At 38.8% G+C, this 72,089-nt stretch overlaps 1 long non-coding RNA gene across 1 annotated transcript; it reads left to right on the forward strand.

The window, feature by feature from the left end:
• Positions 1 to 18,845: 18,845 nt before the first annotated feature.
• On the forward strand, positions 18,846 to 51,379 carry LOC122472550. Its single transcript, XR_006294468.1, has 5 exons — positions 18,846 to 19,310; positions 37,962 to 38,169; positions 41,988 to 42,078; positions 46,867 to 47,029; positions 47,130 to 51,379. It is a non-coding gene; the product is annotated as an uncharacterized LOC122472550 (long non-coding RNA).
• The last annotated feature ends 20,710 nt before the right edge of the window (positions 51,380 to 72,089 follow it).

Here is a 72,089-nt window from a genome sequence, read left to right on the forward strand (position 1 = left end):
AATATCTTAAGGAAAAATGATTTTCTACTAGAAATTTATAATAAACTCTTTGGAAAAATGATACTTCTCTTTATCAGGAAGGTAAAGTGTCTCTCTTTAGAAATTCCTTGCCATTGTTTTCCCTTTCACGTCATCTTTCAATTTTATAAAACAGGGAGGATGGAATGGTGAATAACATATAGGACTTGGTTTTGAGATACCTGAATCTGAATCTTGATCCTGGAATTTACTTATGGTATGAGCCAAGGTGTCTCAGGTAGAAAATGATAACTATCATTTGAAGAGTAATGAAATAACTATTTACAACAGGAATAAAAATGAAGTTAGTTAACATATAGAGAGGTGTTTACTTCGTACTTGAAAACTATAGGGTATGATAATGACTAAGCTCATAGGCTATAATAAAGTCCATTGTTTACCGTAACATTTTGTTCATGCATATGCATTTGGATATAGTTTTAGCTCTTGCAAAGGCTTGATCTAATCCAAGACAATATTCAGCAGATACAAAACGCTATGTTTGGATTTTTAAAATCAGTTCCATGAGTATAGACTAGAAGTGACGTGGCTTGTTAACAGTGCAGATAAGCAAAGATCTAGCCGCTTTAAATGACCATTTTATTCCTACATTTATTCACCAAGTGTTTATTGAGTGCATATGTGTGCTCAGTGCTGAAGATGGAGCAGTGAACAAGAGAGTCAAGAATTCCTGCCTCCATAGTGCTTCTGCTCTAATCGATCATAAACTCAACCGAAAACAAATCCAGTGAAGGTGCTGTGAGAAAGAAAGAAGGAATCCGCTTTTATGTTGTAGTTTCCAACTACAGTAAATCAGGTCTCTGATGGATTTAATGCTTCTTGAACATACTTGTTTTCTTATGTTTATTTTTGGTGGTACAAATTAAAAGGCGTATTGAGAAATTGGACTATCTTGGGAAGAATTTTCTGAATTCACTGTGAATTTTCTGAAACCATGTGCACAGTGAATAGCGTAGTAGGAGAAATGGGTGAAGGAACTAGAAAAGAAAAGGGCCAGAGGAAATGATAGTTGACCTCAAGCATCTAAAAGGCTGATGCAAAGGAAGGGCAACAGACTGACTTTATGTTGTTCCAAATATAGGACTAGAACCAAAGAGTGGCAGTTTTTTAAAAAGTAGATTTCAGCTCAAGACAGAGAACTCTCTATTTAGAAGAGAGTTATTCTACAGACAGGACGTTGTCAAGGGGCAAGCTGCCTTTCTGCTGAAGGTAACAGGAAGCTGGAAGAACAGGATGAGAGGTCCTCTCTGAGAGGGAGACTGGCAAGATGTGCTTTGGATTCTCCACTCTACAACACCATTGTGCCCTGTAGTTAACCACGGCAACAGATTACAGCCCCGAAAAGCTCAGAGCCAAAATATTTCCAGTGGCAATATCCTTAGAGGTTTCTGACCTTGAAGGTTTTTTACATTTATGCAACTCTAAAAGCATTCCTCTATCTGGCACATTTTATAAGGAAATGAGAATGAACTTATCAGCCACATTCAAGAAATGTTTTCTTGGTATATGGATTTCACTTTTGTTTTTTAAAATGGTGTCCCCTTGGAGATTTCCCATCTAAATCCATTTTCTTATCAGGATTGGAGATGGCAGGTTATTCTACTGCCCAAATATTAATTTCTATGGCCTATGTATATATTTTATTGGCCAACTTTCTGTGAATTTTCTGGATTTCTATTATCTCGTCCTAAACTCCTGGCAAGCCAAATTTCTCTAATAGTCTTCAATTCATTGCATTAAATGCCTGTTCAGCCTTGGAAGATATATTGATTTTTTTTTTCTCGGCAAAGTGACAAATACCATTTTCATGACCATAATAGAGATTGATTACATTTTATAGAATGCAGAGAGAGAGCTGATCTTAGTGAGACAACCTTGGAGCTTACACAAATGAAAAAATCATTTGAATTAATAATGTTCATAAATTCATCTGTTGCTGGTGAAGTAGAAGTGTTTTGAGAAAAAAGTCAAAAGTTCTTTAGCTGCACAATCACTGTGAAGAATTAAGATAATTTCAGTACTTTGGAGGTGCTGGTTTGTGAAACCTTTAGAAAAGTTCATAGTAATTATTTTCCAGTTTAAAGAAAGCTATGACATTAACCCCAGGCACACATGGATATGTTGCGGGATAGTATTCATATCGAAGACCATTTTCAATTAAATCAGGACAAAAGTAAATCTCGATCAATGTCGGCTAAACTGGAAATGTTAAGAAGTCTGTGGGGAGAAGTTTCTGTTTCTGATATGATTTGTGTAGCCTAAATTTAACATTGAACCAATTTCCTTTGCGTTCAAAGCTTTTTACAGTTAGACCTAAACTAGAACGAATGTTAACACGTTTGTATTGTTCTGCCTTGCTTGTCACTAGCTTTTGCCTTGTGACCTAAAAAGTATTTTAGAAACAAACAAACAAAAAACCACGTACACGTATCATAAGCCTTGCACATGTCAAGGGTACCTAGTGTGTTTTTTAGAGCAAATAGAAATGAGAAACAAAGGCTAAGTATTTTAAGGTGTTGAAAAAAGCTATGATGGACCTGGAAAACATTGCTACAGAAGATTATGGAATTACTTTCTCTGAAAAGAAAAAAAAAAGAAAACCTTTAAACCAGGAAAACCAATTCATATCTGTTTAGAGACCTTTATCCGTTTGTTCATCTTCTATCCCCATCATCCAGCATTATATCAAACATAGTATGCAGCACATAGTGGAGTTCATTTGTTAAATGATTTTCTGATAGCAAGATTTTCTGATAGAAAGAAATAAAAATCATCATAGTAAACAATGTTGTTAAGCTACTAATACGTGCCATGGAACTTTACTATTTTTACCTCTAATTTGTGGAATTCTTACATGGCTACAAGGTGATCAAACTCACCTGGGGTGAGTTTGGGAGGGGGGACAGCTAGCACTGGTGTAGCTGAAAATAAATGCAAATTCTAAAATATGTGCTTTTATGTTTGTCCTACTTAAGAGGAAAAATGACCATACCTGAGGATTTGAGAAATACCAGAGGAATTACGGATGTTTTTCTAGCTCACTTTTTTATTCTATGATTGTACCGCACGTAGTGACACTCAAACATTTGTAAAATATTTTCTAATTGTTTCACACGTAGATGTTTTGTCTCTTCTATAAGCTCCTTGTTGGTAAATTATTTTTGGTCTTTCCTAGATGTTCTCTATCAACCTGAGCATGACTTTGATCATACATCTAGAGAGAACATTTATATTGTTTATCTTACTGATCTTTCTAATTTTACATTTATGGAAAGAATACTTTGTTCAAGAACTTAATGTTTACTTATGTATTCTCACAGTTTGTAAAACAGGACTTAAAAAAAGGTACTTTAAATAAAATAATAGCTGTAGGACTTGCTAATTGCCATCAAACTCTAGGAAACTGCAGTAAGTAGTTTTCTCCTTATTTCCTATCTGAATAGGCTTGATAAAGTTGTTCCTTTCACTGTGACAAAGTATACGGCTGACTGTATACAGTCAGCAAAGGATACGTGCCGTGTGTCAGTGCTATGAAATATATGAAAATGAGATTTAGTTTACTCCACAACTGTTTCATATTTTATTTTTCCTTTCATATTTCTTAGAATCGGAATGGAGCTAGAATTCCACTAAAGCCAAATGAGATCTGGGAAATACATAACTCTATTCAACTATAGAGAATTTTATAATGAAGTTATGGGGTTTTTTTCCATGATGTTTAAAAATTTTCTGTAATGTTTAAGAATTAAAAGACATTTTTTGACTTTTAAAAATACACAAATTAGCTTTATGTTAATTTTTAAAAATCACCATGTTGGTGTAGGGAAAACCCACCTTGTACACAGTATGAAGTTAGTGATTTAAACAGCATCTTTTGGAAGCGTTTTGAAAACAGATTGCTATTAAACTTAAATATAAAATAATTGTTCATATTCAGCATCTCCATATAGTATAAGTTATGATATTTTGTGGAAACCAAGTATCTAATAGTGCTAAATCAGTGAAGGTGGGTTTATGAAATGCATCTAATGAATAATCAAGTAGCGTAATTACCCAATTTAGCCTCTAAGCTCTGATATTATGCGGATCTACTTATATCAGACTCTGGTCTTTAAAGATGTGAATATAAAGTTTTCCCCCATCAGATGGAAAGATTGATAGATTAATTAAAATAGAAAGGCTTTTGTAAAGTAGAAGTCAATACTTAAATCGTTAACGTTTCTGAATGGTTTTTAAAGGCTGTAAGTCCATTAAATTTTGAGAGTTAATTAATCACAATGAAAGGAAGCCAGTTTCCTCTACACCATCTTCAAAAGTGACACTTATTTTCAGAAGTTATTTACAATCCTTAGCAAGTACTTAATAGATTTTGCAAATACTGCGTAAATTTTTGTAGCTACTTCAAAGATAAATATTATTTTTTTTTAAGTTACAGAAGAACTTTTGCTTGTTGTTAAAGAAAAATGATACAGATGTGTAAATTAAAGAGTGAAAACCCTTCTTTTACTATTTTTCAATCCTACTATTGTTAATGAGCTTTTTCTATAAACAAACATGCGTAAATGCACTTATTAACACACTTTGCGTTTTTCATTAAAAATTTGATTATTCAAGGTGGCCCAGTCGGTTGAGCATCCGACTTCGGCTCAGGTCATGATCTCGCAGTCTCTGAGTTCGAGCCCTGCATCGGGCTCTGTGCTGAGAGCTCAGATCTGGAGCCTGCTTTGGATTCTGTGTCTCCCTCTTTCTGCCCCTTCCCTGCTTGCTGTCTCTCTGTCTCTGTCTCTCTCTCCCTCTCAAAAATAATAAACATTAAAAAAATTAATAAAAAATTTGATTATTCAATACATATTTTTCTTTTTTTTTTAATGTTTATTTATTTTTGAGACAGAGAGAGACAGAGCATGAATGGGGGAGGGTCAGAACGAGAGGGAGACACAGAATCTGAAGCAGGCTCCAGGCTCTGAGCTGTCAGCACAGAGCCCAACGCGGGGCTCGAACTCACGGACCGTGAGATCATGACCTGAGCCGAAGTCGGACGCTTAACCGACTGAGCCACCCAGGCGCCCCAATACATATTTTGGGTTTTAAATTATTTATATTGAACATCATTCAACAACACAAAGATGTTCAGAATTTGTGGCTATAACTACACCATTTTCTGTAATGTATATGTACCTTCATATACCTATTCCCTTCCTGATGTTCTTGTAAATTATTTCCATCTTTTTTCTGTAAAATAATGATTATATAAGCATGTGTGTATGTGTGTGTGCATGTACTATCTATCCTTGTACACTTCTGGAGATACTTTTCTAAGCTAGACTTTCAGAAGTACTTTTTTTGTTGGACATTTAAATTTTTGTTAGACATTACCAATTGCTCCTTGAACAGGTGTATAAATTTAAACTCTCAAAAATAGTTATTCATAATCCTCTCAGTACCTTCACTAGCACTGAATATTATTTATTGTCTTAATTTTTGGTCCATATGATAGTATTTATGGATGATTTTGATAACTACTCTAAGGATTAATGAAACAAATATTTATTTATCTGAAGAGTCAGATTTGAATGAGAACTTCTGAAAATGGGCACTAAAGTAGTTATTAGAAGTAGATTAGTGTACTTTTAAAATATATATAATTTTTAATTTGAGAGTCAGAGAGAAAGTGAGAGAGAGAGAGAGAGAGAGAGAGAGAGAAAGAGAATCTTAAGCAGGCTTCACGTCCAGCACAGGACCCCACATGGGGCTTGATCCCACAACCCTGGGATCATGACCTGAGCCGAAATCAAGAGTCAGAAGCTCAACCGACTGACCCACTCAGGAGCTCCTAAAAAGTTTTTTTTTTTAATTTTTTTTTTCAACGTTTATTTATTTTTGGGACAGAGAGAGACAGAGCATGAACGGGGAGGGGCAGAGAGAGAGGGAGACACAGAATCGGAAATAGGCTCCAGGCTCTGAGCCATCAGCCCAGAGCCTGACATGGGGCTCGAACTCCCGGACCGCGAGATCGTGACCTGGCTGAAGTTGGACGCTTAACTGACTGCGCCACCCAGGCGCCCCCTAAAAAGTTTTTTTAAGGTGACAGTAATGTCTTACTGAAATGAGTTGGACTTCAAAGTCATTCTTAAAAACATATTGGAATATTGTGGTTCCAGGGTGACTCTTTCGGTTGAGTCTCTAACTCTTGATTTCGGCTCAGGTCATGATCTCAGGTTTTCTGAGGTGGAGCCCTGCATCAGGCTCCGTGCTGGCAGAATCGAGCCTGTTTGGGATTCTCTCTTCCTCTCTCTCTCTCTGCCCCTCCTCTCCTTGCTCATTCTCTGTCTTTTTCTCACTCTCTCTCTCAAAATAAAAACTAAAAATAAACATATTGGAATATTAATATGTAGGAAATTTTGATGAGATTTGGGATTAAGGGCTTCTGCTTTTGAGAGAAATGGAAATATGGATGTTTATTTGGATGTTTATTCTTACCACATACCTAGATTAAAACGAGAACTTCTGATTTGGACTTCCTGCCCAGAGTTTTTTTTTTTGTCTCCCAATCCACCCTTCCCAAAGTCCTTCTAACCTATCCTTCAGTTCACTTCTTCCTGAATACTTTAAAGGTTTCCCGTTACCTTTAAGAGATGAAAAACAACATCCACACTTGTGAATTTGTTCAAAAGTCCAGTTTCTCCGTTCTCATCACCAAAGATTCTGATTCACAATGTCTGGATTGTGAGTTTTTTTTTTTTAAACTTTTTTTTTTTCCAACGTATATTTATTTTGGGGACAGAGAGAGACAGAGCATGAACGGGGGAGGGGCAGAGAGAGAGGGAGACACAGAATCGGAAACAGGCTCCAGGCTCTGAGCCATCAGCCCAGAGCCCGACGCGGGGCTCGAACTCACGGACCACGAGATCGTGACCTGGCTGAAGTCGGACGCTTAACCGACTGCGCCACCCAGGCACCCCTGGATTGTGAGTTTTTAATAGGAAAGCCAAGTGATTGTGCAGAAGACATCTAGAGAAAGACTGAGGGGAAAGCAGTTTGTGTGCTAGTGAAGACTCCTCAAAATTACCTTTCTTTCCTTTTCAAGCTTGCACATAAGGTTCTATATCTGCCTGTTAAGTGCAATGGTGAGTCTTCTCTCTCCAAGTGGAGCGTAGGCCCTTCTATCTCTGTACTTTCCCCCGGAGAACCAATTCCCTCCTCTTCACCTCATACCTCATGTCCTCAGTGAGATCCCATCTCTTAAATGAAGACTTTGAGCTCTTCATCCCACAGTGTTTTTTGCTTCTACAGCATTTACCCACATCACGCATTTGACACTTTCAGTTTGGTATCGTTACGTACCGTTCGTGTGTAATTCTCTGTATCCCTCACAGTGCCTTACACGTAATCAACACTGTAAAAAGGTTGGTTGGTTGGTTGGTTGGTTGAGTGAGTGACAATGTAATTACACTACCAGGGAGCAGGTCAAAGACTGCACTTCAACCCCACAAAACCACTTCTTGACATTTTGCAGCTTGTTCTACTCCTGAGAGTCTCTGTTGCTCTCACTGCAAATTGGATTGCTTGTTTTGGTGAATTAAACAAAAGCCGATGCTTACCATATATTTGTGTCTATTAATTGCGTGTTTAAATCACCCTACATGCTGTGCTTGAGAAAGTTAATCCATACCAAAGGTAAAGTTTTTAAATTTTATTTGAAGTCTAATGTTATAACTCCATACGATCTTTTCCCAGTAGGGTCTAAAGGCCCAGCGTGCTTAGCTTAGCTTTCTTAAAAGAAAATTGTATTTATGTTCAGAATAATTTCTTATCAGTAGCTACAACATAACATTGTGGAGAAGTCATTAGAATAAATGTACCATTTGTCACGGGCCCAGAGCCTTAAGTGCATTTGATTTCTGTGCTGTATTCTTGCTATATGGAACTGAATTGTGTAATTTAGCATAGCTCTGAGTATAACCTGGCACGGTGTTCATAAAAATTGGGATATACTACTAAAAATGATAATTTCCTGATAATGGAAAACAGAATTAGCATATATTTACCAGTGTTACTCAAGATTGTCTCAAGAAAAGCACCATTTATTGGAAAAAAAATTGATCACAAGGTAGCCTTCTCCCTAACACAGTTTCATGACATAGGAAAACATGCATTCTGTTTTTTCTCAGTTTCGAAAAGTAAGCACTTGGTAAGTCACCTTGGAAAAATGGAGGCGACTTATTAATTTGTCATTGTTCCTGGACTGAAAATACCTTGACAAATAAAAAAAAAAAGACATTCTTAGGACATACATTCCTTTTTCTTAAAACTAGTACATTAGTGGGACATCTTTGGTCAGGCTGGTCTCCTGTATGTTTGACTGGAGGAGCAGGTGTGCTCTTCCAAAGTGTCTTTACAAGTGTCTCAGTGGGGCTTCCCTCCCACGCCTCTGCAGGAGACAGCTCATCTGTTTAATCCTTATGTTTTAGGCAACCTTTCTTATTATGCAGACAGGGCTCCAAGGCTCAGCTGGATTCTGACTCTCCGAATGAATTGATGGGGCTCTTTGATCTTAACTGTGTTTTCCATCTGTTTCATCTCCTCTTAATGCATCCTCTTCCAAACTCCCATCTTCACTGGTGCTCTTAAAATAAATGGATAATTATACAAATAAACAAATAAAAATTGCCATTTAAAACTCAGGTACAAATTTCACTTTTCATTTTGAATCTTTTTTTTTTTTTTTGGCCATAATAAACTTTCTTGAAAAAGTCCCCCAAATGATTTAATTATGTGACTCTGTAAAGGACCACCACACTTGAGAGTGTTTAACCACGTGTGTATGAACGTGCATGTGCTTTGTAGGATTAGATTTGCGTAGAAAGTAAGAATGATCTTTGCAATTTAGTAAATTGTACAGTAACATAATATCTTATTAATATATCATATAAGAGCGAGAGGCATGCAATCTACTTAGAAAAATCTACCATGTAACTGAAAGATCTTGCTGGGAATATTTCTTTTTCTTTCTCTTTTTCTTTCCCTTTTCCTTTTTTTTTTTTTTTAATGAGAGTGACTGAGGCTGAGTTACAGAGAAAATCAGTTGGAATTAGAGCTAATCCACATTAAGAAATCTTTCCAGGATGTTAAAATGTCATCATTTCTTTTAAACACATCTTTGAAATGAGACATATGTGTTTTTGTGTGAGGAGGAAGTGGAGGGCTGTTGATGGAACAACATGAATCATTTGCTTACCTGTATAAAGGTGATTAAGTGAACAAGAAGGATCAAATTTTTATCTGAGTAACCTTTGATATTCTAACCTCAAATTATGGAAACAGGCATTAATTCTTCTGTTTTTAATTCTCCATGAACCCTCATTTATCTTTAAGTATACCCCGATCTTGTAATGATAATGTAATGTCAAAGCTGTCAGAATAATTTCAGCTGAGAGCAAAAAAAGCTGATGTTTACTAAGAGCCAGAGGCCCTTGAGAGAGTTATGAAAAGGTCTTTGAGAGGAGTAATATTGCGATATGCCCTGCTAGTCTGTTCAACATATCTTTATCCCAACATATATACTTAAATAGACCAATAACCGTCAGTGAATTGTCAGAATACACATCTGCCTTAGAAACATTGAAAGATAAAATATATAAGGAATATGATCTCTGATCATCACTAAAATATTGCTGTTTTAAAAATATTCAGCTAATTCTTTTCCACTCAAAAGTATCACTTAAGCCTCTGCATGGTACCCAACTCTGAACTAGGGAGATTTTCTTCACTATTTTTGTACTCCCCATATGGAATCTGAGAATAACTGTGCAGGAGGAAATATAAAAGGTTACCCCATCTTTCTTCATGCAGAACAACTCTTGAAACCCACTAAAGATAGCAATACTCCCCTGTAGCCTGTTTGTCTCTCTTGCTACCAACTGGGGTGTGCTTTGTCTTTGCTTGCTCGTGTTTCAATGGGAAAGAAAAGATCGAGCAAGTAGCCAGGCATGGACGTGTGGCTTCAACATACTTCATTTAGGATCCATGACTTCATTTACTTGAGTTTCTTATCTCACACACCTGATTCCTGTGTCCCTTCTATAAAATGGAAACTAGAATGCCTGCCCTCTCCGTCTGTAATGATTCTGTGCTGTTGGAAATTCTGAAAGGTACAGGTTGGCTCTTCCCTCATGAAATGGACAAACACAAACCAAAATCTCATTTTCTCTGCACTTTTTGTGATTGACCGGTACTTAAAAGTTCCAATTTATTTTAGAATACTGTCTCCTTGGTTCACCGATGTGACTCCCAGGTCAATGCAGCTAGCTATATTCAAGTTTATTTAAAAGATGCTAAATTGCTACCTGCATGTTTCCTTGTATTCATCGGTTCTGGTCCATAGTCATTCTTCACTTGCTTCCTCATTACTTCCTAATAGTAATTGGATAATTCACTGAAACTCCATTATTCTACCTAATTGTCAGAGGCGATTTTCTTACATTATCCTCCAAAGAAGGGAGGGGAGAAAGCATTTATACTGAATGTATTGGTGGAGATATGGTTAACTGCCACTAAAATGCCCCTGTACGGTCTCTCTGACCAGGCCGTTGGTCTATGAATGTCGCAGCATGGCCACAGTTTCTGGACAACTCTTGCATCCATAAACCACTAGAGAAGCTGCCTCAGCTCTCAGACGTTTCTCAAGGTTTCTGCATTTTCAAACGTGGAAGTTTGAATGACCCATGAGTGGCCTATGAAATCACCTTAGTAGGTCATAGCCAGCATTGAAAATGAATAATAATAAAATAAAGTAAGAGAAAGAATAGAATTATCAGAGTACACTGTATGTTATAAATATTGTTTCATGAACACATTTTTTTTCACCAAAAATATTCTTGAGTGTGTGTGGTACTTAGGCCTGTTGTAAATATTTTCTTACCACGGATCTCACTTTGGAAAATGACAACAACAACAACAAAAGCCTGAAAAAACAAAAACAAAATTGAGTTGGATCATATAACCCATAGTTAGCTTTTGCCTGGATGCTGGGTTTTAGAATTTAGAGTATTACTTTACCATATTCAAATTCTATTATTTTGTTTCACCCATTATCCTCAAGCATATCAAGGGAACTAGGTCATGGCAATAGAAATGATAATGAAAGCTTAGCAAATATTTCCAGAATTGTTAAGAGGCCATAACAGCTTATGAGGGTACAGTATTCTTACTGATTAAACTGTTTACCTTAAGTAGTTGTTTCAAGAAACAGATGTAAATATTTAGTTACACAAGAGAAGCAACACAGATCACAGAAAAAAAGATTTTGTTAATACCTTATTTTGTTGTTGGGTCAAATAGAATGAATGTAAACATTGACTTGGGTTATGGTAAGAAAGGAAATAACAGTTATCACTCACTCTTAAATATCTCAAGGTGAAAATCTTTGCCTTTTCACTTAAAAGATTTTTTTTTTGGTAAATGCGCCCCTTCCTTTATGAATGATAGCATTGATTTTTTCCTCTTGCCTTGTATCCACCTGTAGTCAGCATAGAGAGGAAACTAGTTGTACTTTTATTGTGTACCTGCATTTTGTTTGAAGACTGAGAAATGGAAATGCAGAGAGATAAGCTTGAGAGAAAGAAGAAAGAAACATTACTTGGTTGCACACATAAGTATATAGTTTAATATTCATTGCATTTATTACCAAGCATGTCATTCTTACCCTGTGTAAAGTTCAGGGTGTGCATAACCCTGGTACCTAGCGGCCAGCAGCAGCAGGGTCCCTCCAGATCCTGTCAGAAATGTGGCATGACAGGCTCCGCCCAGATCTACTGAATCAAAATCTAAATTTTAACAAGATCCCTAAGCGATTTTCATGATCATGAAAGTCTGAAAAGTGCTGACATAGGAGTATTACCAGTCGCTGTATGGACCTGTATTCATTTCATGGATAAGATTTACTCTGGAAAAGAAAAATTCACAAGTGGAAAGAGCCAGCAGTTTTTCATATCCTAGTGCAGCAATTGGCCATCTAATGGTGTTTAAAATTAGTGATGATGACAATGAGGTTGCTGCTGATGAAAACACCCATTATTCGGGTTCCCAAGTGCTGGCCATTGAGTCTACTGTATCAACTAACCTGTTTAGCCATCATCTTTCCACTGTGAGTTCAATGCTGCTTTACAAGACAGGCAGGAGAGGCCACAGGTTGCCTATCGCCCCATTGCAAAGCCAAGCATTCTGATGGCTAACATCTGTGATTGGTAGTTGCACCTTTCAAAAGTAGGAAAGACTGTTCCATATAAGGAGAAAACGTGACACGTGAAAGATTCCTATGAAGGTATCAATTGCTGTTTGTTTAGATAACATTTATAATTATCAATGGAATCCTCAAATCTGCATATTTGAAAAGACAAGAACAGTCTTAAATTTGAAGCCCATACCAAACTTTCAAGTTATCAGTGTAGAATTTATTATATACCAGGAATATGTAATGTTGCATCTTGTGACCCATTGGAAACCCTTAGCTCTGAGCATTCTGCTGGCAACCTAGGGAACCTAGCCTTGAGAGTGAACTGCCTGTCTGACGACAAACATTTGTCCATTTGTAACATGAAGACTACTCCTGACTTGAAATGATTCTAGAATCATCCAGAATGTAGGAATGCAGTTAGTCTCTCATGTGCTGAATTAAATCCTTGATAAGGAAGACATCCTTTGAGAAAGGAGAGGCTGCAAGAATATTAACATTTTGGCAGTTATTGGGTGGGGAAAATCCACTCCTACAACAAATGCTATTGAAAATAGCATGGAAAGGAGAGTTGGAAAGGAAAGGTCATGCTATGGTGCAAACAACACTATGGGGGAGCCTGGCTGTCAGTCACTGGAGTGTGCAGCTCTTGATCTCAGGGTTCTAAGTTTGAGCCCCACATTGAGTATAGAGATTACTTAAAAGTAAAATCTTAAAACACACACACACACACACCCCAAAAACCAGCACTCCGTGTCCTGCAGATCAACTGGGCAGACGTAAGCTGGTGAATTGTGCCTACTAGTGTGGGAAATGAAGGGTGTCTCTTTTTTATAAAGAAACTAAAATAGACTGCACATTCAAGTAGGGATAATGACTTTTTTTAAGTTGTTAAATTTGTTAATGTTTTTTTTTTCAACGTTTTTTTTTATTTTATTTTTGGGACAGAGAGAGACAGAGCATGAATGGGCAAGGGGCAGAGAGAGAGGGAGACACAGAATCGGAAACAGGCTCCAGGCTCCGAGCCATCAGCCCAGAGCCTGACGCGGGGCTCAAACTCACGGACTGCGAGATCGTGACCTGGCTGAAGTCGGACGCTTAACCGACTGCGCCACCCAGGCGCCCCTGTTAATGTTTTTAAAAGAGAGCTACATATGTATAACACAAATTCATACAGTAGCAAAGAATATATAGACAGTCCCTGATTTACAGTGGTTCAGCTTACAATTCTTTGATGTTAAAAAACAGTATTTTGAATCTGAATTTTTATCTTCTCCTGGGCTAATGAAATAAGGTAAAATCCCCTCTCATGATGCTGGCCAGCAGCTCCCAGGCAGCACTGAGGGTGCACAGCTGACACACTCACAACCCTTAACTCTTCTCTATCGATACAGCCATTCCGTTTTTCACTTCCTGTACAGCGTTCAGGAAATTACATGAGATATTCAACACTTTATTATAAAATAAGCTTTGCGTTGGGTGATTTTACCCAACAGTAGGCTAGTGTGAGTGTTTTGAGCACAGTTAAGGTAGGCGAGGCTAAGCTATGATGTTTGGTAGATGAAGTGTATTAAAGGCATTTTTGACTTGCGGTATTTTCAATTGGCGATGGGTTTGTCAAGACGTAACTCCGTTGTAGATTGAGGAAGATCCGTACTGTGAAGAGAGCTTTTCCATTCCTGTCCCTCAAGCCCCACATTCCTTACTGAAATCACTGTTCGCGATTTCTTGTGTATTTTTTCAGAGATTCTCTAAATATACAAACATGATGTGCAAATCTTTATTAAAGTGATAACGTGCAATACACTGTTCTGTGCAATTCTTCCTTCCCTTAAGATGTGTCATAGAAATAATTTCTGCTTTGCCCTCCACAGTATGGATATAACCTTATTTAACCAGTTATCTTTGGTGATTTTTTAGATCTTTCTCAGCCTTTTGCTACTGGAAATAGTGCTGCATTGAGGACCCTTGTGTACATATTTTCAAGCACATGTGAATGTATGTGTCCTCAGGTCTAAACATTCTAAGTTATGATTTATTTTTACAACAGTTAAGCAAAGGGGAAGAAATAACCAATTGGCACGATAGGCAGGATAATAATAATACTTACATACATTATTTACTATGTGGTAAGTACTTTATAGTAGTCATTTAACTCTGATAACTCCATGAGGAAGTTATTAATATTCTTACTGTTTTCATTGTTGTTAGTAATCACCGAAGGAAGAAAACCAGGATGTAAATTCACCCAAGGAGGTTGATTGTGGATCTCTTGCTCCCCTTACCGAGCTCTGTTGTTTCCCAATGATTTCACTGTGACTTCAGTAATGACAGACCATTTTTGAATACCTACTGTGTGCTAAGCAACCGATATGTATAATTTAATCTTCACAATAGCACTACAAGGTGGTGTTATTTTTTTTAAGAGTGTTGATGAGATTTCATAACTTGCCCAAAGTCCCAGAGCCAGTAAGTGGGGAGCCAGGAATGGAATGGAAGCAGGCTGTCTGATGCCTGAGACCATGGCACAACAGAGAAGGGACATTAGGCATTTGATTCTACATCCAGTGGGTCAGAAGGCAGAAATGAAATAAATATATGTATGAGATTTAATTTAAACATATTCAGGTGATCAGAGGGATTAGGATGGGCCGTTTCAAGGGCCAGTGGAAGATAGTTTATGGGACACGAATAAAAGCGTCCCGTAGCAGAATAGGATTTAGTGGTCTGTGTGGATCCACAGTGGCCACTTCTACATGCTTCTCCATGGACACTGTTTCCAAGGCTAGATTGCCTTGTTCTCACTGACTGTTTCCATCTGTGCAGAAGTCCATACCTATGCAATGCATTTGTATAATAGCCCATTGGGAGGTATGGCACTGGCGTGCCCCAGGGAGAGAGCAGCTCTGGTGATTCTGATTCTGCTCTAAGTTGGAATTTGTGCCCTTGGGGAACAGAAATCAGCAGGTACCACGTTGGAAAAATGAAAGGAAGAGCACTGAGATTCTAGGAGGTGTGTGAATTTCTCCAGGTCAGTTTCTCCTATTTCCACTTCACTTTTTCCAGCAGTCCTGCTTCTTCACTGGCATGTCAGAAGTTGAAACCAGAGCCGTCTTTATAAGACCTCTTGGTCTTCTAAAAATAATAAAGGTCTTAGAGGTCTTATGCAAAATATAATTTGCAACTGATCACATTTCTTTGTTCATTATTATTATTGCCATTAGTTTTTTATTGATGTATATTTGACATACAATGTTATGTTCATTTGTATGGTGACAGGTGGTGACTACACTCATGGTGAGAATTGAGTAACGTATAGAATTATTGAATCAACATGTTGTCATTATTTTGTAAATTATTTTATAAACCAGTTTTATCATCTAGGCTATATTTCTGTGCCTGGTGAGTTTTCCTTGTTTCAGATTGCATCATTTATTTATTTTTTTAATGTTCATTTTTTATATTAAATTTTTTTTAATGTTTATTTATTTTGAGGGAGAGAGAGACAGAGTGCAAGCAGGGGAAGGGCAAAGACAGAGGGAGACACAGAATTTGAAGCAGACTCCAGTCTCTGAGCTGTCAGCACAAAGCCCAACATGGGGCTCTAACTCACAAACTGTGGGATCATGACCTGAGCTGAAGTCGGATACTTAACCAACTGATGCCCCTAATGTTCATTTATTTTTGAGAGAGAGAGAGAGAGAAAGCATGAGCACATGGGGGAGGGGCAGAGAGAGAGAGAGAGAGAGGGAGACACAGAATCCGAAGCTGGCTCCAGGCTCTGAGCTGTCAGCACAGAGCCCAGTGTGGGGCTTGAACCCATGAACTGTGAGTCATGACATGAGTCGAAGTTGAACACTTCACTGACTGAGCCACCCAGGCGCCCCAGATTGCATCATTTAATTCAGTGACTTTTTGGTGATATTTCATAGAAAAAAATAAAAGATGCGGTATAGATAGATGTGTCACGATTATTTATATGGTGGTTATAGTAAAGATAATAACTAAGATATGTTAACAAGTGTTTACTGCAGGTGAGGAAAGATGCAGAAGGTTTTATTCCCATTATCTGATTTAATACCAAAGCTCTTTCAGGAGGGTATTATTCTTGTTCCCATTTTACAGACGGGGCCTTTTGTTCATACTTTTTGAGATTAACAATTCTAGTGGTGTTAAAGCAGCTTCTGTGTAAGAAGAAAACACGCTTTAACCCCGCGGAGCGCATATTTTCTTTTTGGGTATTTCTCCTTCCAATCTTTGTCCAAATGTACTCAGTCATCAGTATATGTGCAATTCTCTATTTTGCTCTTTTCATTCACTATAGTCGTAAGAAAATGGTTTTCTTGGTCATCTTCATTTTCACATAATAACTGCATACAAGTAATTGCCCTAATTGATTTAATAATCTCCCTCTTTGGGAACGTTAGATTGTTTTCATTTTCTTTTATAGATGAAAAACTCTGTGTAAGTAGTATATTTTATCCTCTTGGTTTTCCAAAGAAAAGGTCTTATTTTCAGTCAAAGAGCAAAAAAGCTTTTGACTCATTTTAACTTTGAGTTGGGATTATTTTCACGGGAGCAGATAGTGAGCACTATTGAAACACTTATTTTGGAATCTTAAGAAAAATTGTATCTTGAACTCTGTAGGTATGGACTGTTTTTTTTGGTATTTTAAAGATACAATTTTGAATGTATGTATGATGATTGATATATAGTAACATAAGGCCTAAAGAATGATTTTTTTGCATCACTTGTTAAAATGTGTAAATTGGGCTTTGAGGAGGATGGTGTGTGCCACAAAAGTATTCATTCTTTATCGACATGTATTTCTTGAGAAACTACCACGTGTCAGGCCCCATGGTGGTCATTGAGTCTGTGATGGGGAAGGTGAAAGCCCAGCTCGTTTCCTAATGGAGCATTACGAAAGTCATGTCTAAGATTGTGTTGTTGTTGTTGTTGTTGTTGTTCTCGAGATTGTGCTGCAACACACGCTCATCCTCTAATATTTCCTACTCCTTTGTTCTTTTGCTTCCATGGACTCTGCCATATTTCTTAACTGCAGCCCCAGACATGAAGGACAAAAAATATTTTCCTTTCAGAAAGATATTTACGTAGATATAATTTCTGAGAATTCCTGAAGCCCAATTTTCCTCTCTCATCTCTGTCCTGGTAGGATTTATCTTCCTAGAATGAACCGATCTTTCTCATAGTTTGGGGGATCCCTACGTCACCTTAGCCCTGTGGCACATATCTTAGATTGCACCCAGATACATTTATATTTTCAGCACTTTGTGCTAAATAAACCAAGTGCAGGCACTTTGGACTTTCTGTTACTGGAACATCCGCATGTGAAAGTAAAATGTAAGTTTAGGATACATCCATACATTATTTTTAATACCGCAAACTAAACTGCAGTGTTCACAGGGGTCCCTTTAGGGGACCAAATGTATAAAATTCCTATTTAAAATGCAACTCAAAATTGCATTTTAATTTTTCACCAAATTCTTCCATCCCAGAAAGACCTACTAATTTGTTGATTAATATAATTTTATTGTTGTATTGTATAGTACTCTTTTTTTTATTGTTTATTTTTGAGAAGTGGGGAGGGTCAGAGAGAGAGTCTAAGATTGTCTGAAGCAGGGCTCAAACTCACGAACCCGTGAGATCATGTCCTGAGCTGAAGTCAGACACCTAAGTGACCGAGCAGCCCAAGTGCCCCATAACTGTTTTTTAAAGTCTGCAGTGCAAACTGTTTTTACTTCACTGATGTTTAAACATTTCAATGGGGAAAAATAATCATTTAATAAATATTACATTGATTTAATGGCTCACCATGCAGATCAAACTTTTTACTGGTCAACTGGATGTTGCACTTTAAAGAATATTGTAACGTCATTTTGTAGGAATGTTATTATGTGTGCTACCAATATACATTTAAATTTCAGTAAATTCCTTAATGCATGTGTGTGTATATCTACCTATCAACTGATGGATCCATAGATACACACTTCTATATGATTTCAGTAGACTGATATTTTTGAAGGAAAATTTTTGAATAGAATGTTAAAATGTCTGTCTCTCAGTCTCAAGCTGCATAAGTTATTCTTAACTGTGATGCCCAAATTAGTTTCTCACCTTTTTGTGTATAAATTTGATTTCAACTTTTATGTGAGGATACGTTCCAGGAATGGGAATTTATAGAGTACTCTTCTTGATGAAAAGGGGATAGATGGAGACAATTTCATGATGTCAGAATACCGTTTCCCATGGGTTGACTTAAGGCCACTTCGCTGTGAAGCTGGCTCCGCGGGGTAACAGTCTGTCCGTAGACATTACCAAGGTAGCACAGAGGTGGAAAAGGAAATACAAAGGCATCTGAAAAAGGAACTCTGATAGATTTTTTTAATTCTCCTTACATTTCTAATATCCCATATCCTTAACATTGGGATTAAAGTACTCTCTGTTGCAACTTTGCACATACCCTACTGTTTGAACTCAAAACCCTAAGAACTACATGTCTGAGATCTGAATGTATTCTGGGTCCCAAATCAATCTTGTCACTCCTCAGAAAGCAATGCAAGATAATAAGTAGTATTCACCTGATTGCTTTCCTGCTCCGAGACAGCTGGTGACGCGTGTCTTCCTGATAACCAAGAGTTTCAGATCTAAGGCAGGGATAAAGGGAAGCCGGGAGCTCGCAGAATCTAAATTTGACAGTCGATGGCTGAGGAGAGGGTCAGAAAGGATAGAATCTGTGACACGTATGAGAAGGGAACAAAATTTATCTGCTCTGGTTGCAATGATTAGATGTCTCTTTGTCTGGCTTTCTTACAGCAGTTGACTGATTGTACCCGCCAGCTGGCTAATATCATAATTAACAAAGTTGCTACTACATCTGCAAAGTTTAATCGAAAAATTTGCCAGTGATATGATGGCATTGTCACAAAGATCACAAGGGACACGGAGTTGACTTTTGCTCAAGGTGGAATGGCAAAGCTGTATGGGCAAGATGAGAAATCGTGCACTTGTTCAGCCAAAGGTATGTTTTGTTTTGGGTTTCGTTTTCCATAATTCTACACCTGGGCTTTCTTACTGAGATTTTCATTTGATGGCTTGTGGGCTCTTCTTTGTTTTGTGACCAAAATGATTCATAAAAAAAATCCATATGCATCTTGAGCATTGACGGCATGTTCTCTTAAAGCTTTGGGGTTATTTTTTTTCCCAGATCTGGAAATTCAGAAATATAATGAAATGGCTTTTGATACAGAGAATGGAGTATAAAGCAATGTTTTGCCTGTTGTTGTGTCTAATCTTTATCAGTTTTCAGAATAACCATTTGTTAACAAATATCAATTGAACATGTATATCGTGTAGTATTGGATTTATTTTGCTCAACAATAAAAGCCATTGCTCTGCTTTATTCTATTGTGTCAACCTAGTATAGGAGTGAAAAAAAAGCAAGCATAGTTATAGAATATGAAGAGGTTCTATTTCAGTTCCAAGAAATGCTCAAAGCAAGGGAAAGGAAGGCTGAGGTCTTGACTTTTGTTCAAGTAATTGGGGCTTTTTACATTTAGAAAGACCAGTATTTCTTAAAATGATGTGCTATTCCTCAATGCCAGTCTGGCCATTGACTGTTATACCTGTATTTTCTTTTCACTGTCATTTGCTTTGCCTGATTGAATATTCAGGCTCTGGGGAGTTTCCCAAATTATAGCCAGCACGTATTCCTAATTAATGAACTTGAATATTGATGGGGAGGAGCACATGTGCCTCTGTGTACATGCCTGTGTGCTTCCTCTGAGTACAAAGAGAGAGGAAGGTATCTCAAAAAATACGCAGAAGGTGAAGTTTGGGTTATTTATGCTGTCACACCACCACTATAATACCAAGGTGATCAATTTCCAGTATAATTGGGACTTATGCTGAGGTCCTTTACTTTCCCTCTGTGTTCATCCAGACCACTATATCATGGCAAAAATAAAGCAAGAATTTGTGTGTGTGTGTGTGTGTGTGTGTGTCTGTGTTTTACCAACGCCATTTGTTGTGTGTGTTGATAGAAGTTTTTAAACATAATGAAATAACATTTTCGAAACAAATTAGTGCACAGCATGCATATTTTTAATAAACCCAATTAAACTTTCTCATGGCTTTATTCCTAGTCATGGGAGACTAGCTACTCTGAACGTATTTATTTTAAAATGTGGCAATCAAGTTTCATATTCTCAAATTTAAAAAATAAGCCATTTATGGGACTGTGAATTCTAAAGCCGTTCAGTGTCCAAATAATAGAAAAACATGTTTGTTGAAATTTTGGTTAAAATTTGACTTAACACATTTCCAATCTTCACTAAAATTTAATGGTGACAAGAAAAGCTGAAAGTGGAGGTTTAAGATACTGTTTTATTGTATTTTGGACATCATTTTCAAAAGAGAATGTTATTCTCACGAGAGAGACTCTTCTTTCTTTCTTCGGCTTTTCATCTCTCCCCTCCTGGAATCTGGTACGCAATAGGCACTCAATATATATTTATCGAGTGAGTGAATTAATGAATTTAAGTCCTTCTGTTGCTATTCAAATATGGTTAACATTGGCTTCTTCCAAATCAATAACTTTTGAATGCAGTAAACAGTATGGATAGGAGCAAGTAGATGAATGGCATAATCACAGACAACAGGGAGGATTAAGTTCCTAAAATAATATAATGTTGTTTTAACCTAAACCCCCATAATATTTTGTGTAATTGAGATTTACTATTGTAAGAACTCAGTTGGAGTAGCGAAGGTCTATGAGGATTAGAAGAGGCCAGGAAAGTAGTTCACAGCTGATGCACCCGTTCTTTTAAACAGGATTATCTCCTGAGATGTGTAGAAATGAACTCTTGACAGAGTTTCAAAGGAATTAATATTTTTGGTAAAATGTGCTAATGTAAAGAGTTAGAAGATTAGCGATGCATAATGAAAGCAGTGCGTTCTTTCTCATGGAAATAGGAATATAATAAATGTCCTGCAGGTGATGGGGGCCGTGGCAATTTTATTGAAGATTAAAGTTTGATTGACCTTTGTTAGGGTGATTAACCCTTCTGAAATTAAAAGCCAGAGCTGAATTATTCTGGCCAATTTAAATGCGAACATTGAGCAGGTCGTATGTCATTCAAATAATAATAATAATAATAATAATAAACCGTCCTATTCTAATGTTCATTTGTGCATGTCTGGATGGGATGCCGCTTTGGAAGGATCTCTGGTGAGAGCATCCCAGTGGCAGAGAGTATGGAATAATGTATAGATAATTGGGAGCACGTGGGCAGAGTCCCAGGCATCGCTCCCCCATCCAAACACGAAAACCACCACTCAGAAAAAGCAGGGAGCCTGAAGGCAATCACCACACACTGAAAATGCGTGCTCTCAATAGAAAACCAATCTAGGAATATCCTGCAAAGGTTAGGAGTAAATAACAGTGACATCTTTATTCTAATCTGCTGGCAATCACCTAAACTGCGTATTATATCCGTGTTGAATCTGTATGATGTCTCCTGAAAATGGGGGCTTTGTCGGTACAGTGGCTTATGAAGCTGTTTGTAAAAGTTGATTGTTCCCAGTGTCTAGAATTTTAATTGCCTGTGATCTCTGAGAGTCTATAAATACTTTCAGCGTCTTTATTGTTAAAAAATGTTATAGGAGGGGCAAACTCTAGTTATTTACAAAGTCCCGTAAATGGTTTGGTTTTATTTTTCTTTGTTAAGTTTTTCAGACACGTTTGTGAAAAGTTGCATATGCATAATCACTTCAAAAAAAAACTGTTTCCATTTTTCATATCATGTTAAATTTTTTTATTACTCAGTCGGTGAATATTTTAAGTTTTAAGTCCCGCCACACAGTGAACAATCTTCCTTTTATGTGTCTGTGGACTATTAAAATGATAATACAGGTTCTCTTCATTCTATATGTAATTTACTACTCTCTTTTCATCAAAGCATTCACTCTGAATGTGTCAAGGTAGAAAAGTCCCAAGTATTATAGTGTAAAAATTAAGAAGCCTGAGGTGCTATGGTTTATTTTTGCACAAGCTTTTCATGTACTCTTTTAACATTTTTTCCTGAAAGATAGGCTTCTATTCCAGACCTATGAAGAAAGTCAAAGAGGAAAAACCTGTGATAGAGTGACAGATAATTCAGCTAGCAAAGTGACTCTGGCATCCTCCAAAGAGCTGGCTAATACCTTGCAGCATAGATTAATAATATGTTTAGCTAAGATCTGTTTGTCATAAAGATAATTTCCTAATTCTTAATCTTGGGGCTAGTATTCAACCATAAATTGTAAACAAATATGTTGTTCTATACCTTGCCTGATAAAGTGTAGATTATCAGCTTTGGCTTTGGTACATTCAATTGTCAAACTTAAAAAAAAAAAATCTAATTGTTCCATGATAATACTCGCTTTCTTATTAGAGATAATTTTCACTAAAAAAAATAAACTGCTAAACGAAATCTCTAAAATAAGCACTATTAATTCTTCAGCTATAATTCAATAATCTCCTCTAATTTGATTCTTCTTGTTTTACCTCTTACCAGAACTGAATGAAAATAATTGGGGGCATTAAAATGTGTTGTGAGAACGACGTTCTCTAAACATAAAAACCGAATATGCCAAACTACTGATAACATCCCTGCATTGCCATCCATTACCAGCAATCTTTCCCATAAAAGAAAATCATGGCTCGAGAAGGCGAGATACATATTGTCGTAGTGCAAGGAAAAGACGTGCAGCAAGAGCAGAGGCAAATAAGATTATATTTTGTTAAATCCCAAATCCAGTCATTTGTTTTGCTTCAGTGTATTTAGAAGGCATTTTTATTTCTTTGTTGCCTTTGTTTCTAGCAGTCTGTTCCCCTCCAATCCACCTAATCCCAGACCTGACATCTTCTCTTGTGGCTGTAAAATAACATTCTTTACCATTAACAAGCAAAATTAATCCATTTGCTATTTTCTTGGGGGGGAGTCCTTCTGTTTAAAAAAGGGACCGTTCAGGGAGTGACCAGTGGTGTCATTTTACTCATTGTATATTGTACTGTTGACGAGTCAACAATTTCATTCAATTCCACAAAAATTTACAGTAGACCTACTGGGAGCATTTTTATGGTGCCGGGCTAAAGAGACATGACAAGTGGCAAATGCAAGGATTTTCAAGGGTTTTAAAATCACTAACAGTCCACCACGAAGGAGTCACGTATGAAGTTTTCAAGATGTTATTCTCCCTAACAGAGAGTACTACTAGCATAAAATAATTCGGCTAATGTTGGTCAGATGATTTTTTTCTGGTGATTTGTGTGACAAAATAATAGAGATGCTCTAGAAACAGTAAGCGCTCCGATGCTGACTTTCCGGCTAATTGTGAAAGTTTTGTAGCATTCGTGTTCAGGCGAATTGGAAGACTACCAAATGTAGTGTGGTGGCACATGGCCTGGTGATGCATTCCATGCTATTTGTATTGACACCACCTCTCCATACGACTCTGGAATATGGAGAGCTGCTTGATAAAATAACTCTGACTAGAATGCCTCTAGCATTAGTATTTCTGGGGCCATCACTACTCTGTATTGGGTTTCAGCAAGCATTATTTGAGCACCCCCTACGTGCCAGGCATTCCCTCCAACCCAGTGAGGTGGGTCCGTGAGCCATGTTTTATGGACCAGTAACCAAGGCTGGGGGTGGAGAAGGATTTGCCTAGGTTGAAAGCTGGCGCCATACTTCAAGGCCTTCTTCGCCAGAGCTGGTGTTGCCATATCCATCGCATTCCACTTTGCTACAAACTTGGGGACTGTGATCGTGGGAGTTTTAGATGAATTTAAACTCTTTCCTCAGACAAAAGGATTTGCTAAGTTGCAGGGACTACGGGGAAAGAATTTATTCTCCCCTGCTTCACTCCTAAGGAAGTAAGAGAAGAGGTGCTTTAGAATGACATAGATTATTCGCGGGCACATCCATGCAATAAACTTCATTTAGCTCATTTTGTGGAGACTAAAAGTTATCCTCCCCAAATATTAATCATTTAGTTCATTTAAAGTCAGCTGTTAGGCTTTAAAAAAATTGTCTTTAAAATGTTTGTATTTACATATCTTTCACTTGAAGTTTGTAAATAATTCTGTTAACAGAGTCGAAGTCAGAGGTACCCCTTCTCACCTCATACACTTTCATTGGTGGAAGACAACCAATGATAAATGTGCCTCCATGTTTTATAATCCCTGCTCTTGAAACCAGATATGAGCACAGAGTCTTTCAGATTTCTATTCCATAGGGAATTGTCCAGTCGTTTATGCCAAATGAGCTTAAGGAAGTATGTGGAAAAAATCTTTTTGATAAATATATACATATATGTATGTATGTAAATATATATGTATGTATGTAAATATATATACATATTTATATAAATATAAATATGTATGTATGTATATCATATATATATATAAAATACAAGTTGTGTGAGGTTACTGAAATATGAGAGAAAGACATCACACTACTTGCAAAACCCATCTTAGTTCTCGTTTCCTGATTTATTATGAGAACAAAAAATTATCACGGGTTAAACAAAAAGTAAACCTTTGCAAAATTAGCATAGGAGGTTCTAAAAGTTTGGAATGGAGAGATATATTTTCAGTTGGAGATTTGGTCCCCTTTTTAAAAGATGATTCTTTTGGTCTGTGAACTCTCAGAGTTTGGCTCAGAGGAGTGTGATAGGTCTAAAGCCATCTCTGTATCCGCCCACAGGGCCTCGAAGCCTGCCTGAAGCACAGTAGGTACTGAGGAAATGTTTGTTAAACTAGATTGTGACTATTACCATTAAAATAAAGCTAGGGACACTGAACTCAGTACTTTATTATAAGGTCCTGGTGTCTGCATTAAGAAAGAAGTCTAAGGTTCAAAGTTAGAAAAGAGAAAGGCGAAATTGAGATAGGTAGATAGAAAGGTAGGTAGGTAGGTAGATAGATAGATAGATAGATAGTAGACAGACAGATAGATGATAGATAGATTCCATATCTACTATAGAATCCTTTTGAAAATGACCCAATTTTCCCTTTACTTTTAGCTCTAACTCTAAGCCTGCCAATTCCCTCCCACCCTGAATTGGTTACTGATAACTTACCAACAGCTGAACTAGTTTTTCTGAACAGACTAGAAAATCTAATCAAAGTTATCAGATTGGTTTATGTTTATAGGAAGACAGAAAAAATGATTCGCAATATTCATTTGGGGAATGAATGAAAGGCAGCTAGAGGGGATTGTGTAGACTCCGTGACATAAGAGCATTCACAAGAAAATGAGAAATTGCTATTGTGATTCTCACTGCAGCCCAAGTCCTTCGCAGCAGAGAACATGAAAGTGTGTAAGAAAACAAGACCTACTGAGAGCATCCTCCCTAAGAGATGCTAAGCAAGATGGAAGAGCAAGTTTGACCAACATCTCTTCTAAGTACATAAATACTTGACAATTCATTAACCATTTGAGTCCTGCTTGACGATGATTAAACCCTTAGGTGGATGTGAATCAGCTTTACTATGTGGAAACATGGAGAGAAACAGTTGTGAAAAATATGATCCAATTTCTGAAAATACAGGCCAATTAAAGTTTGAGATTTAATTTAGGAATTTTTACTCTGTCTGCATGATGTATATGTTAGTGATGATTTCTCTCCCCTCATTCTTCATCTTCATAAGCAAAAGGAGATTTTTTACTTATTGACGTATTACTGAAGAATCTAGCTTTTCTCCAAAATTACACATTTTTTTGCATAAATGTGCCTAATTACCTGAATTCAGTTTTGATTAGCAGTGTTAATTGATGCAGCTGTGGATGGTATCTGTTTACCTAAATTACCATGTGCAAACAGCAATATGTCTGGAAGTGAATATGCTAAACTGAAAATACTAATTAGCTAAGACAGATTGTTATTCAAGTCACATCGTGGAGCTTTCTAATGAAAGCCTGGATGTGTCAGGGTTTTATGATATTCAGACAGAAATGTCTATATTACATATGATTTCTAAATTTAATTCATAAGAACAGATGGGATGTCAGCCAGGGTTCTTCCGCCTTATTCCAGTATTAATGTGAATATTTGACTCAACTGGAGATATATTCATATGTTTTTTTGTTAAGAAACTCATCATGTGCTTTGGTAGTGTGCCAGCCCTGCTCATCCAGATTCATCTATTTCTTGACCAATGTATTTCCAGATTACATCCACCTACTGTCCCAAAGATGAAGATAAATAAACCACCTTGCAAATTTGATCACATCAACTGATTAATTTAATGAAATCCAATAGTAGGAATGTTAGTTAAACAGACAGCTTACAGTGAGTAGCATTTTAGGGAGTGTTTTCTTTTTGCATCCCAAATAACTACTGCTAATAATAACTTGATCATACAATTCTTAAGAAGCAATGAGCGGGTTGCAGTGCTAAAAGGTAAGTTCTCATTGCCTTCCTGTTGTCTCATCTTCAATCATTTAAAAATGGATAGCAAAGCGGCACTTCTTTTCAGGTGCCCAGTTTTAAAGTATTATAGCTTTTACTGTGTCTTTGATTCCCATTACCTGTGTCCTAAAGCATGACCCGCTTTGCTTAAGGTTTCTCTCCAAAGAAAGCATTAATCTTTCACTGTCTGCTGTGGCACTCAGCGCTCCTTAATGGCAACGTAACTTAGAGGTACCCAAAGATTAGAGTACAAATCCTACACATCATATTGTGAAGAATAATGGACCCATCCTCCCTTTCCCAAGAGGCTGAATAACTGTGCTTAATACATAATAAGTCTCCTCTTCCCAAAGGCTGTGAAAGTAAGGCCTCTTGACTCAGACTTAAGAGTTTAAGATCCCTTATTAGATATTTTAAGATGCCATGAGCAAAATGGGGATAATTTTCATGATGCAAATTTGAACATAATTATAGTTTGGCATATTTAATTTAGGTGTAAGTGAGAGTTATAATTACCAAAAATTGAATTATTTCAATTATGCTAATTTCTACTCCCAAAGTTTTGTGTCACTTGGGTTCTCTAAGATAGGTTTAGATCCAGCAAAATTACAATGGAATCTATACTAAAAATAAGGAATTTGTGGAAATGACTCTGCTCTCATTACTTTTTGGCCCCAGAAATGTTAAAGTACTATTAAAAGGCCCAGGAAACCATGAAGTGCTTGAAATAGCTTAAATCACGGTGGAAAAGGGGACTAGTCCTGCTTGGGCCGGTAGTCTTCCATTTTCTGTATCAATACCAATGGTAGCATGATTGCTATTTGCTGTGTAATCAATGAAGCTAATCCCAGTATTTTTAAAATCAAATGTGTATAATCATTATGGTAATTTAATAGTGTGCTTTGAGAAATCACCTTCAGCATTGTCTTGCCTTTGTCATTCTAGCGTTCGTCTTTTCAAAAATGCTTAGTGCAAAATTCCTTTATTTTTTTAAATGTCTCTATTTTTTAAGAACTTGGGAGTATTGTATTTCCCAGTGGTTAAAGGTAGTAGTTAAAGGTATCCCCATGTTCTGTGGACAGTCTCGGGAGTTCACTGTTAAAGAACCAAAATGTGTGTGTATGCACGTGTGTGTACATTCATTCATAAAATCGCCTAAATGAAGAGATGAATGTAGACATTACAGTCCACCCACCCGTTTGATTGTCGGGTGCGTTTACTTTTGTGCTGCTGTGTTCACTAAAGCAACTGCTAAATAAATATAAGTCTTCTTTCAGAGCATAGATAAAAGGAGAAAAATCCTCCCTGCCAAGTTCAGCCATCTCTTCTATTCCAAGTGATGTTTGGGGCTCTCTTTGCTCGCCATGAGATTTCCTAGAGATTTCCTAGATATCCACAACCCAAAAGTTGTGGGTTTTTTGTCTCCATGTGTAGATGTGAACTTGTCTTGTGTCAGAATCTTTTCTATCATCTTTGTTGGCAAATGTTAGCCTTTCTACACAGTAACCTTAAAATAGGAAAACAGGTCAGTGATGTGAAAGGTAAAATAGAGTTACGGAGGTTTATCAGACATTCCAATGAATTGTCTTTAGGCAAATCACTTAACCTTGGTGTGCAAATTAGTTAATTTTAAGAATAAATACAGCTATCTTTCTGACTTATTAAGGATTTATCACTTGTGCCCAAGGTTCAATAGATCTGTAAATGAAGTGTATGAATCTTTTCTTTGAACTCTAATTGGCATGTGGGGGAAGCAGGTCAGACTGAGTTAAAGGCTGAGAGACTTAATCCTTTGAAGAAATTTTGATTTAGTTTTATTACTTCTAAGTATTGCTAATGTATTCAAAGACTAATTTGACTCTTTGACGGCTTCATGTATGCTGGTTTCTTTTCAAAAGGGTAGACTGTAGACTCCCTGAGGGATATCTTTGGCTTTTTTGTTAAGCCTTCCCCTGTACCTTCACATATTTCTATCACATGAAAAATGGTATGCACACAGTAGGAGCACTCAGGGTACACCTTGAGTGAACTGTGGATGCCAATGAGTAAAAGTCATGGCCATTAACCCCTTTTATAACTCTCCGTAACCTGCATTGTAAGATACTATATATTACCTGACCCAGAGGTAATAAACCCTCTGAAGATACATGAAAAACTTTTAAAGATATATTTTGAAAAAGTTGCATATTTTTTATCAGTTTATATTTGGTCAAAGGAGCCCTAACACTTTACAAGGACAGAATTCATTTGAATTTGCTCTTTGAGAAGTGTAACATATGCTACACTTGAATTAATGCAAATTTCAGGTGAATAGGATTTGACTTGGTAAGCAACGCTTTGTAAATAGGGAGACCTGAATGTAGATTTGGCCTCTGTCACTTTAGCAGTGTGACTTTGGGGCACTTCTTAATTCTTTTGGGCCTTAGTTTACCCATATGCAACAGAGAGATAATAATACCTACTTAAAGTGGTATTACGATGAATAAACCACATGATGTATATAAACACCTTAACTCAATGCCAATCATCAATTTGACTCTATAAATAATAGATACAATTATTTTATAAAATACAGCTCTGCATCAAAAACCAACAGAGATAATTAGAGAAATTTTCTTAATGTGGCATTCATTAACTCTTAAAGTCTTAGGCAGTATAGTGGTTCAAATTTCCCACCAGTATATATAAAAGCCCATTTTGTCCCAGGTGTATACGTATGCGTATGTGTTCATACACATGCACATATCATTTACGTAGAAAGAATGAAATTAAACATCTGGCTTTTCAAGGTATGTTGTACATGAATATACCTTCCTTCTTTTCTAATAATTTCTTACAGCTGTGTAGCATTTCATGCTCAAAAATTATTCTGTACACATTATCAAATGTAATCTTCACAGTACTGAGATAGGACAAGTGACATTTCATTCTTCTTTATGAATGAGATATGTGGAGATGTGAAGGGACCTACCCAGTGTCTCTTACTACAGTGAGGGTCAGGGAAGAAATGAAGATAGGAGAATACGTTCAGAGACTTTTTGTGGACTGTTTGGAAAAAAGAAGCTAGTAATGCTGTTTTCTCCATGCAATATTAACAGAGCAACGTCCTATGAAATATTACTACATTTAAGTATAGGGCCCAGGGATGAGTATATTGTGAAATCCAGGACATTATCCAGGTTTCACAGGTGGTGTGGAATTTGTTTCTCCTCGATAAAGATGTATTAAGAAATTCTGACTCATTGCATTGTTCACGACAGTTAAAGATTATTATTTCCATTGTTACTGCTAGGGTTTATATGGAAATGAGGCGAGCCATATTTTGAAAAGCTGGGACCAGGAATTTGGGTCTCCCTTAGGCCTGGCCAAAAGCCCAGAGGTCGAAACATGGGTGTGTGTCTAAGGATTTCTTAAGAAATTAGCACCGGGAGCCAGATGTTCGAAAAACCTATTCTTCCTTCATATAAAGAGCCGGTAATAGGAAACAGAAGATGACCCAAGGAAAATCATTTCAGTCATCATCATTTATTATGTGTTATGTTGGGTTACATTATTTCACTGATTCCACAAACATCTTATAAACACTTTGTATTTGTGAGGTATTGCAAAAGGTACTGTAGGAATATAGAAAGTATAAGACACAACTTCACCTTGAATAACTACCGCATTATATACCTACAGTTACAACAGGATATAGTTTAAGTGGCAGATTCTGCCTCCTTTAATTTTAAGGATATTAAGTGTTACATTTATTCATTCAACAAATATTAGTTCCTCCTTGCATTGGTAGTGGAATGCAAACATGGTCTGTGAAATTAGATGACCTGGGTGTAGATCATTGGTTCTCCACTAATTAGAGGTGGGGCAAATTATTTGAATCTCCAGCTTGCTTATCTATACAATTGAGTTGATCATAATAAGATCAATATGGGGTTAACAATCATTGTAAGTCGCTTCCCACCGTGTGGGGCACACACAAGTGCTATCATTTCATGAAAGTGAGTGCTTCTCCGGTCAAGGGATGTAAAAGTAGTTGGAGTGGAAATCCACACACCTAGGGCAACTGGAGATTTCTACATGGCATTTAAGTAAGTACAGTCTAACATGGTCAGACTCCATAGGTGCTGACAGAATTTAGAAATAGGAAAGGTCTTTTGGAGAAAAGGAAAACAATAGCAAAACTGCTTTCTGAACTGTGTGGTGTCTAGATTCCAGGCATGCCGTTGTTCAGTACATACAGCCTGATGAGCATCTCCCTGGAGACTACTGTTAATTTGAGAACCTACAACATCTGTGTGGTTTAAATAGGACCAGAGCCCAAACCTACAGCCACATAGAACACGATTTCCTATTCAGTGTGGTTGAATAGGACAGCTTCCATCCCTGGGCTTTGATCAATGAACTACATGGACCTAATTGATGCTGGGTTGTTGCCTTTTCAGACTGCAGGCATGGTAGAGTGTTGGTGTATGTGGACTCTTTCTGGGTTCTTATGTCCAGAAATTCCAAATTAGATTTTTGTCATTAGCTCGTCAAGCTTGTCTTAAGCCCACTTAATGAGGTCTGCCGGTGGAATGTCTTTTATGTTCTGTGGCCTTTATGCTTAGTCTCAGCTACTCTCAACTGTGGCTGAGAAGTTAATGAAGTCACCACAGTGCTCGCTTGTCTGCTGCTTTTGAAAACACACCTCGTATGTGTTTGGGTATTTAAATTCTGTTTTCTAGCTTTTAGGGTTTATATCCTCGTGGTGCATTCAAGTGCTATGGAAATAAGACCAGATGGATGTGACAACCAGCCATTCGGGAAATTACATACACATTACATTTTAGAAAACCAGCGTACATATGTCTATCTGGATGCGTTCATATGCTGGATTATTTTTGTTGCAGCCAAATGGTTGAGATTTCAGTGAGGCAGTTACCTAGAATGTCAGCTTGAGAATTCCTTTCAGAGGAAAAGCAGGGCCCGCAGTGAGCTGTTTTGTCAAACACAGTGAACGTGGGGACAGAGTTAAAGGTCCCGCTGCATTTCTCTACCTTCCTTTAGTTTTCTCCAGAGTCCTCATCAGTCCAGACATTATATTCTTAATTTCTTTACTGCCTACCTTCCCCCCGATTCAAGGAGAGGAAATTCTTCTGCTTTGTCTAATACTTGGAGTGCTTGCCACATAGTAAGCACTCTACATATGATAATGAATAAATTGGCTATTGCTGAGATAATGAAATGGTATTTAATCTCCCCTTGTGCTAAAAGCCAGCAGAACGTGGAGGTTTTCTTTTGTCTCTGAAATGATGAACATGTAATCGTGAGCAATGGTGATGATGGGCATGATCATGCCTGTCACTTGCTACGTGCTAGGTACTGGTCCAAGTGCTCACAGACCTTTTGTGTGGAGGCTGTTTGTCTCCCTAGCTTATGGATGGGGAATCTGAAGCACAAATACTCTGACATGCCAGAGCCAAGATTCAAACCCTTGGGCCTGCTCTTCTATACCGCGTGTGTTGTCAAAGGCTACTTTTAGGGTTTGAAAATAAGTTATCTCAGGAATTTATGCATCCTTTCATTTAGCAAAAATCATCCCACAACTATGATCTATTAGTTCCGTGCTGTTCTTAAATATGCTATTTCGTGCAAGTATTCCCCTTGTACTCTAAGAAGTAGAAATGTGTAAAGGCAGTCACTTCTCTTATTTTATATTACTCTCTCCATTGATTTGCCCACCTACTTGGCTCTTCTGTGGAAGGGGAAAAAAATGATGATAAATGCTGTAAATAAATACTCTGGGTTTCTATGCCAGTTAGGATATTGTGTTAACAATCCCAAAGCATATTGTCAAGCTAAACGGAAAAATTGGTACTGGGGATTCTACCTTGGCTTACTCATGGTTACTCAAGTTTCATTCTTATTGACACAAATGGGGATCGAATATTCAAATTTAGATCTGAATTCCAAATATATTAAAGAACTTTCAGCAACAAATGTGTCTGCCCAATTGGGGGTGGTTAACTTAAGATTAAAGATTGGTTCCTGTACCTCAGCACAGACCTCCCATGGTGGTGTATGCTTTGTCCCCGGTGAGTGCCAGAAGAAACGAAGAAGACAAAATAGAATTGTAAATCCCCTACAAATTGGTGAAATCACCTCCAGACACATAGGTCATCAGGAAGTGGACAGTGTATAGCATTCAATGACTAATAAATCTTCAGAAGAATGGCAGTTTTTAGGGATAATTTGTGTAGTGGGGGAACAGTGTTCCATAGGAAGAGGGACCATATCCTCATAAGAACTGGGAATTTTGTTCATGACCTATGCATGTCCCTGAAACCTTTCCTATTGTCCATCCACACGGCCACATTATTTTACCAATTCATTTTTCTGATACTTCTTTCAGTCAGTCCAGATACCCAAGTCAGTCTTCCTACATCCCTTCTCTTAAATTTATCAGTTCCATGAAATCCCACTCAAAAATGAAATAGCCTTATTTGGGGCTTACATAACTCTATTGATTCCTTTTATATAATATGCATTTATATGTTATACATTCGTGATGTTACCTAATTTGGTAGAATATCAATTCCTTGCCCCTACTGACTGAATAAGATAATTCATGCAAAATGTTTAGCAAATTAAGTACATGGTAACAAACCCCAATAATGGCAACCATTACCTGTAAACACACTCAAATACATTGGAAGAAACTTGGAGAAATCCATTTTAAACAAGGACTTTGGGATGAACTCATGATTTTTTCCATTCAGGGTCAGATAAACAAAATCATAGGTTTCTCTTAAATTACACTCCAGGACTTTATCTCCATACTCTCTCTAGAATGCTTCCTTATACCTTCCGTTTCATACATTATGAAACCAACCGGTCCTCATGTAACAATCATCATCATCGTTATCATCATCACCATGATAACCATTTCTCCAAAAAACACTTAACAATATTTACAGAGTACTTTACACTTTATAAGGTACTTCCCTTTGTGTTTTCTTCTTCCCACAACCCTCTGTGGTTGACATTGCAAGTACAGAGGAAACAAATCACGTTGCTAGTGTAGGACAGATCTAAGATTCAGAGTCTGATTCTCAGATGGCATATCACAGTGATGAATGGGAGATATGTGCAAAAATTGTACTGCAGACAATTTTTAATAACACCTGCAGGCATATCTCACCTTCAGAGAACAAATTTTGGAAATAATATTTTTGAACTAATCAGTGATTGAGCCTGACCTTAAGGAATGTAGACATTCTCTCTTGTATGTCTCCAGTTGGTGACTGTGGAAAGGGTTCTGAGACCTTGGTTTCCAGCTGCCCCCAAAGCTCTTGCAGCAGACAGAAAAGCAAGCAGGTAATCAGGGTATAGAGTTAAGAACATCTGCTTTCTTATCAGGACTGTAATGTGACAAGGCCAGAAATATGACGGGTTATGGCATTTTTTTAAAGACTTAACATTTTTAGAGCAGCTTTAGGTTTACAACAATATTGAAAGGAGGGTACAGAGACTTCCCATATACCCCCAGCTCCACACATGCACAGCCTCCCCCGTTATCATCCCTTGCTACAAAGGTACTTGTTTTCTTTTTTTAACCAAGGATGAACCTACATTGACACATCATAATGACCCAAATCCATAGTTTACCTTAGCGTTCACTCTTGGTGGTGTACATTCTGTGGGTTTGTACAAACAGCACAATGACATCTATCCATCATTGTAATATCATACAGAGTGTTTTGTCACCCTATAAATCCTCTGTGCTCTGCCTCTTCACCTCTTTCCTCACCCTACCTTTGGCAAACACTGATTGTCTTTCCATGTCCATAGTTTCGCCTTTTCCAAAGCATCATATAGTTGGAATCAAACAGTATGTAGCCTTTCAGATTGGCTTTTTTCATTTAATAATATGCATTTGAGGTCCCTCCATGTCTTTTCGTGGCTTGGTAGCTCATTTCTTTTTAGCACTGAATAATATTCCATTATCTGGATGTGCCACAGTTTATTTTTCCACTTACCTGCCTAAGGCCATCTCAGTAGCTTGGGTCATGGATTTCGATGAAGAAAAAATTCTAGGGATGAGCAAGTCTGTTCATTAACGTGTCTAATACTGCAATGTTACCAGGACTCCACATAAATATGTCTAACAGCTTTACAGCGAGAGATAAATGAGGCATGGATGTTTACAAATTATTTGTGTTGTTGGATGGGATGAGAAATGGGAATATGCCAGTTTCCTATTGAAACAACAGTTCAGCAGTTGACAAAACATTCCAGATAACAGGAAGGACTGTCTGTGGGTACAGTGTGAGTGCTTAGTCACTGCCAGGTAAGACAGGAAATGGAAGCAGATGATTAAATAGAGCTAAAGGAGATAATGCCTCAGCCATTATTACTATCCACTAATTATTGCTGTGTTTCCACGATATACCCCACATGTGGGTGCCTTCTTCATCCTCGAAGGGCTTATATCTGGGGTAGACGAACAGTGCTATTTTTGACTTGTTTTCCTAGTCATTGAGAATATTTGAAGAACATACTTGAGGGTTGGTGGGAGATTTAATGTTTCACATCTATGTTTTTAATTGAGGAAATGTTAGCATCAAAGTAAATTTTGGAGATTTTGACTATTTTGCTGTGGTGGAAATGAAGAGAAAATATTTTGACCACATATGAAACAAATGAAGAAAAGCTTACCAACCGAATTTTAAAAATAACCAACGAAGGGCTGATTTGGAAGGTTTATTTTTATTTTATCAAGCCCTAACAGAACTCTAAGTTCTGAAAGCAGAAACTTTGGGGAGAATGATTTGGGTGGGTCGACAAAACAGAAAAAGGGTACAGAGTTTGCTGGAAGACAGGCCTGCCCATTCCCTGCTACTCACCTGGAAAGGTTTTAAACTCTGAAAACAACATAGAACAAACACATCTGCACATCATTAGCATTAAAATAAGGTCCTGTAAGAAGTCAGAATATCCTTGGGGAACAAATTGGTAGAGTCTCAAATCCTTTTCAAATTGCAGAAGAGAACATGTTTTACCTTCCCATCCTGTGACTGGTAGAGCCTTGAGAATACTTTGTGTATACATATGTATTTATTTGATTTGTAAAACAGGCCCTTTTCCTTCATAGCCAGAGGAGCCATTCCCAGAAAGCGTGCAGGCAGTCAAAACATTTTCAAATCCCAAAAGCCAAAGGAAACTAGCTTTTGGTTTATTTACCGGGCTTTGTCTTTCTAAACATTTTCTTTTTTAAACTGGCCCTAAAAGGGCAATAAACTGTGTCCCGAGTAGGCCTGAGAGGAGAAAAAAAAAGATAAAGATTAAAGGACATTCAGCAGGAATGTCCTGCAAATGATGTCTGCCTCAAGATGTATGGTCAGTGAGATAAGTCTAAACAGAAGAACAGTCTAGGACAATCTGTGCTCTCACAAAGCAGCTAAATGGTCTCGGCAACATGCTTATCACAAACTCAACCAGGTAGCATATTTGTCAAAAAAAACTTACATGAGGGTTTTTCTCCATCCCAATCTCATTACTATGTGTCAGCAGTGCATTAGGTATTGATGAGGAAATATAAACATTCAAGAAATCGAGTGGTATTTTTTTGCTGGACATGTAGCTGTTGACATAGAAGCAGGTATTAGAAAATGAAGGGTAAGTTCAAGATCTGTGTTCTACAGAAAGAGAATGAAGTGACTTAAACCAAGTTTGGAGTTTCAAATCTCTACAGAATTCCATATTTTGTAAAGAATGAGTCCTTCCCCTTTTAAATGCCAAGAGACCAACCCACACAATGTTTAAGTAATTAGCTTCAATCAAAAGTTCAAAGTTGAAAACAAATCGAGAAAATCGAATGGTATGATTGGCAAAGGACCCTTTCTTAGTGTCCTAAATGCTGTACTGAAGCCTTCAAAAATAACTAAATATTATAAGAACTGAAATAATGTAGATGGGGGTGCAGATGTAGGGACATTGACTGTGTTATGACAGTCCAGAAAGGGGCTTCTTCAGGGAATTCACCCGGATCAGATACTTTAAGGTGTGGTTGGATCCTGTAGATCCAGAACATCATATTTTGTGGCATCTCTCCTTAATAAATCTCTTTAGACCATACATTCATCTGCATATGTGCAAAGTGGGGGTGGGGAAGTAGGCTTACCAAATCCCAGAATTTAAAATTTATGGAGTTTTCACTAAAGTCCCCGAGGAGGGAATAGGGCTACCTTTCCTGAGTCTCTGCTGTATTCCAGGTATTTATTATTAACCTCTACTTGTCACAACTATCTAGAAAAATAGATAATACTATTTTGTAGAAAGAGAAATATGAAGCTTGTTGTGTTTAAGGAACTTTTCCAAGGTTACTCAGATCAGATTTTTAAGTGAGAGTTGCTTTCAAAGACCGTATTCTTCCACTGACACCAAACGTGCAAGCTTACCACCTTGAGAGGCTGTCCCAACTTGAAATTTAATCAGGTCACCTGGTGGCTCAGTCTGTTAAGCATTGAACTCTTGATTTCAGCTCAGGTCATGATCTCACGGTTGTGAAATTGAGCTGGGTGTGGAGCCTACTTAAGATTCTCCCCCCCCACCCCCCCGACTCTCTCAAAAAATAAATAAATAAAAATAATCAGTGGTGGTTTTGGTCCATGGTTAACAAACACAAAGTCCTGACCCCCTTTTCACAAAGCTCCTTGGGTCCTCTTGATAATTGAATTACCAGGCCTGGCATTTCTTATGCCATCTAGGGAAAGACAGAAAGGTAGCCAAAGGAGGGGAAAAAACAAGAGAAAGAATATTGGATCTGTCTGCTTGGTGGTTTCTCTTAGAGGAAGTAAAAGGAAGACACTTCTTTTCTTTTCTTCTCTTTTCTTTTTTCTTTCTTTTTTTTTTTTTCCTGTCAAAAAGGGAAAGGGTAGCATGGGGTAAAGGTAAATAGAGAATAGTGATGTCATGACAATGAACCAAACAGAACAGGAGAATTGGTTTGGGGGTAATTTCTCCATCTCCCTGATCATCACATCCTTCACTGAATGAGAGAATATTCTGTTTGGCTTTCAGGCTGAGGTTGTCATGCAAGAAGTGTATATTAATTTCACATTTTCTCATAACTTTCTTTTGAGGATAAGCATTTTGGTTTTCTGCTGTTTATTATTTCAAAGGCATCTATATGCTAATATATCTTATGCTAATTATTTTCATGTTTTCCCCTTAGGTTATGCTTCATATCACCCACCGGGGAGGATCATCTCTCATGAAAACTGCCAAATTTGATTTTGAAAATTATTCAGAAAAATTTAAGCCACGCTATCTCCCACTGTAGGAAAGAATATACTCTGGAGGTTCCTATAATTCAAAGAAAATGGACTGGGATAACATTTGGGTTTGCATGCCACCAAAATCCTCTCGAGAAGGACAGCCAGGTACACAAAGCATTTAACATTGTGACATTGAAGTGTTGGAAGAATAATTAAAATAAAAATCTAATAATGGTTTTTTTAGAAATTGCTAAACGACTATGTTTGATCCAGGGACGAGAAAGGGAAAAGCTGTTTTCATTCTCTTGGCATCTGAGGTGTAACTGCTTTACTGCTATAAATACCATATTTTAATTGTGTGTCATCACTTCTTAGCATCATTGCTGGAAAGTTCATTCTAATAATATTAATGCCTGAAGCTGAGTTTCTGCTTAAAGAAAGAATCCGGTAAAAGAGGAATTTCATATAATTAGCTAGTTCGATGTTTTCTTCCAGCTTTTTCTTTACAGCGTTTTGTTTTTGTATTTTGTTGTACTTTGTTTTGAAAGTAGGTTGCAATTTTGTAAAAAAAAAAAAAAAAAAAACATAGGAAATTAGCCAATTAACCTGTCTTAAAATATTTTTTCAGGCATCTTCTTTGGAAGATAAGCAAGGCCTAAAGAAATGATTTCTCAACGTGAGATACTAAAACTTAGATCACTTTGGAGAGTAGTTTACATGTCTCCCTTGGTTAAGAATTAGGCCCCTCTTGTCCACAAGCACTGTCAGAGGCACAAGGAAAAGCCCCCCCCCCCCCCCCCCGTTTCCCCAACCTCTGCATTGTGCTCTGTCCTGCTCAGCACTTAAGGAAACCAAAGAATCAAGCACTGGGGGGGCTTCATACTCCAGACTTAAGTTCATTTTGTGCCCCAGCCCCGTCTTCATCTGCTCCTCTCTCCACCTCTCGGTTGCTGCGCCTAATTTCATTTCTATTTTCTAAATGCTTTCACTTGGAGGCCTCCACAATGACTTCATTCTGGCACCTCAGCTGCTGCTCTTTCGCCTCTCGGCTCATGCGAATACCTCTTGAGCTCCAAGACAGCTGTGTCAGGAGGAGAGTTTCCTTTGAGGGTGGGAAGAAAGGTCTCCTTCTGCAAGGGTGCCGGACAAGCAAACGCGGCTCTCCTCCAGACAGGGGGGTGCTCAGAGCGCCCCGACTAAAGACAGGTGTAGACAGGTACCTGGGCAGCGTGTGCTAGGACTGCAGCCAGCATTTCACCATGTACAGTCATCACGTCTCCGTGAACAGGGAGAACCAGGCTGGGGATACATTTGGTGAACTGGTTAGAAAAAATTATCGTCAGTTAAAGGTACAACAGTTTGTTGAAACCTGGCTATGTTCGGTACATTCTGATGAGATAAAAGACCTGCCGTAGTTGATGTGCTAATAAGCCTATGCGACCCCTCATTCTTTTCTTCTCGTGCCATTTATTTGCCCGTGACTATAACAAAATAGCCACACATCTCCCCTTCTAAGGTTGTGTGCAAAGAAGGATTCGACCTCAGTGCAGCCCCAGCTAAGAAGAAACTTTCTCTTCTCGCTCTTCTCTGAGCATAATTCAAAGACAACTCAAATAGAAAAGCAATTTGTGTGCAATTAGGCTCCAAAATTTATTAGGTGTAGGTGAACCATGCAATGCGATTAAGGAGGCTGCTGTGAGTATATTATTCCCTTCATGTACTAAATTCCATAAGGACAGGAAAGAGATCTATCTATCAACAACTGTTAGCCTGTAGCTCTGAAAGGTGGCTGCATTTTGTAGACTGTCAGCAAATACTTGGTGGGCATAGCTCAGTCTGTATTAGCAATGAAACTTGGTTCAACAACACCCCAGAAATGCTGTGTGACCTGTGAGGAGTCGCATTCCTGGGTCCTGTAATGCTCATGGGGCATGCTTCAAAGCACAAGGCTTCGAATAATAGGGACTAGCACCACATAAGCCTGGAGTTGAGTTCCACATCAGTACCTTCTAGTTTTCTGACCCAGATGAGTTTCTTGATCTCCTTGAGCCTCGTGCTCCTCGTGGGTAATATGGAAGGGGAAAAAAATTTAAGTTAGCTGTGCAGATTAAGTGAGTGTGTGGTGCCCACACCTAGTAAATGCTCAGCTAATGGTCACTACTTCTATTATCATTATTATTTTTACTAGTTATACTACTTTTAGGATTGTTCTTATTATTAATGACATTAATGTCATTAATGGTCACTAATGGTCATTAATGGTCACTACTTCTATTATCATTATTATTTTTACAAGTAATACTACTTTTAGGATTGTTCTTCTTATTATTAATGACATTAATGTTTGGGTGAAATGTCCAGAATTTTTCCTCATAGAGAACTTAGGTAGTGGGGATCAGGAGATACACACGTGAGATAGTGTTTTTGCTATGAAATGAAGAGGTGGAAACCTCGAGTTTTAAGGGTGATTCACCGGAAGCCTCTGTACCATCACAAAGTGTCCGTAAACACTTTTTGTGGTTAAATCTACCATGTTGCACAAGGTAAAAATAATTTTAAATCCAAACAAACGGTACTGCTTGTATCTAACCAATGCCAGACATTCAGGTAATATAGGAAAACAAGTCACTTGGAAGATAGATATTTTTATCCTCCCTGCCAAGAATTCAAATGTCCAGCTAATAAAACTGGCCTTTTCACTTGTCTTTGGGGTACCTGGGAGTATGAAAAGCCATTTTGTGAGTGGCTTTTTCCATTGCTGGTAGCGGTGGTTGTTGATTACAGGATACAATTTGAAACTCCTGAAGGTTGTGAGGCATGGCATGGATCAGGACGAAGGCTTTCTATAAGAAAAGCCATCTTGCTGGTTGAAAAGCCCTAGTGAGCTGCCAGGCCATCTTTGTGGAGCCGGAACATCATAAGAAAGCCTGCGGTTGGGTCTGTAGGCCATTAAAAAGTTTCAGCCTCACTACTAAACAAGAGAAGAGTAAAGAGTCTTGTGTTTGCCTCAAAAACACACGCCCCTCACAGACAGAAAAGTCAGATGTTAATTAAGCCTTTGAAGGGTTAGAGTGGATCATGCCATTCCATATCAAAAAGTCAGTTTTGACTTCTAATTGCATGCCAAACCAACCAACCAACCAACCAACCTGCAAATGTATTTGCTAACAAAGGTTCTTATTGCACACAAGTCGCATTTAAAGTAAAAAGACAAATCTTTTTTTCTTTGTATTTGGAATGGTTCGAAGCCCAACAGAGCCTTCACTGAGTCTGTATTTGTATGTTCCATTTACTTTTTACCATTTCCTGTGGATTCCCTTCTTCATGAAGCCATCCCTCAAAGGAAATGCTGACAATAAATTAATGTCCATACCTTGGTATATTTTATGGTGTTTCATTTTAAGTATTCACACTTGGATTCGAGTGCAGCATCTTTTACCTTTGCTCAGCATATAGTAGAGGCTAAATAAATAGCAATTAAAAGAGACAGGCTCTCTAAAGTTACAGCAATATTTCCCTAGATTTTCTTTTCATTCTGTCATTCTTCTGTGAAGTTCGTGTAATTTGTCCTCAAATGGGCAAGATTTGGGATTGTTCACAGTCACAAGTGAGAGAACAAAATAAGAGATTTTCATTTGTAAGATTGCCTTTCTCTTATCTATTGGTCTTGCCTCCCAGACTGTCTGTCTGTCTCTGGAAAGCAAAGTCAATAAAAATGATTAGAGCTGGCATCTCACAAATGTACACCCTTAAACCATGAAGCAGTAATGCTGTGCAGGAAATATTTTTCTGACCTTTTCAAATTGCATCCAACTGTCTCGGGAATTTCTCAGTGACTAGAGGTAATAAGGTTCAATCCGTTTTACTGGCTGGCTTCAAATTTAGTTCCTCCACATCTCTAACTTATCTATTCTTTGCATCTTGGCTCTGGCATCCATTCAGCACAGAAATCCATGCATCTAATCTTTTCTCCCCCTTCTCAGGTTTTGCTAAAGGATCACACTGTGGAATCTACAACCGCGACAAACTTCTGCACTTACTGCCCCTTGAAAAACAAAATATTGGCATGGGAAGGTTAGTGGGCATGTTGTCTTTTCGGAAGCCCTTGTTGAATGTAATTAGCTTGTAGATTTCATCCCTGTCCTACACCACAGTTTTTACCTACGTGATTTATGCCTCAGTAATCTTCATTGTGTGAAAATTTTCCAACTTAACTATATCACAGGCACTCTGTAGAATATTAAAAGGGGCAAACCTATGCGCATTTCTTTTGTGTTAAATTGATTTTGATTTTTTTTTCTGCGAGTCCATACGCAATGGGCATGCTCTTCACCAGCAACCTGCACCCGCCCCCAGTAAGGACGGGAGTCATCCAAGTGTGACGCGCTAAAAGGCAGCTGGGCCGCCCCATTCGTCACCATGTTCCCTGACGGAGAAGAGAAAACAGAAGCTGGGGACACGTTTCTTGACCTCACAAAAGTGTTGGATGTCAGGAAGCCTTGACAAGGAGTTCAGAAATCTTGTCTTACTTTTCATATTTAGAGCATCTCCGTGCTGTGATTCTGGGGAGCTACCAGAGTTTCCTCGTTCCTCCAGATTCAACACACACTGTTGTTCCCACCCATCGCCTGCGCCCTGCCTTCTGCAGCGGTGATTAGAATCTTGGCCGGAAGGTCCTGTGGTCAGTGGGGCTTGGAGCCTCTTTCTGGAGCCTCTCTCTGTTCATGGGCAAATAGCCACCAGGAGGAAGATATCTTTTTGAAGTTGCCCTTCTCAGAGTCTGTGTTTGCTTGTACACTAATTGTCAAGTTTGATCATCAGAAGATAATTGGCTTTATAGAAATGAGATCATTTCAAACAACTCTATTCAGAAAAAAAGTTTAAAACAAAAAGAAAATAAGTTTAGAGGGAAGAGGATGAAGAACAGGCTGGTTTTTTTCACTCACGTGCAGCAATGTATTTTTTTTCTTAAAAGAAAGTGAGTAGACTTATGCAAAAGCTCCTCTTCATAATATAGCCTATTTTTTTTTTCATTTGACAAAACAAAAATAATGGAGTTGGGGACAGTTAAAAGAAAAGGTACAAAGTATGTTTAAGAATGGGTGTTTTTTGAAGTTGCTATTTTGTCATATGAAACTCAATCCATCTTGCTACTAGATGTTGACCTGGAAAGGGACAACAGTCCTCATGTTATCCCTTTACAGCCTGGGTGTGGGTAGCTGGTGTTTTGTTCAGTAAAGACGAGGTATTCGGGCAGTTTTGCAAAGTCAGACTTACCCATTGTTTGCCGTGCAGGGCAGTGTTTTTACCACCAGCCGGGACAGAGTGAGGGCTTCCCGGGTGACAGTCGCTTGAATGGAACTGTGTGGTGCTCCTGACGGTGGTTCATGTAGGTGCGCATACGCCTGTGTGCACGCGTGCAAGCACGTGTGAGGTGTGCAAGGTGTGCACACGAACTTGAGTGTGGCATCGGAAGACACCAAGCAGCTCCAAAACCAAGTGGCCTCTCAGCTCTGCCTGGGGACCTCAGGGTCTCAGTGGATTGCAGACTTTGCTCTGCCCAGGAACCGTCCCAGAACAGAGAGGGGGCTCGGCCTGCGGGCTCAGATTATTGTACAGTTGGCACCTCCTGTTTCCCGTTTCTAAGATCTTTCCTACTGGGGCGCCTGGGTGGCGCAGTCGGTTAAGCGTCCGACTTCAGCCAGGTCACGAGCTCGATCTCGCGGTCCGGGAGTTCGAGCCCCGCGTCGGGCTCTGGGCTGATGGCTCAGAGCCTGGAGCCTGTTTCCGATTCTGTGTCTCCCTCTCTCTCTGCCCCTCCCCCGTTCATGCTCTGTCTCTCTCTGCCCCCCCCCCCGAAAAAATAAATAAATAAAAACGTTGAAGAAAAAAAAAATTTAAGATCTTTCCTACCGTCGGGACCTGGAGGTAGAACAAAATCGGTGTCCAGCCCTTCCACTGCAAGTGTAAAGTGACTTGAATGTGGTGGGACAAAGGCATGAGGCAGCGCGGGGCTCCATTTGCCAGGGCTTGTTTTGTTTTGCTGGGTAGTCTTAGATTTGGAGCGCGATTGGGGAACGAAGGGGGAATTGCCAGGTGAAGAGGGTAAGGGGGATGAGAGGCCTGATTAGCAGTGCGGTGGAGACTAATTACTAGTCCTTCCTTATTGGGTAACTGCTATTTCCTGGGTGTGGCCTGCATCGCTCAAAACCACCCTTGCTCTTCCGAGGCCCCCCGGGAAGACGGGTTAACTACTCGGTTTACCGGGGGTGGGGGGCGCAAAGTGAGGCGTGAGACCGTTGAAACGGAGTTTGTTTCTGAGCAGCAGGGCCTTTGTGTGAAGAGAGTTGTTTTTACACGGAAAGGAAGGAAATAACTCGTACCCAGTGGGCTTTGACCTTTCCTCTTCCTCTTTCCCCCTCCTCTGTCACCTCCTTCCTCCTCTCTCGCAGGGCTTCTCCTCCTTTTTCTTTTCTCAAAGAGAGAATCAAAGGAGACCCAGCTGCTGAAACGCCATCCCACTGTCCCTCCTGCGACAGCGCATTCTTCTTTTCGTGCTTGCTGTTCAGCTACTTACTTGGTTTGAAAGTTTGATAAAGGGCGCCGAGTTCTGCCTCTAGTGGCTTCTATCATTTTCACATAAGGTAATTTTTATTACCTTAAAATAGTACTACAGACGGCAGAAGATGGCGGTTACAGGCTGTCCTCACAAATTCACATTCTGCCCCGCCTAATCTGCCCTTCGTTCGTCCGAGTTAATGATTTATCGGGGTGAAAGAATGGATTGAGGGAGGCAGAGACGCAAAGGTATTTTTGTGAGTAGCCCAGCAAAACCTGTTTCTCCAAATATTATGTTTCTAAATCAGGATTGAACTCCTTCAATTAAGGTCTCTTTTCTTCTTCTATTTGCCTCACATATCAATATTACAAAAATAAACATGTATGATTGCCGAAGCAGGCTTGTTATTGTGGCCTTGGCTCGATGGAGATGTCGATGCCCGAGGATTCAATTTCGCTCTTACAGTGATAACTAATACGCTCCAATTTGTTTCTCAGGGAAGGAGCTTGGTTATTTATTCCAGGTAAACTGGGCTGCTTCTGTTGCCACAGCATCGAGTAGTCCCTGAAACTGAGGCTGGCCACCTGATGGGGCCTCCTTTGTTCCCAGGCATATCAGAAGACAGAAAGGACTCAAATCTTCAGCAGAGTGGTAGAATCTCAAAAGCTCAGTCACCACCGTTCACTGCAAATATATCTCTTCCTAGAGTGGGTGTTCTAGAAATTCAGACTGCATCTCACTTGCAATAAATAGCCCCCTTTAAAAATTTCAAACAGAACCCCACAGGAAAAGCAGCATGGCTTTAGATGGAAAGATGATTTCAAGCTCTCTCTCTCTCTCTCTCTTTCTCTGAGGTCTCTTGAATATGCATGTGATCCCAGCCCAGAGTTCTTCCAGGAAAATCTTTATGTTTGCACAGGTCTCCTTCGATTCCCACTATCATCCTTATTGGAAATAAATCTTAATAAATCAAAATAATCTAAACAAGGATAAATTGTTCCGGAACTATCTGCCACACACAGTTCATCTCCCACACTTTGCTTTCCATTACTGCTGAAGGAAGGGAAATGATGGCATCAGCTTTAAATCTATAGATTTAGTAGCGGGCACCTGCCTGTGCCTCTGTGATATACTGGCGATCTCCACTTATTGTTGGGGTTGCAGCAGTATTTATGTTTCCTTAATTGGAAGCCCGCGGATACCCCATGGGATTTCCTCCCTTTGGCTAGACAGTATATCCATATAGACATAGAGCATAGCCACCGTGGTCTATTGTAATATAATAGTCAGAAATATCAACATGGGGATCAAAATTAAACCAACACCTGGGCTAATGGAGTTTCTAGACTGCCTTTTGATATTATTAAGAAGACACCATTTTTCTCAGTGTTTGTCTTTGGAGTTAAAGCAATGTCAGCAGAAATTCAAATTGAATACGCTTTATCACGATGTTTCCTCTTCTGTTTAATTCTTCATCGGGTTGCTTCCAGGGGTGAGGGATGACTGATAAAATTACCAAGTACCCCACGTAATGGACAAGTAAACAAGAAACACGAGAGGTTTGGGCACACTATGTGAAAATGTTACCCTTTTATTATATCTTCTTCCTTTTTAAGTGAATGAATGTGTTAAGATCAGCTTTACACAAATGCTTTGAAAGTTCAATTTTCTTAAAATTACATTAATTACAATGAAATTAACAAGTAAATCCCCTTTATGTTAACTTAGTGTCAAAACAGGATTCATCACCTTGGACATCAGAGGGCCCCTTCATTGTCTTTATTTGTGCTTCCAGCATTTGCATTTGCTTATCCCTTGTGCTATTTTTATTTTTGTCATTGGAGTTCATGAAGACTTAATCATCAGCCCTCTAATTTTCCAGAAAAAAAAAAAAATGTTGATTTATTGAACTGACTGCCGAAAAAGAAGAGGAAGACGAAGATGAAGAAGATCAATCTGACATTGTAGGTTAATAGTAGGGAACAAAACACATTCATAATTAGAAGAGAAAAGGACTTTCCTTGTTCATTCCAGTTTATAATAAAAAGCCCCTCGCCAAAGTGTCTTAGAAAATAATGCATTCAGACTGAGTCGAATTACCGCCTAGCAGATTCTATTTATCTGTAGCCTAAAAAGCAGCTGCGTTTTTGTAAAAAGCAATGAATGTGGCAGTCCTACTTAAAGGTAGAAGAAAAAGAACACCCCTTGTTTTGTAATAAGGGGATTTTCAATTTAAAAGAGAGAGCGAGCCTGTTGTGTGAAGTACGGTTATTACATTCACTGTATTCTATCTCACCCACCAGGAGGCTAATAATGAAGGGCCGGGGAAGGAGGCCAGTGCTAGGAGGGTTATCTCACTGCCTCAGATGCTGGATAAGTCGAAGGAAGCAGAATCGCTTTTGGATGACATTCAGAAAGGCCGGAGTGATTATTTGGGAGAGAAAAGCCTGCCTATTCTTTTCCAAGGTAAACAGTTCATTTCATCTGTCGGCTGCATGTTTCGATGTAAAAATATGTTTATGTAAAGATATCTATAAAGTTTGCCTTTAAAAAAAAATCATTTTAGGTGCGTGACTGTTCCCCTGGCCTGCCCATCCACTGATGAATTATTAGCAACGTGCCTTAGACAAAGGACGCACGGGAGCCCCACCACACCTAGAGCCACGCTTTGAAGGATCTGCCAAGCTCACTTTTAATCATGAGAAAGAAATTACCCACATGGAGTCAGCAGAAAATGAGAAAGTAGAGCTCGTGCTGCGAATAATTCCAGCAAGTGCCAAGGGGCTAGTTGAGGAATGGCTTCATGAAGTGAATATCTTTAGCTTGTACTTAGGGTTTGGTTAGCGTATAATCATTTTCTCTTTTAGGAGCGTTGACTATCCTCAGTGTCTTTCCTCACTAAAGAGTGCTCAGAGCATTCGTCAGGATGTTGACAGATTTAATATCAGTCTCGTCCTTGTTGTTATTTACTATGACTAATTTTACATGTGCAAATATGCAAAAATCAATTTAGGCGGAGAGGCGCTCCGGAGCCAACGACTGTTAATCGCTGTATGTGTGTGTGTCTCGCTTGCGAGTGGATGTCCAGTAATTTCTGTCTCTGTGTGTGTACGTGCCCTTGTTCTTGTCTTCTCTCCGTTGTGCCATAGGTTGGGAGGTTTGGCCAGCCAATGCCTTCTCAGATGTGGTCTGAGGCTTTCATTTGATTTTTGGACCAGGAAAAAAAGAATGTGTCACATCATGATTAATGGTCAATCTGAATTTTCAATTCATATGAAAGGAGAAGGGGGAGGAGGATATGAACCCAGTGATGAGACTAACCTTTTCCCTTTGGGAAGAGCATGATTCAAATTAAACATCACTTTCAGTGTGAAATTAGTTTGAAGGCTTCTTTTTTTTTCTCCCCCCGGGCCTGGTTTAACTCCATGGTGGCTGCTCCTGCGGAGAGGACCCTTCCATCCGGCCTCTGTGCCCGAATCTGTTCCCAGTAGGCCATAGTTCCTCTTCTTTTGTTTTATTTTTCTAAAGACCAGGTCCAAGAAACCAAAAAAAAAAAAAAAAAAAAAAAAAGAATATTTTACTATAAAAGCGTCATTATTCACAAGATAAGATTTTCCCCAAAACATGTTATTTCTTGTCCCACTTATGTTTCCAAAAAAGAAAAATAAATAAACAAACAAATAAGTAAATATGTAAATAACGTTCTTCTTTTGAGGATAATTTTGCCAGGGAGGAGGAAAAGGGAAAGCGAGGGATCCTTTCCAAAGACCTTTGAGTGCCCTCTGCTTTATGCCAGTTTCTGCTAGCCGAGTGAGCCACATTGGAGAACAGCAACCCCAAACCCCAAGCTTTCCCTCAATTCTCTAGTTCCCCACGTAACCGAGTCACAGGATTGCCATGTCAACCTGCAGCAGCTCTGGCTTCAAGCAAGCATATGCCGGGACAGTCTGAAACTACCCTTCAGTACCTACCAGAGACTCAGGCCCAAGCTTGTAGAAAGAACCCACTGTCCATGGAAACGCTGGGCCGCTTGCCCATCTGTGCACATTCTGGATGCCACAGTTAGGCGTCATCAGGATTTGATGTTCCATTGATGCTCTTTCTGGAATTTGGTGGCTTGTAGAGAAAGGACAAGTATAGAAAAGGCCAAGAGACAGGCTCGTGCTTCCATGTCTTTTCAAAAAGAAGATGCTAGGGCTTTGTAATCCCTTTCCTACAGGAAGAGAGGTGTGGTGGGGGAGGGGAAGCAGCTGGGTGGGTGAGGTAGGGGAGGGGAGGCAGCTGGGGGCAGAGGTAGAGGTGGAGTGGGGGAGGTGGAAGGTGGAGGCAGATGAGCAGCTGTGTTTATTTTAATACATATCATTTAACCCTCACCTAAAAACAAATTGGAGAGGTTTGGGAGTGCATTAATCTGGACCCAATTAGCATGTCTTTCTCCTTCAAAAGTGCAACCTGAGATTAATGAATATAAAGTAGAGTTTCAGATGCAGTGCTTAAATCATTTGCATGTTTCATGCATGATAATTGAATTTATGTATGCACTTCCTATCATTTAACTATTTCCAGTCTCCTCCCTGTGATTCACACAAACCAAGATTTCATTACAGTCACCTCCAGGTGGAAATAACTTGCCTAGACCTTACTCCTAATGAGGAACTCAAGTTCTTGTTTCTTTTATTTGAATTTGAATCATACGATATTTTTTTAAAAAGCAGAGGGAAGTTCTTATTAGTCTGGGACACTCTTCTAGGAGGCGGTAAATAGGCATTCTGAGTTTATTTTTGGAAGGCCGGAAAATCCATGCGAACTTATGGCATTGGCTTATCAGTGGTCACAGAGAATTGGGTTTCAGTGTGGTCACTTATCAATATATTAATAACTCTGAGAGCAATGTCACTTTAATGCAGCATAAAGAACGTTCTTGGGCTCTGGGCCTGAGGTATTTAGATCCCTGGGAGATTTAGTGCACCGGATTGTTTCTGGCATAGACCCTGGCTTCTATAGATGTGGGTGGGGGGATGGTGTCAGCCTCCATGAAGGTCTGTAGATGGGCAGTTAGCACTTGTGGTCTCTTAGTATGTTGTAGGGTTTTTTTCTTTTTTTTCTTTCTGTTTTGTTATTTAGGTGTAGAAGGCTTAATGCTGACTTAGTGTGAGCAGGTGCTAAGTTTCCCCCTCTCCACCTGCCCCAGAATGAAAAGTCTGAAAGCTGGCAGTGGGCATGGAAGAGAGCTTCCTGGGGAAGAAGGTGAAGCAAGCGGCTTAAAATAAATCCCCTGGTTTCAGTTCGTATCAGTGATTTGTCTGTCTTCTGTCTTTCCTCATGTGTTTCCGAGTCCGATGTCAAAGTGATGAGCTTTTCTCCAGGAATTCTTCCCAGTGTCCTTTGTTTTTGGTGAATTCAATGGTTGAGTGTCGCTGAGTGTCTCTGGTCTTGTTTCCTGGTCCTTGTAGCTAAGAATGTCGTTGAAGGATAAACTCTTGTTAATTTGTGATGTCACAATTTAAGTGTGCTTCCTGTCACTTATGTGTAGTTTAAAATGTTCCTTAATGTAGCATGAAATGATTGGTTAGCTTTGAAATGGTTGTGAAGTCATGTGAAGAAAATAAGTTTTGCATCCGACCAAGATAAATTCACTCTAGTGCTTTATGGCTTTTTATTCCTATGTGATAGTAATAAAGTCTCATGTAGGGATGGAAGCCATGAAATACATTGTGAAAAATCATCAACTAAGAAGGGGCCATCAGTATAGAAAACGGTAGCCTGTGCAGCTGTGAACATGATGGAGAAATGACTTAGTGCATAGCTCTGCTACATGTTTGGTGTCTCTTTGAGTTTCTTTATCCTTAGGTTTTTGACAGCTAAGGAATCTAGGTTACAAGAGTTGATTCATCTTCGTAATCATCGATTTACATGCACATTCGGGTTTGCACATTTCTGTTTATCATACATTTTCCTCCGTGTCCTATTATCCAATGCGCTCTAGGAGAACTGTTAATAGCCCACCAGTCTGGTAGGCAGTGATCAGTCCTCCCATGGCTACTTTCTCCTGTGGCAGTCTTTATTCTGACACAAAGAAGGAATCGTCAAGTCAGACTTGACCTCTTGGAAATGTGGTCCAGATTGCTCTACTCCCAAGCTCCAAAAAGGTGTACATTGCATGGGCTAGATCAACGCCTCCTCAGATCCGTAAATCCACCAGGCCAGTTCCATGTACAGGTGTAGCTCCGGTAGGGAAACACCCACTGTCGGAGAAGGAGGAGGGCTTCAGGGTGGAGTCAGGTTCTCCTCTCTGCCACTTGGAGCCCTGGGGCAAGTCTTTTCACTCTTTATCTTTAAGATTGGGAGAAGTAACATGGCTGGCAAGGTTGTTGTAAGGATTAAATGAAGAAATGTATACAGGACCTAGCAAATTATTGAGCATGTCGGAACAAAAAAAAAAAGCCCGTGAGATTTGTTTTTCTATTTTCTTCCCTTTCTTCCCACTCTCCTTCCCCTCCCCTTTCCCTGCCCTCCCCCCCCCCTTTAGACATTGGTCCAAAAACAGAACCTTTGAGAGAGCAAAGAGTTCTTCTAGAATGTCTAGTTGCACCTCCTTTCCATATGTGGCTTAAATGCCTTGGTTGGGTTCATAGTTTCATTTTTTTCTAAATGAACTATTTTAATGTTGATGATTGACCTATTTCACTTTTCTTTTTTTCTGTACATACATTTTTCCTTGACCTGTTTTAATATTGACTATTGACCTATACTCTTTTTTTACTGGTTTTCTGTATTTTTTTTCAATGAGAATTCTAATAAAGATTATTTGTGTTATCTTTTGCCTCTCCATTTCCTCCACACAATGGGATTTTAGCTTGTGCTCTGAAAATGTCTGGGCTGCCCCAGTAAGATAAATGCTGCCTTTTCCTTGGAAACTGCCCAGGGCAAGGCAGAGAGAACCTTATTCTCCCTGCATTTGCATATCAATGGACTTGGGGAAATTTGTCAGTTTAGTTGTAACTTTGGTGCTGGTTTAACTTTTAAACATATAGAAGTTATCATTTGACTTTATCATGAAAGTCTATAGAATACTTCTGAATAAAGAAAAGGACTCCACTAGTATACAAATACCAAAACTTTAAAAAAAAAGTTGTAGAATGATGTAAGTGTATTACATGCTGTAAAAAATAGAATATAGTGCAAATCAGTGACACCATATGTGTATCTAGAATTATTTTATTATGACCGAATATTTCTTTATTCTCTTAAGTTTATTTATTTTTGAGAGAGAGAGAGAGATTGAGGATGCAAGCAGAGGAGGGGAAGGGCAGAGAGGGAGGGAAAGAGAGAATCCCAAGCAGGTTCCCCACTGTCAACACAGAGCCTGACACGGTGCTCAAACCCATGAACCGTAAGATCATGACCTGAGCCTAAACCAAGAGTTAGATGCTTAACTGGCTGAGCCACTCAGGTGCCCCAAAATTTGTTCTTTAAACCCCATACTTACCTCTATATATCTATCCAGAACCTAGTAATGTCTCTGATGCTTAAGGACATTAGGTAGGTATTCAAATATTTGTGAATAAATGAGTGGGGAAAGAAGGAAGGAGAAAGATGGAAGGAAATAAAGAAATAGACAGTCATATCACCCTAAGAAATATATTGTATGGTTAGGGAAATAAAGTAAACACACATACACAGTTAAGAGTGAACTGCAAGGAGAGTTTAATTCTGTAGGAGAGTAAATATTCCTAAGTCATTCAAGATAAAATGTAATGAACGGTGAATGTAATGAACAAAATGTAATGAACAGCATTACCATAGGGATCCAGAGCAGGAAAGTTCCCTAGATTCAGGGTAAGATCCATGTTAGGATTTAAAACATCAGCCAGATTTCCATAGGCAAGAGTCAAGGATTTAAGCATTAATTTATCAAGGAATTTATGAAAAGCTCAAGTGAGTGGTTCTTGGAAAATTTTCCAACGTACAAAGTATTCTATCCTGGAGAACATATTTACTTCTAAATATCTTCACAAGTACCATTAAAAGCAGATAGTGGATTTTAATGGACCCACTTGCTTAGATTAGTTAATTACTGCAGAGTCTCCGTGGGCTGCAATCAGCTATTATCCATGTGGGGTAGTCTAAGTTGCCGTAAGTCTAAGTTGCCAGCATGCCCATGATTTCAAGGGTGGACATGTATTGGCTCAGTTTCTCCCCTCCTTTCCTTGTATGGTTGTATTTAAACTCTGGCACTTGATGGAACCTCAAGGCCACTTGTGCAGTAGTAGTAGCCTTCGAGAAGGACTCAGCCTCCCCCAACAGCTCTGGATATTGAGTCTGCCACTAGACATGGGCCTTTTCAGGGTTATTGGTTGGCAATAAATCTCACAGTGATGCCTGTGTAAAGTGCATATAAATATGTTGGCCAGTGGAACAGGATGCTGCACTCACTCAGCAAGTGAACGAGCCCATCTCTGTCTTGCCAGTGGTCATGGATAAGCAGGAGATAGGAGCACCAGCAAAGAGTGAGATTGTGATTAGGGGACAAACAGTCCTTCTTTCCTCTCCCTCCATGTTCTCATCTGAAGTTCCACTTGGTCAGAGCCTTCACCAACAACATCACCCTAATCAACGGAAGATACCATTCGTGGGATCTGGGTTTGGGCACTTTAAGAAAAACCAGATCGTCTTACACATTCAAATCACAAAATGTTGCAATTGTTGGAATTGTGAGGCCTCCTTACAAGGCAAGATAGAGAGCTCAGAATGATGCTCTCATTTTTCCGATGGTCCCTGGTACTCTGAATCCATGGTTCAAATAGCAAAGCCCAATCTTTCTAGTCACAATTCGAACCTCACCAAGTAGGCATGCCTTCTGAGGTGTTTTTGCCAGAGTGGGGATGGGCTCGGGCTGGCCCTGGCCCACACACTCGCTCACCTGCCTTTGTCACCAGAGCCACCCCCATCTATGTGCAAGGCGTGACGAAGGGGGAGGTCTACCCAGCAGCTCTTGATCACAGTGGTGTCTGTACAGGAGAGCAGAGCCCAGAACTCAGTGAGCACCACATAACATGACCCTCTCGGTCATGGCCTTCAGGTGTCCCATCTCCAAACCCATTCTTGGAATCAGATCTACAGAAAGGGATGCCCCAGACCCTGTTCTTCTAGATTAGACTGTCCTTGAGTTTGAAATGAGGATGGTAAAAGGGTGGAGTGGAATGGGGTCTAAGCGGATCTCTCATGATTCTACTGAATGGCTCTCCCCACACAGCCTTTCATAAAGCAGGCACCAAGACATATGATCCAGAGATTCAGGCCACTGATGCCAGGCCTCCTTACCTTTCTTTCCACCATCAGTCCTTGTCAAGAATATAAAATAAATTACTTGGTTTAAGTTAATAATATTAGCCACGTTTCAAACCAAGAAACATTAAACACATGAAAGAGATACACAAATATTCTGGGAGTATGTTGGAGTAGAGAATATGTAAGCAACTTACTCATCACCCCAAATTAGGTTACAAAATAAAGGCTCAAAATACACTGATGACTTAATGGCTTGCTTAATTAAATTCAAGGTCTGCCATCAACCACAGGGCCCCACATGCCTGTATTCCCTCCCCCTCTCCAACCTCATCACCTGTCCGTCATTCATCCAGTCCAGCGCCACTGACGTGTGGCATTTCATGAATGTACCAAATGTGCTCCTACTTCAGAGCCTTTGGAATTGCTGTTCCCTCTATTCCGAACACTCTTCTTGGATATTTACATATCTCACTTCTCACCGCCTCAGGTCTCTGCTTTAAAGTCTCCTTATCAGTGAGACCTGCAAGGACCGTCCTCTATAAAATAAGTCCCCTCCTCCTCCAGACACTGACCATTCTACTCTTATCCATCTTTCTCCACAGAAGGCACTTTTCATCATCTGATATACAACATATTTCCCTGCTTTTAAAATAGTGATTGATCATCTTTCCTCACTAGAACAGAAGCTCCAGGAGGCCAGGGGATTGATTTGTGTCTCTTGTTGACTGCCTTATCCCCAAAGCCTAGAATTGTATCTGCGCATAGTAGACATTCAAATATTTGTTGAGTGAGGTAAGACTTATCTGGCATCCCCAGGCATCTATGTGTTAAGAGACAGGCATTATGTATCATAATAACAAAGAATCGCTTCTATTTCTCACCATCTGAATTAACCATGCTTTAAGCATTGTATTCTCATAAGATGTGTAGCTTTGTTTTTCCAGTTTCCCCCCTTATAATAATGTTATGTGTGTCTCTGCCCTTGACTTTTATGCCAGTTCTTGGTTAGAATAATTTTTTTTTGTTTTGAGAGAGAGAGAGAGCACAAGCAGGAGAGAGAGGTGGAGAGAGAGAAAGAGAGAATCTTAAGCAGGCTCCACATTCAGCATGGAGCCCGACATGGGGCTCAACCCCATGACCCTAGAACCTGAGCCAAAATCGAGTCAATTTTCAACTGACTGAGCCACCCAGGTGCCCTAGGATAAATTCTTAATCATGGAATGACAATATCAGAAGTTATGGACATTTTTATTGTTCATCACATACATTACCAAATTCCTTTCCAGGCACGCTGTGCCAGTCCACACTCCTGGCAGAACGTAGATGTCAGAAAATTTTTGTTGGACTTCTTAAAAATCACTATTATGCCATTTCTATCAGGTTAGACATATTCCCTTGCTCCCTTGGTTCTTTTGCCTTATTCTTCCTGAGAGTCTCAAATTGTACTATATTTACTTTTTCAATTTTGGTTCTGGATTTCTAGGATGAAATAAATTATTTTAAATTGTATTTATTTATTTTGAAAGAGAGAGAGGGAGGGGCAGAGAAAAAGGGAGAGACTCCTAAGCAGTCTTTGCACTGTCAGCATGGACCCTGACATGGGGCTTGATCTCATGCCCCTAAAATCATGACCTGAGCAGAAATCAGGAGTTGGACACTTAACTGACCGAGCCACCCAGGTGCCCCTGAAATAAATTATTTTAGAAAGAGAAGTAAAAAAAATCATCCTTTTCAATTCCCCTATTCTACATATGAGGAAATGAAGTCCCAAGATCATTCCAGTGGTTGTAAGCAAGGCTACGAGTGAGGGACCCAGGACTGCTCTCGAGTCAGCACCTGAAAATATTTAAAAACCATGAGTCGACTAATAGGCATCAGAGTACCCCATGCTAACTCTTAACCATCAGAGCTACCTGTTCCTTATTAAAATGAATGTCAGAATGTCCACAAGAGTATCTCTTGATGTTGAGAGATTAGCTATATTTACGGTGTGTAGGATATAACTTTTAAGTTGAACTACCTGTTCTACTTGGCTGTGTTAACTTGTTCTAGAATCTTTTATTTTAGTCTCTCTTGCACAATCTGGCTCCTTCACATTTATCTTCTTTCTGAATTTCATAAAATTACAAGGCAACCAAGAAACCAGCAGCATTCATTGCATTTCTTTGAATACAGGTAAAACAATTAGATTGCTGGTCTGTTTACCAAAAAATAAGATCTTGTGCTTCTCTGGAACTGACACAAAACTGTCACTTAGAGACTTTGTGGGGATGACTATTCAAATTGGCATATACATTTATAAAAAGCTCTGGAGACATCTATCTACACAGACAAACACACATAGTCTCCCATTTCTTTGTAGAAAAATGTACACTAATGAAAAATTTGGAAGTATACGTTGCCTTTCCTTTGAGATCCTCAAAACTGGCCCTATACATTTTTTTTCTCATGTGTATATCCCTTCATAAGATCTCCTTTCAGATAAGGTGTTCATACTTTATTCATGAATTGAATTGTTATGAGAATGCCATAGCTAAAGATCAAACCGTGGCTAACATCCATGGTAAACAAGAACAATTAACAGAGCCCTCTTTAATTCCAGACACATCTTGAGGGATGAATCAATTGACAACTTAAATAGGACACTGTGTCCTCATAAAAAGCATTAGTATACAAATATATGTCTTACCCTGGTGCCTACTCTAAATTCAAGAAGTCGGAAATTCCAAACTGTTTATGGAGAATACACTATTATTTACTGATAGGCATTAATGGCTCTATAGAAAATGTAAGAGCCCAGGTGAAATAAATACCTCAATTGACAGGAGACCTCTCAAGGGAACTAGAATGAATGAATTTAATAGTTGTTCGCCATAGTTGCATGGTGTAGATGTGTACATGTGGGTGAATCCCACTCCCATTGTTCAGGAGAACAAATTTATTTTAGATTAAAGGGCAGAGAGTAGGCTCAGCTGAAAGAAACCAGACTATACACAAATAATACATATGGTTTTGCAATTTTTTCATTTTAAATATGTATTTCTTGATCCATATTCCTAGATTATAGAAAATAATTTCACTAAATACTTTTCTCATTTTTATCAAATCCAGATCCTTAAAGCCAGCTGGACCCCCAACATCTGTCAGAAGCTATACCCTCTCACATCTAGAAATAACCTTCTCTTAAGACATTCATGGCCTCTTCCCTTCTCACTTCATTTCCATACTCTCTTCCTCGACAAGGTGGAGAGGAGCTAAGAAAACAATAATCCACTCACAACCTGTCTCAGACCATATCTTTTACATACTTCATCTTGGTTCATCCTCTCAACAACCTTACCAGGAGGATTTTATCCTCATTTTTTCCAGGTTTGGGAACTGAGTGAGAAATTGTGAGTCACTAGGCTGCTTTTCGCAAGATTCTCATCATACCCCCAGTGTCCGTCCTCAGACCCAGGGCATGACTCATAGTAGGTGTGCCGGTTTTTAAGATATTGTCTCTCAGCTCCAAATCTACCTTCAGTGCTTTGTATAGAGTGATACAATATGAGTCTTTCCTACTTCTCTTCAGAGGTTTGAGATCAGAGGGAGTGCCCAACACCACCACCACACCACCCCTACACATGCGCGCATGCACACACACACACACACACACACACCTTTCCTTGTTTCCTGTAATGGCTAACCTGCCCAGGAAAGGGAGGACTTGGGACTCTCAATCACTGCCCCCACAGCTGGTTCTTTCTGTTCATTGTTGCCAGCATTTCCCCATAATTCTTGCTAAAGTGCAGAATGATGCTAGAAAAAAGCAGGGATGGTCCTATCAAGACAAAATATCCTCTGAGTACCTGAGTGGCAAGCTTCCTGCTTCCCATGAGGGAAACAAAGGATCAAGGATTACTGAGCCCCTGTGGGGACACTTTCTAGACCATACCCACTTCCTTGTGTAAATATTGCAGTTGTGGGAGGTCTGTATCCTAGGGCAGATGGCATCTAGAATAAAGGAGAATGAAGGAGTAGGTATTTCAAAGTGACCGAGCCATCCTTTTGCAATCCACACAAGCTTTCGATACTAGAATACAGAGCACATTGTCCAATGATGGCTGGTGAACGTGACGGTAGAATTACAGTCAAGTGCCCAATGCTGCCCCTGGCTAGATGCATGACCACGAGACGTTCACTTCCTCTCCTGAAGCTGAAATTCCTCACCTGAAGAATTCATCCTTCCCATTTCAGGTTGTTTTGAAGCCCAGCTCAAGCTCTGCATAAGCAGAAATACTTTGGTAAACTACCACTTTGGAAACGTAGCATCTCCAAGGTTGTTAGGTTGGAAACTGACACAAAATGGCAAAAATATAATTTCACTTGAAACTTAATGTGGAGATTTTAAATTCATTCACTGGTTCACACGCTGAGCCCTGTGTCAGGGGCTGGGGATAGTGCCAAGAACAAGGCAGTCACAGTCCTCAGTGGGGCCTAATGGCATGGGGGGGAAGACACGGACTTGAACAGGTGGTCACAGTAGGATGAGCATCATGAAAGGGGGTGACCATGACTCCATGGATACATGGCAGTTTCCTTGGGGGAATCAGAGAAAGCCTCCTAGAGAAGTGACATTTAATCCTGGTTTCAGAGGTGGGAGGCCACACGTTCCTGAATATCATAAAACTAGAGTGCACAAAGCTGATACTCTCCTATCCTTCGATTGCCACATCTTACCTAAAGAGTCAAAGTCATTCCTTTTACTCTCACATACACATACAAATTAAAAGGAATTCTTAGGCTAAAGATAGCTGTTTACACAATGCATATCCCTTTCGGACCTTCTTTGGCCAGCTGAACAGGGATTCAGCACCTCTGGAACCATGATTACAAGGTGCAACTCCATTTCTCATGGTGGGTATAAACAGGGGCCATGTCTCCACTTCTCTGGAGGATAAAAATACATTTTCCTATCACTGCATAAGCAAATCAAGGGCTTCCCATCCAGCTACTTTCCTAAGTAAATCTCTCCTCTCTATGCACAAAACTTTTTCAGAGAGGTGTTATCGTGCATGACCTCAGACAAGGTATTGAACCTCTCTATAGAGGAAGAGTAAAACCACAGGGTGTTTCTTGGAGGGTTGTTGTAAGGGCTGAATGAGTTATGACTTAAAATAGAGCCTGAAACATACATAGTAAATGTTATACAAGTGGATGCTAATGTTACTATGATTACAATCACTGTTTCCTTTGTGTTACCTCCTACTTACTCCCGGTTTACTCCAATTTGCTTATACCCCATGACTCATAGCCATAAACAGCTCTTGTTAAGGCCACCAATAGCTTCTATGTAGCTGGATCTGAGGAACTATTTCAGTTCTCATTTTACTAACTTCTCCATAGCAATCTACCCTGTTGATCAGTGAATTTTGAAAATGTATATTCTCTTCTATTGATGTGATGACACAACAATTTCCTGTTTTTCCTTAGATGTCTCTGGTTATGGTTCAATTTGCTTTGCTGACTTTTCCATCTCTGCCTAGACACTTAATATGAAATTACTCAAAATTTGGGCTTGGGTCTTTCCTCCTCCTTGCCTTAGGTAAGTCTTTTCAAGCTTGTGGCTTCAATAACTTCTTCCCTGATCTCTTTTCTGAGTATCAATTCATATATGTAACTACCTTCTAGATATCCCCACTAGGACGTTACAAAGGTACACCACTGGCAATACGTTCAAAACAATTAATTATCTTCTGCTGCAAACCTGGGACTCCTCTAAATTCCTATCTCAGCATATTGTATCCATTGCACAAAGTAGAAATCAAGGAATAATCCTTGATTCAGTTCTTTTCCCATTTTTTATCTAATTTCAAGTTATCTCTCATATGTATTTCTTGAATCCATCCACTTGTTTTTGTCCCACTGCCATTACTCAAGGTCAGTATGCAGAATGACTACAGCAGCCTGCAGCTTGGCATTTCCAATCTGTTCTGCACTCTCTCTGGGTCTCCAGCCTCAGGGCAGCCAACCATAGTCTTTCAAATTCAAGTCTGACATGTCAGCTTCGTCTCCTTCTGAAAACCTTTTAAGGGTTTCCTACTTGCTGTTAGAATAAAGGCCAAAGTCATCATCACCATACCTTCTAAGGTACTGTGGGATCTGGACCCTGTCTTCCTCTCCCACCTCTCTCTCCCCATTGCCCTGCGCACAGCGTTCATTTTAGTATCCATTGGTCTTTTAAACGTGTTAGTACTTTCCCACCTCTTTACACTCATGCCTGTTTCCATCTGGAAGTTTCTTCAAGCTCACTACTCCACCTCCCTGTTTCTAGGGAGGGACTTCTATGCCACTTCAGATTCTCCTCCTCCTGTGTGCCACCCACACCCCCTAGCTTCCCAGTCTAGATCAGTTTCATCTGTTACGTGTTCCCAACAAAGTGTGTTTCTTTTTTTAAGACGATTTGATTCAGCTTGTAATTATTTATTAGGTGCATTAATTAAATGCTCTTATTCCCAAAGATAATTTAGGTTCCATGATAGAAAGGACTGTTTCTGGTCTTGCCCCTGTTTTCCCCAGTACTTACCAGAGGGCCTATCACATAGAAGGAACTTAGCATTTGTTGAATAATTGAATGAATGATTTCCACATCCTGGCCTATCAAACCATTTCATGTTTCTTTTCAAAACTCTCAGATCCTCTCCAAAGCTTGATCTTACCACATTCCAAGAAAGACTTGAAGATTATAATTCAATTTTTGGCTAAAACGTAGCAAGAGTTCCTTTTTAATAGATGTGATTTTCCTATAAAAGTGAGGTTCATTAAAGCAGAAGTTGAAAGAATTTGTGTAAACATCCTCAAATCAAGTATACAAGATTCAAATAGGATCGCAGCTGCAATGAATTGGAAACCTAAATTGCATTTTTACATCAACAAAGTTATAGAAAAATGAGTCATTAAGTAATTGCTATTGTGACATAGATTCATGCTATAGTTGAAATACTTTGCACAGCTGTAATCTCAAACCACCTTGAGGTTTGCCACATTCTTTAATTTTCTGATTGATTAAATGGATTATTTGACATTTTGGCAGATCATAGAAATTGCTGAATAACAAAGACTCCTTTCATTCCTCATTATTTGCTCTCTCTGAGCCTAATGCAAATTCTTTAGAAACAATGGTGTGATATTTCCTTTTCTATAATTCTATTTCAGTGTTGTAGTTTTACTGATAATAGTAGCAGTTCCTACACAACAATTTCACATCATTAACTTAGCATTCTCTGTAATTAAAATGTAATGCATAATGAGATATGAACTTCATATCACATTCAGACTTTTATATTCTTGTCATTGTACAGGGGAGTTAAAAAAACCACTGGAGATGGAAAATTTCTTCAGTTTTGGCTGCCAATGAATCCTGTGGGAAGCTAGGTATTTCCAGGTGGCCAGTTAAATGATGGTTTGGACAGTGTTTACATTGACTAGACTGGCCAGAGAAGGGCTTTTTTGTTCCAAGTTCATTTGTTCTAGTCTATTCAGTTAGTACTGATTACATAAATATTGCATTATTGTTCCTCATTCACTGGGATAACCACAGACCTTCGTTTGCAACCTACATCCAACTTCTGACTTGGGTAAGTTTCCCTAAGGTAGCCTCTCTAATTAGATTATCATGCCTTCTTCTCCAGGAGAGAGCTTATTTGTTATGGGACGGATGGCCTAGAAAGACTATCCCGAACAAGCATTCAGAGTCCCTACTAAGCTATAGGAGCTGCACTAGTGTTAGAAATAGACACTGAAAAGACACCGAATTCTCTTTAGCACAAGACACTCATACTCAAGCGGGGAAAGCAATTACCATGTGGTATAATAACTGCTATATTGGAGGATTTAACCATCCCCTTCCCAGTCTTGGCAAGCAGGGAAGACTTGTCAAGAAAGAAACATGTCAGCTGAGATTTGAAGGATAAGTAGGAGGAAGCCTAGTGAAGAGGGGTGCAGGGGAAATGTACAGCATTTAGAATGAAGCAGCCACATATGTTAAGTGCGGAAGCATCATCCACTAGATGATTCTAGATCAGCAGTCAATTCCAACTCAGTACGTCCCAAGCACAGACTATAAAGAGGTAGCTTAGAAGTGACTCAAGTAGAGACATGATGGGTGTGTCAAATGTGGAACTCTGTGTTATCTTTGTATGCAGTCGGGAGCCACTTAAGATTTAGAGACAGCGAGAACTATGATCAGCTTTGCTTCTCCAGAAGATCTCTCTAGAGCAAGGGTGGAAGGAAAAGACAAGATGGTAGCAGGGAAACTCATTAGGAGGCTGAGGCAATAATCCAGGAGAGAATTTATCAAGACCTGAAGTATATGGTAGCAAAGGAGAAGGCAACAACAGGAGACAGATTAGAAAGCCGCGTAGAAGCAATATTAGGCAGGAGTCTGCAACCATTGAACACAGGTAGGGAAGGAGGAATGGAGTTGAGGACAATGTTTAGGCTTTCTTGGGCTCCTGCATGGATGGCATTACATTCCGTGAGATAACACATGCTTCCTATTGGTAGTGCTAATTAAAAATAGCTGGACACACGCCTGGATTCTGGAAATTTTAAGCAGAAGGGATCTGTAGCATTCCCTAGCTGGAAAGTTTCCTCTTTGTGCAAGAGGTTTGCGACTGTGGCCTTTTCCACCACAGGAGTCTTCTGTTAGGTGGCCTTTTATGTCCTCATGCTACCCTCCTCCCTGGGCTTATCTCTTTTATAATACATAGCAGACTGTGTTGTAATTGTTTCTTTACTTAACTCTTTTCCTTACCAGACTGTGAGCACCTTTTGAGCAGGGACTGTGTCTTATGAATCATTACTCAGACACTCACGAACTCAAAAAGCTTCATAGTGTCTACTCTGTGTCAGGCACCAATTCACTGTATGCTAGGACCTTGCATTGTGCCTGGCACGTATGGGATCTTGAATGAATACTTGATGAATTGAATTCAGCCCAACATAAGGTTTAGTTGGTTAGTGTTTCAAATATTTTTACACTAATGTGAGGAAATCTCAGAGTGTAAGTTCTGTGCAGACAGGTTGTGGAGTCAAACCTTTCTGTTCATGTAGTCTGAGGACCAATAGCATTGGCATGACCTGGGAGCTTGTTAGAAACACAGAGTCTCAAGGGCACCTGGGTGGCCCAGTCAGTTAAGCGTCCGACTTCGGCTCAGGTCATGATCTCGTGGTTCGTGGGTTCCAGCCCCAGGCTGGGCTCTGTGCTGACAGCTCAGAGCCTGGACCTTGCTCTGTGTCTCTCTGTCTCTCTGCCCCTCCCCCACTCACTGTCTCTCTCAAAAATAAATAAAACATTAAAAAATTTAAAAAAAAGAAATACAGAATCTCAGTGCCCCCACACCCCTCACAACACACATTTACTGAATCATAATCTATGTTGTAATAAGAGCCCTAGGAAATCTGGGTACATAGTAAAGTTTGAGAAGCCTGCCTCTGGGAAAATCAGTATGAATTGCTTTAGTCCTCAGGTGAGCAGCGTGCAAATGATACCACCCTGATGGTCCCTGATTATGCCTTAGTGTGCTCCTACATTTAGTCCAAGCTGAACTTTCTTCTCTACTCAGCCACCACCAAACTCTAATTACAAGGAGGCAACTTTTTCTCCTGTCTTGTTTTATCAATCTCTTACCCATCTGGTCAGACTGCTTTGTGGTAATGCCCAATATAGAGAGTAATAATGTCTGCTGTTTTTCCAGGATAATAGTGGTTATCCATTAGTACTCTGCAACTAATTCAGTATGTGTTTAAATCCAGAGTCTGTCACTGATTAGTGGACCCATTTTCTCATTATTAAAATGGGGATAACTACTAGTATCCACATCAAAGGATCATGGTGAGGAATAAATGAGGTATTAAAGTATCTGACTCAGTAATTGACACACAGAACTCATTACATGTAAATGCAATGATTCCTCTCATGGAAATCCTTTCAACTTTTCAGTAGCTATGTAATAACAGTAAAGATCTATAATGTGTAAAGCCTTATAGCATAGAGGATGCAAAGATCTACACCATAAGGCCAGTGAAGGAGATAAAATAACAAGTAGACAAATTATTGTACCGAAAGAGAGCACCTACTAAGTGCCACATGTATGATATGTTGCTATAAGTCAGTGGTCCTCAATGTGGCTTTTATAAAATACTGCTGCCAGACCCTTCCCTTGAAACTGATTTAATTAACCTATTTTGCATCTGGTATTTTTTGGGTGGTTCTATGTGCAGCAGGTTCCAGACCACAGACATAAGAAATCTCATGAGAAGAAATCACTTCTGGTTGAGATTCCCAAAGAAAACTTCATGTAGAAAGAGATATTTTGAGGGCATGATATGATAATTATTAAGCTTAATTAAGAATCATACTTTTTTATTATAAAATTTTTAAATGGTGAAGCCTATTTTGAAAAAAAAATAAGCAAAAACCCCACCCTGTACCCCATAATTCTTTTATTTTGTATAGTTTTCTCCCTTATTTTGTCCATATGCATATATATTTGTCATACTACAGCAGAACTATTCAATAGATATATAATGTGAGCCTCAAATTCAAGCCATACATATAATTTTAAATTTCCCAAGATCTACGTTATAAAAATTTTAAAGATTCAGGTAAAAATAATGTTAATAATATATTTCATTTAACGTAATAATGCAAATATTATCATTCCAACATGTAATCAATATAAAATTAATGAGATAGAATTCGTTCTTTTGCATACCAAATATTCAAAATCCCAGTGCATATTTTACATTTAATGCAAATCTTAATTCAGACTCACTTCAAGAGCTCAATAGCAATATGTACCTGGTGGCTACCATGTTGGACAGCACATTTCTAGAAAACATGATTTATATAAGACATGGAAGGGATTCAGAAGTAGTAAATATTTTTTAACTATTATTTTTTTGTAGTTATTGCTGATATAACAATCTGATATAAGACAAATCTTATAGAGTCAGACCACAGTGGGAATTACCTCAATACTGGGTTAAGGTATTTTAATTTTGTTTTATTCTTATTTTGAATAAGAATATTAATTTAGCTGGAATGTGTTAGATGAATTGGAAGAAAGGCCAGTTGGAGGTGAGAAGGCCAATTAGAAGTCCAAGGGAGAGCTAATTATGGCATGGATTCCAGCCAATGCAGGGGAAATAGAAAGAAAAGAATTAACAGGTAATATTCACAAAGACATGGTGATTAGAGTAGAGAAACAGTAGAGTCAAAGATGACTCCTAGGCAGATGGGAAAGCCCAAGGAAAGAGTCTGTCAAGGGGGTACAGAAATGATTTTGTTCAATTTTAGTCATGTTGAGTTTGAGATGACTTCCTGATCGAGACATCTAGCTGGCAATGATTGGAATGTGGGCTTGGAGTTAACCAAGAGCAAGGGGTGAAACCAAAGAAGAGAGTAGAGAACGTAACAGAAGAGTTCTGTAGGGCAATATGAAAGCTGTCTTAAATACCTAAGGAACTGATATCTGGGGAAATGAGCACCAGTGTGGCTCTGAAAAGCAAAAGCAGCATTAGTCAGGAATGTTATACAGAGGCAGAGTTTAGCTTCACATGTAAATAAATTATCTAATACTTAGACAATTGTCCATACATAGAATAGATGGCCTCAAGAGGTAGTAAATTCCTTGGGCCTTTTTTTAAACAGTTAGAAATCCAAGCACACATAAAGTCAAATCACATGCCTTTTTTTCCTTTCTAACTAGACTTTACATCATTTCTATAAGAGCTTATTTAAACCTCTGTCTTAAACACACAACCTGAGCAGACTGTTAGCCTCTGTTAAACTCCCTTACTCATAGGTTTCTGGGCTTCTGCTATACCATTCGTAGTTTAACCATCAGCAGGCAGGTTTTATTAGCCTCCCTGGACTCATCTTTCTTCTGCTTGTTCCTGAGTCTTTCTGACAGAGAGTATTCTCTCAACACATGGTTACTCAGTTCTCCAGCCAGGGATCGATCTTCTTTTGGCTTTCTTCTCTCCATCCTACCAATGGTAACTATTAAGAGGGCATGTGTGTTTTGGTTTCTAGAGAGAGCCTATTCCCTTTACTCCTCCTACCTCTTCTTAGATTGAATTGGAATCAATAAAAAGAACATTTAATCAGTTATAGGGTTAAGTTGTGGTATGATTTTTGTATGATGTGAAAAGAAGTAAAACCTGAACCTGCATGAGGATGCATTGGCCTCTCTCTCTCTCTCTCTCTCTCTTTTCTCCCTTCTCCCTCTCCCTCATTTCTTTCTTCCTCCTCTTCCCTTGAATATTTTTGCTTATTTTGGCTTGACATTGGAAATATTAGTGGTTATAAAGGGGCCTCATCCTTTTTCCCAAAAGACAGAAGGATTATTTTTCTTCAACCTTCATCTTTTTAGAAAACAAGCAGGACTCTGGGAGGATTTGAGACATGCCAGATGATGCCACTGTATTTTCTCTTTTGGCTTTAGGCCCAAATCCTGGAAGCAAAAGAAGTATTGTGGATACTCATGGCCCAGGCTATTAACTAAAACCCCATCTGTTAGGGAGAGTCCAGTGTAGTAGTGAGAGTACAGACTCTGGAGTCAAGCTGCCAGGTTCAATCCTAGCTCTACTACTAACTAGCTGTGTGCCTTGGGTCAGATTGTTTCACCTCTATGTTTCTTCCATTCCAGCCTATAAAGTAAGGATGCATTATTTCTGTAGTTATGTGGCTGGCACTGAGTATGGAACAGTAACAAAACAGATAACATCTCTATTCTGATAGAGCTTATATTCTAGCAAAGAAGACAGAAAACAAATATAGGATTTATTGAGTGGTGATAAGAGCAAAGAAGAAAACCAATACAAGGTAGAAGGATAGAGAGTGATGGAAAGGTACCATTTTTATGGAACAATCAGATAAAGCCTTTGTGAAGAGTGATGTTTCAGCAAAAACCTTGTACATATTTGGGCAAAGCATATCCAAACTGAGGAAATAGCGGGTGTAAGGCCGTGGTGACTGGGCTAGAGTGAGGGGAATAAAAGGGTGCCAGGAGATGAAGTCAGAACGTAGAAGGCAGATCATTTATAGCCTGTAGGCCATGGTAAGAGGGTGGGTGGTATTCTGAGTGAAATGGAAAGCCATCGGAGAAGAGTTAGAAATGACTGCAAAGTGTTTTGCCAGTGCAATTAGAATTCTGTATAAAGCTGTCATTTACTGAGGTGAGGGAAGATTGAGGAAGAAACAGAACGGGGATATCAAAAGTTTATAACCAGACATATTAAATTTGAGATGACTATTAAATTTTTAATGGAAAAGTCAAGTACGAAGTTTTAATATATACATTCGGAGTTCAAATGCTGCCATGAGGCCATGTGAGATGAGAACTGAGAATTGACCCTTGAGTTTGATAACAGAGAGGTCATTAGTGACTCGGACAGGAATATTTCAATATTTTAATATTTCCATATTTCAGCGGGAGGATGAATGCCTGACAGCAGGTAGAGAGCAGATAGAGAGATAGAGAAAGATGATTTTGCTTCTGGCTATGATGGTTGAGCTTGTGTCAAACCAACCTCCTGCTAAAATAACTAGAAAAACTGGATTTAAAAAATCTATTTGAAGATATTTGAGATATACTAAGACTAAAAGTATTTGAGAGCCAAGATGCAGAAAGGAAATACATTGAGGTAAACTCAATATTTGACACTAGTTTGTTTGTTTTTGTCTGCTTAAGGAATTTGCCTATTCATAAATGGTCCCAGAAACAGAAGCTGGGAGAACAAGCAGGAAGTGATAGCCAAGGAATCTAAGAAGCTTACCAGACCCATGGACAGTATAATGGAGCTGTTGAGACAAAAAATTAGAGGGCAGGGCTGGCGAATAAGTCAGGATTTCATTTGGGACCCCTGATGGGCTTTATCTTAAGCAAGAGCAACCAGAAATAGACCAACCTTCCCAGAGAGTAAAACCCAGCTTCTACTCCCCTCAATCACACACTAGAGTAACTGTCTTCCAGAAGCAAAAATAAATTATCTGGAGCAGCGCTGTCCAAGAGAACTTTGTGTGGTGATGGAAATGTGTTATATCTGTTCTGTATAATGAGGTAGCCACTAGTCACATGGGACTCTTGAGCATTTGCAATGTGACTAATATGACCGAGGAAATCATTTTCAATTGTTAAAAATTTTAATTAATTTAAATTTAAATAACGACTTGTACTTAGTTGCTATCATATTAGACAGTGTAGCTCTGGAGGAAGATGACATCATACAGAGCCTCAAATTATCTCTATAATTTTTCATATATCATGTCTACTTTTGAAAATTAGCAGGCATATCAGAATATAAGCACAAATGACTAAAAGACAAGAGAAAAAATTAAGAAAGAGAACCATAGATGATCCAAATGTATTAACTATGATTAATATATTTTTAAAACTTAATGAAAAGATGAGAATTTCAGCACAAAACTGGTACTAGATAAATAGAAATAAATGGAAATTTGAGAACAGAGAATTTTAAAATTCAGTAGATGGATTTGGTTATAGATTAGAAACAGCTGATGAGAAGATTAGTAAACTGGAAGATTGGGTCATTAGAAAATGTCTGTATGAAAGTGCAGGGAAAAAAGAGTGGAAAAATAGAAAAGTCTCCGTAAGACATGAGCACAGTGAACAGGTCTATCATTCGTGCAATTGAAGTACCAGGAGAGGAGAGAGAATGGGGCAGGAACAATCTTACAAAGCATACGAATATAAATAATCATTCAAGACATAAGAATTTTCAGAACTGATGAAAGTCCTCAAACTAGATTCAAGAAACTCTACACATTCTAGGGAAGATAAATGCAAGTAAAATATACCTGGGCACACTCCCGAAAACTAAAAGACAAAAGATCTTTAAAACAGAGCACGGAAAAGTGTCATTACCTTTGAGGGAGCCACAGTAAGACTTAAACTGACTTCTAGCTGTAAATCATGGAAACAGGACAACAATGAAGCATCTTTAAAGAACTGAAAAAAGAAAACAAAAAAACAAAACACAAAACCATGCCCATCTAGCATTCTGTACTTCAATGAAGATATCCATTTAAATGTAGGCAAAATGACATTTTCACACAAAAATGAAGAGAACAGATTCACAAAGAAGAAATACTAAAGGAAGAGTTTTAGGCAGAAAGAAAAGGATTCCAGATAAAAGTGACAAAAGGAACAAAAATCCTTTGGAAGGGTAAATGTGGAAAATCCACATAGAACTATTTAATGTCTTATTGTCAAGGAGCAGTGAGCTATGATAATACAAATTTAAGGGCCCTGGATTCAAACCAACCATAGACAATTCCATTTCATATATCTTGTATCAGTTCCTGGCCTAAATGAATCAAAACACTGTCTCTCTTACTCTACTAGTAGAGGCTGGCATAAATCTGTGCACAATGTGAGATTGGTTATCAGGTTACCCCTGTCAGCTTAAGTACCTACTTAGGACGGCCACAGTTAGAAAATTAAATGCATTGAGAGAACATAAGTGAAGACAAATAATTATTTTGTGTTGAACAGCTTACCACACCAGAAACTGCTGGCATAAAAAGAATGTGGTAATTCTAAGTATTTTATTCACCTCCAATTTGTTTTAAGACAAAGGACTGGATCATACACTTAACTTGAGAAACCTGCATCCTACTTCCCTTTCACACATTAATCAGAAGTACCTCCCTTCAAAAAAGAAAGAAGAAGAAAGAAAGAAAGAAAGAAAGACTACCTCCCTTCACTGAACTTTTACTTTAGAGGGAGGATGTAGAGAATGAAAATACTGACAATGGACCAGACACTTGAAATGGAAGCCTTATATAGATGTAAAATAATGGAACTAGAAAGGATCTAAAAGTTATTTAGTCCAGGGCGTTCTGGAGGTTTGGAAGGGTGATGGGGCTAGGTACAGGTGGGCAAGAAACCCACGGGGCTCTTTAGATTTCCTCCTTTAGCCAGAGCTATCCCAGTTTTTCAATTATGATTTTATTTGAAGGAATGTTTCTATTGATTACATTAAGAAAAACTGCTTTTCCTTTTTTTTCTTTAACTTTTCCCAATTAAATGGCAGTCACTGGTGTCATCCAACCCACTCAGCGAGGAAACTGCCTCAGAGAAGAGAACAAAGCAATTTTGTAGAGCTTCAAAGCAAACTTTTTTCCTGGAAAAGAAAGAAAGAAAGAAAGAAAAGAAAGAAAAGAAAGAAAGAAAGAAGAAAGAAAGAAAGAAAAGAAACCCAAGCTTTTTCCAGTAGAAGTGCTCATGTGTGAAACTTTACATTAGTCAGGTTGAGGAAATTACTTGGATAATTTTACTGGCAAATAAATCAGTAATCCGAAATGATTTAGCATGGGACTAATGACACTTTATATCATTTTAAGTACAGTTAAATTTCTTAATTACAGATACTCTAGAGACTTAGAAAAATGGCTACAATTATGGCATGTCATTAATTCTAAGGAAACACAGCTTCCTGGGTAACACCTGCTAGGTATATGCAATTGCCAGGTTAATATGGACTATTGAAATTAATAGTTTCCCTGCTCTTAAGCCACAGTTAACTCCTGAAATCTCTACCCAACTGCGCTGTTTGCAGTTTGATTTATTTTAATATTTTATGCCTATGTGCTTACATTTCATAACTTTCAATGGTTGAGATACACGTATTGAGTATTACATGTAGAATAGGTAGAAACTGATTCCTTGATTCTGCATCTTCTGAAAATGCATTTTTTAAGAGAAGAAAAATATGTTCTCAGTGCCAAATTATAGAAGAGAAAAAAAATGGCACTCCCTATGTAACTCTTTCACTGCCAACTACAAAAGTTGAGTAAATAGTAATGTACTTTTTTTTACCACTTCATATGTGTCTGATGGGCTAAGACATATATTTATGTTCATTTTCTTCCTTAATCGAATTATCCTGCAACTTTAACCGGAAAGCCTCCATATATTCTAGTTCTCAGCATTCAGGCCGAATTTTGCCTTCATGAGCCACAAGTAGTACATAACTTTAAGAAGGTAATTACAGTATACGATGCATCCATGTTCTTTAATATCAGGGCAGTGATAATGGTTAACAATGAGTACCAACTCAACAGCATGCCCAGTCACATGGGTTATACCTATTATCCCAATATCATCTATCCTACAGCCCCATAAGTACTTTAATAATACATGTTTTATAGATTAAGAAACTTAGGTTCAGGAAAAAAAAAAAGAAACTGTCCAATGTCACAGAGCTCGTAGGGGTTAAGCTGGACCTTGAACTCTGCTTCTTATTCCAAAATGCATGTCTGAAAGACTATGATATTTAACTCTGCTTGCAATCCCATGGCCAGGAAAAATACTGTCTCATTTGAATAATAATACTTTGTATTTACAAAGTGCTTTATCACTTTGTCATATGAGATCCAAAAAGCTCTCTAACCTGTGGGAAGATAAGGAGTGGGAAGATGAGGAATCTAGGACATAAAAAGGATGTGATATACCCAATATCCTATACGTTCCTGCAAAACCCAACTTCCTTCCAATAACCAGAACTTCGCCCCATGCAGTAAGTTACATAATAATAATTAATAAAATAATGTAAACATGTGTTGAATGCCTCTCAGATGCCAAGACGCTTTTCTCCCTTCTGCTATCATGCTGTTTGAAAATCTTAACATTTCATTAACATTTTTCTGCCTACAGTAGTCAATGGGCCCATAATTGTCTCAGCTTTCACTCTGGAATTACTTTTCCATTATGCACTGTCCCAGACATCTACACATGTTCATTCAGGAGCCATGTAGATCATTCTTTTACAGTTTTCTGGCTATTCCCAACAGTACTAACTTAATATAGGATCTCTTCATTTCTCACTGGAGTTACTACAGTTTTCTAATCCATCTTTTTTTTAAGACTTAATTTTTTTTAAAAGCAGGGTTAGGTTTACAACAAAATTGAGGTGACTGTACAGATATTTACCACAAAATCCTTGCTCCTATATATGTAAAGTCTTTCCCATTACCAACACCATTCGGCAAAGTGGTACTTTTTTTTTTTTTTTTTTTACAAAGAACAAATTCTAATTGACACATCATAATCACCCGAAGTCTATAGCTTACCCAAAGGTTCAGTCTTGGTATCATATATTCTGTGGGTTTGGGCAAATGTATAATGACATATTTCCATCATTATAACGTCATACAGAATATTTT

This window comes from Prionailurus bengalensis, chromosome B4 (genome assembly GCF_016509475.1).
Source record: "Prionailurus bengalensis isolate Pbe53 chromosome B4, Fcat_Pben_1.1_paternal_pri, whole genome shotgun sequence".
Lineage (NCBI taxonomy): Eukaryota > Metazoa > Chordata > Mammalia > Carnivora > Felidae > Prionailurus > Prionailurus bengalensis.